This window comes from Lepus europaeus, chromosome 2 (assembly GCF_033115175.1).
Source record: "Lepus europaeus isolate LE1 chromosome 2, mLepTim1.pri, whole genome shotgun sequence".
NCBI classification, from domain to species: Eukaryota; Metazoa; Chordata; class Mammalia; order Lagomorpha; family Leporidae; genus Lepus; species Lepus europaeus.
The window spans coordinates 15,044,773-15,116,861 of record NC_084828.1 but is presented as its reverse complement, the minus strand read 5'-3'; the positions used below and the strand labels follow the sequence as shown (position 1 = coordinate 15,116,861).

At 38.7% G+C, this 72,089-nt stretch overlaps 3 protein-coding genes and 3 pseudogenes across 3 annotated transcripts; 4 read left to right on the top strand and 2 right to left on the bottom strand.

The window, feature by feature from the left end:
• Positions 1–3,998: 3,998 nt before the first annotated feature.
• LOC133750356 (keratin-associated protein 13-1-like) lies at positions 3,999–4,553 on the top strand. Its single transcript, XM_062179932.1, has one exon. The coding sequence runs from the start codon at positions 4,002–4,004 to the stop codon at positions 4,551–4,553; it is 552 nt and encodes a 183-aa protein (XP_062035916.1). The 5' UTR covers positions 3,999–4,001.
• An 11,532-nt stretch (positions 4,554–16,085) lies between these two features.
• Positions 16,086–44,003, top strand: LOC133750348 (keratin-associated protein 13-1-like; annotated as a pseudogene).
• Positions 35,156–35,679, bottom strand: LOC133747279 (keratin-associated protein 13-2-like; annotated as a pseudogene).
• Positions 44,004–48,283: 4,280 nt separating the features above from the next.
• On the bottom strand, positions 48,284–48,784 carry LOC133750341 (keratin-associated protein 14-like). Its single transcript, XM_062179907.1, has one exon. The coding sequence runs from the start codon at positions 48,782–48,784 to the stop codon at positions 48,284–48,286; it is 501 nt and encodes a 166-aa protein (XP_062035891.1).
• A 4,125-nt stretch (positions 48,785–52,909) lies between these two features.
• Positions 52,910–53,362, top strand: LOC133750335 (keratin-associated protein 15-1-like). Its single transcript, XM_062179894.1, has one exon. It carries the CDS (start codon positions 52,910–52,912, stop codon positions 53,360–53,362), a length of 453 nt encoding a protein of 150 aa, XP_062035878.1.
• An 11,025-nt stretch (positions 53,363–64,387) lies between these two features.
• LOC133747272 (mortality factor 4-like protein 1) lies at positions 64,388–65,269 on the top strand (annotated as a pseudogene).
• Positions 65,270–72,089: the final 6,820 nt, after the last annotated feature.

Genomic DNA, 72,089 nt, shown 5'->3' with positions numbered 1-72,089 from the left:
GCCTGGTTCTTACGCCCACTGCTCCTCTTCGATCTATTCATATATTTCTAAAGGGACATCTATGTGTTTGCATATATGTGCATTACATCAACAGATAGTAGTCTCCATTTAAAAGACACTAACTAGGGGCCAGTGCTGTTCCGTAGTAGATTAAGCCTCTGCTTGTGACACCAGAATCCCATATGGGCAAGTGTTCGAGTCCTGGCTACTCCTCTTCCAATCCCACTCGCTGCTTATGGCGTGGGAAAGCAGGGGAAGATGGCCCAAGTGCTTGGTCCCCTGAACCCATGTGGGAGACCTGGAAGAAGCTCCTAGCTCCTAGCTTCAGATAGCTCAGCTCCAGCCATTGCCTTTCTGTCCCTGTTTCTGTCTGAAACTCTGCCTCTCAAATAAATACATTTTTAAAAGGGTGAGAGAGGGCACTACCTCATGCCTATGAGTTCACCTTGCGGGTTGTATTATGGAAAACAATTTTTCTTACTTTATTGTTTTGATGAACACTAATCTTGCATCCTGTTGACTAAAAGTCACTCTCAATTGTGATAAAAACTTCTTTGGAATACAAGCATTTCAGGAACAAGTGGCATGCATAGCCTCACATGAGATAGGATTTCTATTCTGGAGACCATATGCCCATATAGAGATAAATGTAGAGATACAGAATATCATACATAAACTTGTAAACAGCAGGCACTTCATCATCCCTTTGACTTATACAAAGTGTAGCAATGTTATGTGGTTTTTTTTTTTTAACGGCAGTTAAAAATACTTTTACACTGAGGAAACATTAATAATTTTAGCACCTGTCACATAATTTTGTTATGTTCTGGTAACTAGAATTGCAATTCAGTGACGTAAGCGATGGTATTTCTCGAGCTCCTAATATCACATATTTCACCTTAGTTTGTGTTACATCAGTGCACTTGTCTTGAGTTGTGAGGAAACATAAAGCTATTTTCAGAGAATTTAATAAGGCTATCGGACATTTTCTATTTTCTTTTGTGATTTTATTTGTAAAAAGAGGAACAGAGACATCTAACAAAAGGAACAATAAGAACACATGTAATGATTTCTGATTACGAAAAGTGAGATTGGGATCCTAGCTGGAGAGAGACACTTCCATGATGAGTGTCCTGATGGAGCTCTGGACATCCCATTTGAGTTTCTGAAAGCACAGAAAGACCATTATGAACACATGTTCAGAATCTGGTTGGGCATTTAGGGAGAGGCATAGAGGCCTTCGACTCAATGAAGCTTAAACTTAAGGGCTACTTCCTTGTTTAACTTTTCTCGAAACTCTATTAGGACTCTTGAGGGAGTCTGGAAGGACCCATCTGTTCTAAGTAGCTGGCTGGAGCCTGGGAGTCCTTCATGGTAGTTCTGGAGTCCTAGGGCACAGGACTGCCTGTACTACTTCTAGATATTTTAGACCCCTGGTATCCTTGTTATGAAACTCTGGAAGCTTTGGTAGGTGGAGATACTAGTCACTGTACTGAGTTGATGAAAAGCTCCCCAGAGAGTCTGGACCTCAGAAGAATGTTTGGGACAATACCCTGCTGTGCTATTTATTAGGAGGCCTTTAAAACCCAGAGTTCGCATCCATTTCCACTGATCCTCACCATAACCATCAGGGCCTGCAGAAAAGATGAGGAGGTAAATTAGGGATACTTATGATGAACATAATTCAAGGCTTGAAACTGACAAGAAGAAATGACAGAGCATATTACAGATGTGGCATTACTAATAATAAGCAGTGATGTTGAAAGAAATGTTTTTATCTTATCAAAATTACTTAAATATTTTGTGCAGAATTTCTAGGTGAAAACTAAATTGTATTTTGTTCTTTTTGATAAAAATCATGGTGACATAAACATTTTCACATATACAGGAGATCAAAAACTATGTATGGAACAGTAATAGATGATGATAATGATGATGACTATATGTTTTTGTCTTTGTTTTGTGATATTTGTAATTTTTTATCAAGTTTGGAAGTTTTAAATTTTATTCTAAATAAAATTAATATTTATTTTTTGTTATTATATTTATAATATGCATTAGTTTTTTAATTGAGGAGCCCACATATTACACCCTTCAAGACCCACAAAACCAGGATCCATCTCTACTAAGAAATCTGGGACAGAATCTCGCACAATATGTATGGAGGGGCCGACGCCACGGCTCACTAGGCTAATCCTCCGCTTGCAGCACCGGCACACCGGGTTCTAGTCCCGCTCAGGGCTTCGGATTCTGTCCCGGTTGCCCCTCTTCCAGGGCAGCTCTCTGCTATGGCCCGGGAGTGCAGTGGAGGATGGCCCAAGTGCTTGGGCCCTGCACCCACATGGGAGACCAGGAGGAAGCACCTGGATCCTGGCTTCAGATCAGTGCAGTGCGCCGGCCGCAACGGGCTGGCCATAGCGGCCACTTGGGGGGTAAACCAACCGAAAAAGGAAGACCTTTCTCTCTGTCTCTCTCTCTCTCTCTCACTGTCTAACTCTGCCTGTCATATATATATATATATATATATATATATATATATATATATATATACAGCCAGTGCTGTTCCGTAGTAGATTAAGCCTCTGCTTGTGACACCAGAATCCCATATGGGGATATACATATATATATATATATATATATATACATATATATATATATATATGGAGGAAAAAATTAGAAGATGAGATGACCTTGGAAATTTTCAGATGTCTTTCAAAATTTTTATGTGAGAGTTTATAGATGTTTATAGGGAGGGTAACCATAGGACATTTTACAAAATAAATGCCAATAATTAGATCCATTTTGAAAAAAAATATTCATTAATTTTCTGTTGCTATAACCAACTGTGTGAAATAACTGATTTGTGAAGAAAATAGGTTTATTTAACTCACAGTTCTGGAAACCCAGGAGCATGGCATCAGCTTCTGCTTGATTCTGGTAACTGTCTCATGGCATCATGCAGAGTGTGTGTGAGTGACCACACGAGGAGCAGAGAATCAGAGACGGGAAAGGAGCTAGTCTTGCTCTTTTTATAACATTTTACTTTCATGAGAACTAATCAGGGTCCCACAAGAACTTCCAAAGACAGCACCCACAATGATCTTCCCCTAGAACACCCTTAGCAAAGTTTCCTCCACCTCCCAACTGCTGCACTGGAGATGGAGCTTCCAGTGCAAGAACCCCTGGGGAGCATTCTCAAACCATATTAAGGTTGGACCATTCATCCCCAGGGTTTGCACTCGGGAAAATCCTGCCTTTCCCTCTGCTATTGCTCCTTGTTTCCTATCTCATCTAAGGCACATCTACTACATTTTTTCCCTATGCTTACATCCATATCATTCTCTTTTTTGTTTTCACATCATGTTTCTGAATAGTAAATTTGTTCTATATGTTTGTGCAAGATGCCGTTCATTCCTGGTCATCTGTCAATTCCTTTGCCTTGGTTTTATGTGGCACATCTAGACTAAACGTAGTAAACACTGATGATAAGTAACAGATGGAAATTATATTGGAGGGTTTGAAACAACGCTTTGATGGCGAGGGAGTGTTTAAAAGGTTCCTTATTGAGACCAGATTTCTTCCTCTCATCATGGACCAAGAGGGAGATGGCTGCTTTACAGTCCTCACCCTAGGAAGAAAGAATTCTCCAGCCCAAACAGGAGCAGATTTACATGTCATAGCCTGGGAAAAAACAGGGGCTTTCCTGGCTGTGATGGAGTAGATACTAATTACATACAGTCATAGCATTTATAGCATAAGTGTATTTCATTGACACAGAGCTGTAAAAACAAAAGGAGTTCACCCATAAATACAAGATGAAGGGTGTTAGTTTGCTGCAATTACAAAGAAGTTTTACTGAGTGACGTATATGCAAATGAGGGAGTCTAACTATGGAAAAGATGACATTGTAAGTAAAGGGCCACACCCACTGCTGAGAGCATATAAATCTCCCAGTGACAAGTGACATCCAAACTCAGAATCTTCTCCCACCTCCAGTCACCATGCCCTACAACTGCTGCTCTGGAAACTCCTTCTCTCGGTCCTTTGGGGGCTACCTGCGCTACCCGAGGTCTTCCTGTGGCTCTTCCTACCCAAACAACTCGTTCTACAGTGCAGGACTCCAATCTCCCAGCACATGTCAGCCAGGCTCCTCTTTGTACAGTGGTTGTCAGGAGCCTGGCTGTGAGCCCACCAGCTGCCAGACTTCCTATGTGGTGTCTAGCCCCTGCCAGACATCCTGCTACCGCCGGAGGACCTCCACATGCTGCAATCCCTGTGGGACAATTTACACGGCGTCTCAGGGCTTTGGATCCAGCAGCTGCAACTCCCTGGGCTGTGGATCCAGAAGCTCCTATTCCCTGAGCTGTGGACCAAAGAGCTGCCACTCCTCAGGCTGTGGATCCAGTGGTTTTAGACCCCTGGGTTATAGAGTCCATGGCTTTCCTTCACTGGGTTATGGATCTGGGTTCTGCCGCCCATCCTGCTCAGCCTCTAGGACCTGCCAGTCTTCTTGTTTCCAGCCAACCTGTTGGTCTGGATCCAGGGTCTGTTGATCATCTTATTAAGTTTCTAATGTCATTGGCCAATGTCTTTAATGCCTCTATTCATAATTGTTATAGTCTTCCTATTTAGCTTCCTATTTTCTGATTATCAGTTTCTCACCCTGTCTCTGGCATCAAATACTGGCTGACAGACTTCATCTGAAAATCTGTAATTTGTGTACTAACTCAAAATAAAGTCTAAAGTCTTCATTGGAGATAAAATTTGTGTTATAGGATAACTACTCATTATTGTTTGACAAAAACAGATTTTTACTCAATAAATGCATTGATTCTGTTATAAATCTGTATTAGATTTGTTTCATTATTTATTTGGTTCTAAAATATTAAAGAAATCATCATGAAATTATCAATGTATCTATACAGATAGGTTTTGAAAATCAATGAGGTGAGGGGCCAGCACTGTGGCATAGTGGGTAAAGCTGCCACCTGCAGTGCAGGCATTCCATATGGACGCCGGTTTGAGTCCCAGTTGCTCCACTTCCGATCCAGCTCTCTGCTAATGGCCTGGGAAAGCTGGAGAAGATGGCCCAAGTCCTTGGGCCCCTGCACCCATGTGCACCCGGAAGAAGCTCTTGGCTGCTGGCTTAGGATCTGCTCAGCTCTGACCATTGTGGCCATTTGGGGAGTGAACCAGCAGAGGAAGACCTGTCTCTCTCTGCCTCTGCCTCTCTGTAACTCTGCCTTTCAAATAAATAAAGAAATCTTTTAAAAAGAAAAATAAAATCAATGAGGTGAGTAAACTGATCAAATTTTGGAGGCCTCAGATATTTTTATTACTCAAACTATAGGTAGGGGTCGAAGTTGTGGCATAGCGGATTAAAGCCCTGGCCTGAAGCGCTGGCATCCCATATGGGTGCTGGTTCTAGTCCCAGCTGCTTCTCTTCCAATCCAGCTCTCTGCTATGGCCTGAGAGGGCAGTGGAGGATGGCACAAGACCTTGGGCCCCTGAATCCATGTGGGAGACCCAGAAAATTCTCCTGGCTCTTGGCTTCAGATTGGTGCAGCTCCAGTCGTTGTGGCCATCTGGGGAGTGAACCAACAGATGGAAGACCTCTCTTTCTGTCTCTACCTCTCTCTGTAACTCTGTCTTTCAAATAAATAAAGTAAATCTTAAAAAAAAAAACTACAGGTAGTGAAAGTATAGATTTTTTTTTAATATAGTGACTTCTGTTAATTAAAATCTCACCATCAGGAATGATATTGATTCCTCATAAAATTTTAATCATTACTTTGCCAAGAAGTATAAGGAATCAAACTAGTTTAAAGTCACATACAATAATGCAGACAATGAGAAAATATTATATTTATAAAATTATGATTATACAAGATAGAAGTATTTTAGGCAAATGAAGTGATAGCATATAAATTTTAGGTAATTTTTTGAAGTCACCCAATATTTGTGCTTAGAAGTGGTCAATAGCCAGCATCTTGCTGGCGTGCTTTCAATAGAATTCACTTATCTAACATATAGGGACAAATATGAAACGAGTGGAGGATTAGCATCACACAATTTCACTGACAATGACTGTGTTTATTAAAAGGGCCACTGTGATATTTTGATACTTTTTTTTTTTTACTGTAGAAAGATTCAGTGAAGCTAATTGACATATACATCACCTCACCGCAGCCTAAACCCTCAAACGAGAATGAAATTCTGTCATTTACAAAGCAGGGGTGGGACTAGAGGACATTATGTTCATTGAAATAAGTCAGACACAGGAAGATAAATACTATATAATCTCAATTATTTATAGTAGCTGAAACAGTTAATTTCATAGAAACAGACTAGAAAGTTATCAACAGAAACTGAATATAGGTATGTGAGGAGAATGGAATGGGCGATTTTAAAAACGTTTGTATACATGTATTTGAGTGGAAGAGAGAAACGGACAGAAATGGAGTCCTATCTTCTTATTCAGTCCCCAGATATTTGCAGCAAGGAACTATATTCAAGTCTCCCATGTGGGTGACAGGGACACAATCACTCGACTCATCACAGCTGCATCCCAAGGCAGCCTTGGCAGAGAGCTGGAGTTGGAAGCCAGTTATCAGACTCAGGCACTCCGGTATGAGACACTGATGTCTTTACTGCTGAGCAAACCATCTATCAGAAGTGGAGATGTTGAGCAAAGTAGCCAATTAGACTAGATAAATAAGTTTTACTGATGTCATACTGTACGATGACTAGTTAATAATAAAGTATTTAATATTTCAAAAATTCTAAAAGAATAGATTTTTATCATCTCTTTGTTTCTATTACTGTTTCAAAACTAAATTAAACAGAAGAAAACAAGCTTTGCATACAATCGGAAATGATAACTTAATATGTATTTAATATGTATTTGAACATAACATTGTGGAAGTGTTATGTCTTCTTTTAATGTTAATATTATCTGTTCCCATGGGCTAAGTAGTGTAGACAATTCTCAGTAACAATTCTAAAAGCGAGAAGAGAAGTACAGCATTTGGCAAAACAGTTGAGTTGCCGCCTGGTTCAAGTTATGGCTACTCCACTTTGATTCAGGTCCTGCTAATGAACATCTTAGAAGGCAGCAGAGATGGTTCAGGTACTTCAATACTTGCCACCAAAGTGGGAGATCCAGATTGAGATCTGGCTCTTGGCTTCAAACTGACTCAGCCCTGGTGTTTTGTTGCACACATTTGGGGAGCAAACCAACATGTGGATGAACTCTCTCTCTCTCTCTCTCTCTCTCTCTCTGTGTGTGTGTGTGTGTGTGTGAATGTGTGGTTATGTCTTTCTGCTTTTCCAGTAAAAATGAAAATAAATAAATAATACTGGCATTCCCCATCTAAAATTTCCTCGGGTTGTTAAAAACAAATAATTAAATAAATAATTAAAACAGGAGAAAACTAATTAATCAATAAATATTACTACACTTTTTTAAGACTACACAACAATATTTACAGAAAAGTATACCTTATAATTTTAAATAAAAAGATTTAGTTATTTCAGAGTCAAATTTACACATACACAAACACACACAAACACACACAGGGAGAGAGAGAGAATCTTCCATTTGCTGGTTCCCTTCCCTGATGATTGCAATAGCCAAACATTAGGACAGACTAAAGCCATGAATGAGGAGCTTCATCTAGGTCTCCCACATGGGTTATAGGGACTCAAGTGATTGGGCCTTCTAGGCCATTAGCAGTTTGCTGGATCAGAAGTGGAGAAATCCAGATAAGAACTATTTCTCATAGTGAATATGAACATCACAAGCAGCAGCTTTACCCGCTATGCCTCTATGCCAGCCCCCACCCAACCAATTTAAGTCATGTTAAATACAAGAACATGGCAAAACAAAGATAGGAACAAGCAAAGCATAGGTGATTTAAAATGGGGGCATGGTTGGAAATATAGTTGAATAGTTAAGATATAAGATTTTGTATGGCATGTCAATAACAAATACTTGATGCATAGCTGTCCCTTCATCATTGAGTGATATTTATTTTGTCACAACAATTATTACTTTCTTCCTCTTCAACTCAAACTATGAAAACAATTTTGTAATTGGACATTCTCAATCCACTTTCACTATTTTCATCAATCTTTAATATTTAATAAATCTCCCATCCAATGATTAGGTAGGAAATTCAAGCTTATATCTAAGGAGAATACAATTAAAAAATAGTTTCAAAGGAAAGACAATTTAAAAATAAAATCTTTTGTCCAGAAAGTCAAGGCAAAAATATACAAGTGAGACTATGCAGAATTACCATGTTAAAGAAACCAGTTAATCAAATTTCATAGAATTTATGGTTCCTTTCAGAATAAAAATTAATTGAATCCAAAAGAGCCTGATGAGATTCACAGGCTGAGATAACAAAATTTAGAGGTTAGAAGTTTCCAATGTTTTTAGCCAAAATTGTTTGGTACTCTGATCAATTCCTTAGGAATAGGATACAGGAAAGATATTCACCCCTTCCTGGAAAATAAAGTTCAGTTCCAACTTTAATATTTATATGAACTTGATTCAAAGTTGCTTAGTTTTCCCTGCCAAAACTTAAATCAAATTCTCTCAGAAATATTGTAACCTAACACTGAGCTGTAAATTATGTCTCTAAATAGATATCCATATGCATAAAATGCAATATAGATATAGACTAATATATTGAAATAGTTGTACATATAGCTGCATAAAAATAGATGAAAATAAACATAGCCTGTTAATGAAAATTTCCTGCATTTAATATGTTAAGAAATGACTGTATGAGAGGCCAGAGCTATGCCATAACAGGCTTCTCACAAGAAAAAGAAACAGACCAGGTCCAGGACACGCCTGTTTTGGGAAAAAAAAAACAAAGCCTGACACCTGAAAGTTCTTGGCTCCACAGGGCCAGGTGGGGGACAACCAATAAAGTGGGCAGACTCAACATATGGTTATATGTGGAAAGAAGGAATGTGGATGTAATACTTGTTTGCCCGAGAACTATAAAAACCCCAGGAACAAAAAGAAGGGGGTCTTGGTCTCCCAGCACTGTGTTGCACAGGGAACCAGGCTCCAGCATGCCAGACCTATAAAGTTCTTTGTTCTTTGCATTTCGGTGAGTATCACTGATTCTATCTGGGCAGTCCGGGACAAAACAAGTGAAGCCTAAATATTCTATTAAAATATCATTTTCTATAAATATATTTAAAATACTTTTGGTTTTTAATATTTCTATATTTTTAGTGTTTGAATACTTTTAATATTTTAGCAATTTTTGAATATTCTATCATCATTCTAAATTTTTTAATGTTTATTGCTACCTATAAGTTAAGAACTACAAACTATCTCGTTTATGGTCTATGCAATAAATATTCAGTTATAATTCACTCACTTTTTCAACCATCATTTATTATTTCAAGTTTTCATATTAGCTTATTGTCTCAACTGGGGAAAATTAGTCATCATTCCATTTAAATGTAGATGACATGAACATTGCTACAAAAAGAATATATTTGAATATTTTACACTCAAAAAATGATAAATATTTCATACTGAAAAAACTCTTAAATAAGAGCTAAGAAGACATGCTTTTAAATAAAGGAGAAAATGTATGATAGATGGGAAATGTAAGCATGTCTATAAGGTACTTCTTGATAGTTGTTTCAGAACGGAAGAATCTTCAGATGATTAGATGACAAAAGAACAAATATATGAAATTTTGTGAACTATGTTGATATTGAATCTGCTTTTATTTGAATTACAAAGAGATGGAAGAATTGTTAGAACACTTATCATCCCTTAACTCGAGAACATCTAACTGTACTTAAAAATATTACTTATTTATGAGGGAGACACACACACACACACAAGAGGGAGAGAAAAAGAGGGGGGAGGGAGAGAGGAAGAGAGTGAGAGAGAAAGAGAGAGAGAGAGAGAAATATTCCATCTGTTGCTTCATTCCCGAAATGCCCACAATGGCAATGGTGGGCAAAGGACAAAGCAGAAAGCCAATAACTCAATGGAGGCCTCCTATGTGGGTGATAGGACCCCAATTATTTGAGCCATCACCAGGATTTGCACTAACAGGATTTGGAATTAGCAGTCAGAGTCAGTGCATTGAACCCAGTTGCTCTCAAGTAGGTGATGGCCATCTTAATTGGTATTCTGAAAAACGATGACCTGACTCTTTGAGTCTTTTCAAATGTGCATAAACTGATATTCATTGTGACTCTGTTTTAAAGTAGTCTTCTTCAGAGATTTTGCTTCTAAGCACTTGACCTGTTGCATATCTGTGATCCACCATGTCTCTCATTCCATTGATTTTACTTATTTTACCCTTTCTGGTAGATTCAAGCAGAAATATACAATGTAATATGTATCAAAATAACTTTAGGGAAGGAAAATCGTTGCTCACAGATGGTGGTTTCTTCCAATGACATAGGGCAAAATGATCTTTGTCTCAAACCACACCTTAGGGCTATGCATTACCAAGCAAATATATACAGCAAGGGTGCCGTTATTCTTCTCGGAGGAGATGATTAGGGGTGTTTCTCATTATGAATGTATGGCATTAATGCAACCAAGTCATAGCAGAGCTGCCGCAGGAGTAGTTTATTGGCTTAGTGCCATAATAACACAATGAATTCACCCACATAAATAGGATAGAGAATTATTCATCTGCCATAACAGAAAATACTATTGAATTGCAATACAGAAACGAGGGCTTCCAGGTGTGGGAATGTTGAATGTGCAGAAAGCAGCATCCCTGGATGACTAAGAGTCTAAAAATACCTGTCTCCAGAATGTGATATTGAAACTCTGAACTTCTTCATTTATATCAGCTGAACTCACTTCTGTCAACATGCCTGCAAAATTACCCAGGAAATTTTTGCTCCTGCTCTCCTGAGGCCTGCCAGTTCAACAATGCTCTTCCTGTGGTTGTCCCTACTACAGAAGTTTGGCCCACAGAATTAACCACCACTGTCCTCTCTGTCTGCTGGGTTCCTCCTTCAGTGAGACCTGCTGTAAGCCCTACAGCTGCCAGACACCTGTGCTTTGTCCAGCCTCTTCCAAATGCTCTCCTCCTGTGTTAAAATTCTGCACACTCTGCAGTCCCTGCCGTACAACTTGCACTGGGTATCAGGGCTATGAATTTGAGGACTTCAGATCCATGAGTAATGGAATCTGTGGCTTTCCTTCTGTAGACTACGAATTCAGACCAAGACGTCCAACCTACTTCTTCTCTAAGAGTCACCAGTTTTCTGGTTACACAACAATCTATGGATCTGGCTTGTTTAGGGTCCAAATCTTTTGAGCAATATGTCCAGTTTCTAAACAAAGTATCTTTCATCTTCATTATCTTTAGCAAAATCTCTGACTCTGATCACTCACTGTATATATTTACTTCATCATATACTAGTAAAAAAAAAACTTGGTTGTTGCATATATTGCAGTATTGCATTGAATAAATAAATCATGTGAATAAATTCAACAAAGAAATTGATAAATTCTTTAATTAAATCAATATTTAAGATGGATTAGAATTAATGAAGTAGTAGTTCATTGGGGCTGGCTCCATGGCTCACTGGGTTAATCCTCCACCTGCGGCCCAGCATCCCATATGGGTGCTGGATTCTAGTCCCAGTTGATCCTCTTCCAGCCCAGCTCTCTGCCGTGGCCCGGGAAGGCAGTGGAGGATGGCCCTATTGCTTGGGCACCTGCACCCACATGGAAGACCGGGAGGAGGCACCTGGCTCCTGGCTTTGGATCAGCATAGTTCTGACCGTGGCGGCCATTTGGGGAGTGAAACAACAGAAAAGGAAGACCTTTCTCTCTCTCTCTCTCTCACTGTCTGTAACTCTACCTGTCAAATAAATAAATTCTTAAAAAAAAGAACTGGTTCATGTATTTTATTTACAAAATAGATTGAAATCAAAAAGACAAAAATCTAATAAACTCACACATTCTGGCTTCCATATATGCTGTTAATTACATTGTGAACTTCAGCTGCTTAAATCATTTGCTTTTTTTTTTTTAATTTATTTGACAGACAGTGAGAGAGAGAGACAGAGAGAAAGGACTTCCTTCTGTTGGTTCACTCCCCAAATGGCCACTACAGCTGGAGCTATGCCAATCTTAAGCCAGGAGATAGGTGCTTCTTCCTGGTCTCCCATGTGGGTGCAAGGGCCCAAGCACTTGGGTCATCCTCCACTGCCTTCCTGGGCCACAGCAGAGAGCTGAACTGAAAGAGTAGCAACCGGGACTAGAACCCGGCACCTATATGGGATGCTGACACCACAGGCAGAGGATTAAGCAGTGAGCCAAGTTTTCTTTTCTTTTGTGGTGCTTAGGTTATAAGTTACCGTATCTGGAAGCAAACTAGAAATCTGTTATAGATTGGTGCATCTTAATTAACATATTTTGAGGGGCCGAGGCTGTGGCTCACTTGGTTAATCTTCTACCTGCGGTGCCGGCATCCCATATCAGCACCAGGATCTAGTCCCAGTTGCCTCTCTTCCAGTCCAGCTCTCTGCTGTGGCCCAGGAGGGCAGTGGAGGATGGTTCAAGTGCTTGGGCCCCAGCACCCACTTGGGAGACCAGGAAGAAGCACCTGGCTCCTGGCTTCAGATCGGTGCAGCACCAGCTGAAGCAGCCATTTGGGGAGTGAACCAAAGGAAGGAAGACCTTTCTCTCTACCTCTCTCACTGTCTATCACTCTACCTGTCAAATAATTTTTTTAAAAAATTAAACATATTTTGAGCTTTAAACATGTTCCTCTCCAGAATTGCAATTTCTTGGAGTCCTTACATTTCATGCAGAGACTTTATATGAATAATGATCTTAGGTGGAGTATATAGTGTATTTCCTTCAAAAGATATGGAGCCTTGGTGTTTTCTGACAAAAGGAGAAAAATAAAGAACTCATAAGACACAACTGAATAGGAAAAAAAATTAGGTTACATGGACAATTTACATAGAAGTTTGAATAACTTTCTTTGATTCACACTGTTGGGAGGCAAAACCACCTATGTTGCTTCATCTCACTGAGTACTTCGCTATATAATTAATTCTTTACATGTGTATAAAAGGAGAGAGCCAATTATCTTTGCTGAGAATTAATGAGGTTCATGAGATATGGGGTTTCATATTGCTGGATCAAAGACTCCAAACAGAGCTGGCAAAACAAGCTTTTCATATCACAAATTATTATTTGGTTTATATTTCAATGTAAATTTTTGGACTTTATTTTTACATTTTATGTCACCTTTTTTATTTTAGAGGTCAAATATTGTAGAAAACAATGTAATATGTTCATAATGTCTAAAGTAATAACAAAAGATTATATCTTTCTGAAGAGGTAAAACACAGAGTTCAAAGAATGGTCCTATCTATTCTTTATACATTTACAGGAATAATGAGAAACTCATATTCCATGAGCTGTAGGTATTTTACACAAAAAGAAAAAAACACTTAATGGAATATGGGTTCACAGAAGGTCCCAGTCCTGTAAGGAAATTAGGATAAAACATTCCTAAGATATGGAGACTCATATAAGAAGAAAAGATATGAATAATACAAGAGAGAAATTGTGAGAATTTTAAATAAAAGGAACAAATTAAGGAAATATGAAAGAACTTGTGTTCAAGGAATTATTGCTAATTAAGGTACTTATAATTTATATAATGTGACAATAGAAAATCAGTGTGGAGCTATGTGACAGGTACTCATCCGTTCATTGTTTGGGTATCTTAAATTTGAGAATGCATTATTCTTTTTTCTCCTTTTAATTTTTAATTTATTTATTAAAAGGGAATATTTCATGCATTTCATATATACAGTTTTAAGAGCCTAATTATACTTCCTAGTGCACCCTCTCTTTGACCTGCTCTCCCTCCTACTTATTTTAATTTTTAATTTTTACAATGACATACTTTCAATTTTCTTAATAATCACAAGCTTAATTCTTAACTAAATAAAGAATTGCACAAGCACAAAGGAAAAAAAAACACTGTTCCTCATGAGTAAGACAAGGACTATAAACACTAATCAAATCTTAAAATGTCAATTTTGCTTATATACATTACTTTTTTTTTAACAGGTAGAGTAACAGAAAGTGAGAGAGAAAGAGACAGAGAGAAAGGTCTTCCTTCCGTTCGTTCGCTCCCCAAATAGCCACTACAGCCAGTGCTGCACCTTTCTGAAGCCAGCAGCCAGGTGCTTCTTCCTGGTCTCCCAAGTGGGTACAGGGGCCCAAGCACTTAGGCCATCATCCACTGCCCTCCTGGGCCACAGCAGAGAACTGCACTGGAAGATGAGCAACTGGGACTAGAACCCAGCATCCATATGGGATGCTGGCACCACAGGCAGAGGATTAACCAGTGAGCCATGGTGCCTGCCCCTATATACATTACTTTTATCCTCTGTATTTTAGATACCAAAAATCAGGGAAAACATATGATATTTGTCTTTTTACTGGCTTACTTCACTAAGCATAATGCTCTCCAGTAGTATACATTTTGTTGCAAAACACAGGTATTCATCTTTTTTATGGCCACGTAGTATTCCATCATGTATATATACCATAATTTCTGTATCCAGTCATCAGTTTATACATATCTCGGTTGGTTTCATATCTTAGCTATTGTGAGTTGAGTTTTTATAAACATGGGGGTACAGATAACTCTTTCATAAGCTAATTTCATTTCTGTTAGGTAATTTCACAAGAATAGAATTGCTAGGTCATATGATAGATCTATTTTAAGATTTCTGAGGAATCTCAATACTGTCTTCCACAATGGCAGTACTAGGTTACATTCCCACCAACAGTGTATTAGTGTACCTTTCCTCTCACACCCTCACCAGCATTTGATTTTGATTTTTGGATGATAGCCATTCTACTAGGGTGTACCTCCAACCTTACTGTTTCATTTACATTTTCCTGATGGCTGGTGATCCTGAGCATCTTTTAATACATCTGTTAGCCATTTCTATTTCATATTTTGTGAAATCTTTGTTCATATCCTTAGCCCATTTCTTAACTGGGTTGCTTTTTTTTTTGCTCTGTTTTTGGGGTCCTCATATATTCCAGATATTATCTTAGAGGGAAAATAGGAAAAAACACCACTGCAAGACGTTGGTCTTGCAAAGACTTCTTGGATAAGGTTTCAGAAGCACAGCTCAAAGGTAAAAGTATATAAACATGAGTACACCAAGCCAAGAAGCTTCTGCATAGCAAAGGAAACTCTCAACAAAGTCATAAGGAAATTGACAGAATGGGAGAAAATATTCACATTATTCTTAAGATTTATATCCTTTTATTCATACACTATTAAATAACTAACTTGGGTGGGCATTCAGCCTACTGGTTAAGAGAGCATTTAGGAGATCCACATACTATATCAGAATACCTGGGTGCAATACCTATCTCTGTGTCCTGATTCCTGGAGAATAAGTTTCCTAACACCCATGTTGGGGACCTGAATTGAGTTTTCAGTTCCAGATTTCAACCTAACTATTGATAGATATTGCAGTCATTTGAAAGTTTTCTCTTTTTCCCTCTTTCTAACTCCTACTCTAAAATACATAAATAATTTTTTTAGAATAGTTATCTGAATGATCATTCCCATTCTATTTTATCTATCTATTTAGAGAGTAAAAATCTGGTGATAATTAGAATAATTCGTTAGAAGCATCCTTGAAAAAAGCAAGGCTGTGCCCCTGATCACTTTACAGAAAGGCAAAGTGACATAAGCAATGTCAAAGCTAAAATAGGAAGAGCATCAAATGGAGTTATGATCAAGGATGAAAGGTGAGACTTTCTTGGCTGTGACAGGATGGATGCTACTGACCAATAGTGCTAGAATTTTTCATGTAGGAATGTTTTTTGGCTTTGTGTTTAATTGTAGCATTTATGAATATAACAGGTAAAGTGTCACTTGCAATTACAAAGATTAATAATTCACACATATGACAAGATATTGTGAAATATGAAGTAATTGAAGTTCTACTATGCTACACCTATTGATAAAGAGTATACCAGTTACCCAGACACAAGATGATCTTAACCATCAAAATTTTCTCAATGTTGCTCAGTTGAACTCACATCTCCTATCAACATGTTCTACAACTGCTAATCTGATAAACTTCTTTCACTCCTTTGGGGGATACCTGCACTACCAAAGCTTATCTTGTGGCTCTTCTTACCCCAGCATTCTGGTCCTCTGTTCTCTCATCACCTGCCAGCTGAGCTTCTCTGTCTATAGTGGCTTTCAGTGGATCTGTTATGAGATCAGCTGCCAGATATCCTCTGTAGTGTCCAGCCCCTTTAGGCTGCTAAATATACCTGTGGGAGATACTCTTTTGAAAAAAAATAAAATAGTTTTAAACATAGGAAAATGGATGCTTAGAGAAAAAGATGTCCCAATTTCTAACTCTTACAGGATAACTGGTTTCCATAATTTCATAAAATCTGGCAAAGACAAAAAGAATATGCAAGGGTATCTTAAGAAATGTACAAAACTGGAATGAAAGAAAAGCACATGTATTTGCTTCCTTTTATTAGTGGTAATTACATTCCAAAAATAAACCACAAACCATCAAGAAAGATACCAAACCACTGCACCTGTTTCTGTTTAAAAACACTTTGTTGAATATACATTGCTAGTTTGTTAACATTGAACCCATAGTCGTAGATTTAGTTATTTGTCCATTTTGAGTGGAATTCTGTGTAAAGTTTCATAATTTTACATGTGGAGATCCAATTTTCCCAGCATCATTTGTTGAAGAGACTGTACTTACTCTAGGGATTGATGTTATCTCCTTTGTGAAAGATAAATTGATTGTAGATGTGAAGCTTGATTTCTGGAGTGTCTATTTAGTTTCATTGGTCTACAATCTATTATTTGCCACTGTGAGGCTGTTTTGGTTATAACTGCTCTGTAGTATGTCTTGAAATCTGGCTTCTGAAATCTTGTGATGGCTTCATCTTTGTTTTGTACGATTGCTGTGACTATCCGAGGTCTCTTGTATTTCCATAAGAGTTGAGCATCACTTTTTCTAGATCTGAGAAGAATGTCATTGATATTTTGATTGGGATTGCTATTAATCTGTATATTGCTTTCAGTAGTATGGACCTTTTGATGATATTAATTCTTCCAATCCATGGACATGGAAGATTTTTCCCAGGTTTTTTGTTTTTTCCTCTATTTCTTTCATTGATGTCTTGTATTTTTTATCTTAGAGATATTGGACTTACGTGATTAAATCTATTCCAAGGTATTTACGATTATTGTAGCTTTTGTGAATGGGAATGATATTTTAAGTTCTTAGCCATGGAAATGTCTTTTGTTTCCAAATTCTATTGATTTTTGTGCATTAATTTTGCATCCTATGACTTTACCAAAATCTTTTCATGAGTTCCAATAGTCTCTTAATGGAGACTTTTGGTAACCCTATATATAGAATCATGTCATCTGCAAATACTGATAAATTGAACTTCTCATTTCCAGTTTATATCCCTTGATAAATATAAAATTTCCAGGACTATATTGAATAGCAATGGTGAGAGTAGGAATCCTTGTCTGCTTCTGGATCTTAGTGGGAATGCTTCCACCTTTTCTCTCAACTATGGGATGAAAGGTTTTGTAAATGTCTATTAGATCCATTCGGTCCATAGTGTCGATTAGCTCTGTTGTTTCTTGTTATTTTCTGTCTAGTTGATCTGTTCATTGATGAAAGTGGGATTTTGAAGTCCCTCATTATTATTATATTGGAGTCTTTCTCTCCCATTAGATCCATTAATATTTCTTTTAAAACCCAGGTTCCCTGCCATTGGATGCATATAAATTTATTATAGTCACATTTTCCTGTTGAATTTTCCCCTTAATCATTACATAGTTCCCTTATTTGTCTCATTTAACAGTTTTTGTCCAATATTAGGATGGCTACACCTGCTCATTTCTGCTTTCCAACAGCATGAAATATCTTTCTACATCCTTTCACTTTCAGGCTGCATGTATCTTTGTTGATGAGGTGTGTTACTTGTAGACAGCAAATAGATGAGTCTTGTTTTTTTAATCCAATTAGCCAGACCATATCTTTTAATTAAAGAGTTTAGGCCAGTTGCATTCAAAGTCATTATTCATAAGCAATGACTGGGCCTTGACATTTTTCATAAGTATTCCTATTGTTTACTTTGGATTTCCTTTAGACTTTTACTGAGAGATTTTCTGCCTTCACATTATTTCATAATGATGACTATGCTTCTATGTTTATGTGTGTACCACATCCTTATGCATATTCGTAAGGCAGATGTGTGTGACAAACAATTTCTTTTTGTTATAGAAAATATTTATTTCACCTTCATTCATAAATGAGAGCTTTGCAGGGTACAGTATTCTGGATTTACAGATTTTTTTTTCTCTTAAGACTTGGACTGGATTTAGTTCCAAGATGGTGAAATAGAGAAGGAGCTTGCTGCTCTAGTGTAAGGGAAGATAGTTTTAGCAAGTGGACAGAGTACAATCTTAGGTAAAATTTAGGGAGAAAACTCCAGAGTAAATTCCACCCAAATCACAGTGACACTGTGGACTTATGTGAAGGGTGTGGACCTGCATACTCAAGACCCCAGCATCTGAGAGCCTCAGCAGTAGCTTTGGAGAATGACGTAAGATGAGACTGCAGCAGCCCAAGCCACTGGTGATAGAGCTGTGGGAAGAGCCTGTCAGGGATCCAGCTAGGAGCCCTGTATGGTACAGTGTACCTGCCAACCTAGAACGATAAAAAGGAGGCACATTTCTTTCTCCCCAACCATCCCATCAGCAGCATTCTTTTGACTAGCCAAGAAGGGTGGGTGCCATTTTGTACATACATAACAGCTGCATCTGCTCATGTCCTTTTGCCTAGCAACCAGAAAAGAGGAGATACCTGAATCTGGCTAAGATAATTGACAGAGGGCTGGGTGCTCCTGACAGTGGAACTATGTGTGCTAGGACAGTTATGTGTAGGATGGTGCAGAGTGTGGTTGGGTCTTTGAGCAATCATAGTGGGTGGCTCCAAACACTTGGGGCTCCCTGATTCCCTGGTGAGGGTCATTGTGCCAGGATGCATACTAACACAGAGGACTGCATGGATCCTTTGTATGATTCTTGTGGCAGCATGGAAAAATGTTGTACCCACTGGGGCTAGTGCCCAGGCATTGGTATCCTCTAAGAAGAGGGGATGAGTGTGAGAATATACCAGTGGAAAAGAACAAACCTCCCCTCTGATTAAAAAACAGTACCTCCACAAATGCCTAAAAATAAATGCAGAAATTCAAGAAACAAGAATAAGAGAGACAATATGAAGCCCCCAAAGAAACACAATACTGAAACATTTGAATGTTAAGATGAAGAGATTGAAGAAATGTCAGAAATAAAATTCAAAAAATTGATTGTTGGATTACTTAGAATTAATCAGAAGCAAATCCATGAACTAAAGAAATCATACATAATATGAATGAAAAATTTCACATGAAATTGAGACTTTAAAGAGAAATAAAAACAAACTATTGAAAATGAAGAATTCAGTTCAAAGAGCTTGGTAAAGTGGCAGGATATAAAATCAACACACAAAAATCACTAGACTTTGTATGCAGAGACAACGCCATGGATGAGAAAGAACTTCTAAGATCAATCTCATGCAAAACAGCTACAAAAAATCAAATAAGTTGGAATAAATTTAACCAAGGTTGTGAATGAACTCTAATGTGAGTGATTCTGTGCCTGGTTGAAAGACTGCTTGCCTGCCTAGCCTATGCAGGCAGTCAAGAGGGCATGGTGCACCATGCCCACCTGGGAAATAACCTAATTGAAGACTCAGCATACTGAGGCCCACCCATGTCTTGTGTGCTGGCAGATGGCAGGGGCCCCAGGCACATTTCCCCCATTCCCGCTTCCTGTTGAGGAACCTTGTAATTGTCAATTAAATAAACAGCTCCCAGATGTGGCCTAGACACATAAGACCACCTGTAAGACTATGTGGGCTACATGACCTTCAAGCCAATTGGAGAAGCATAGCTGCTGCAGTATTGGCTTTATCCTATAGAATTATTGTTGCTACCCTGATCTAGCTACTCCCCTTTGCCTGCCCTATAAAAGCTTGTGCCTAAATGCTAATAAATGGACATGTTCACTGAAACTGTCTCTGGTGCTTTTTGTCAAAGAACACCATCACCCAACCATAGAGCCCACACTCTAGGGTGAGAATTAAAAAATGTTAAAGAAATAAATAGAGGAAGACATAAAATAATGGGAAAATCTTTCATGTTCGTTGGAAGAATCAGTATCACCAAAGAGTCCATACTACTGAAACGAATTTACAGATTCAATGTGATACCAATCAAAATACCAAGGACATTCCTCTCAGATATAGAAAAAATAATGATGATTTTCATATGGAACCACAGGAGACCCCAAATAGCTAAAGCAGTCGTATACAACAAAAACAAAGCCAAAGCTATCATGATACCTGATTCCAAAACATACAAATGGCAGTTATAATCAAAACAGCCTGGTACTGGGACAAGAGCAGGTGGATAGATCAATGGAATGGAATAGAAACTGCAGAAATCATCCTATGCATCTAAAACGAATTTATATTTGACAAAGGAGTTAAAATCAATTCCTGGAGCAAGAACAGTCTCTTTAACAGGTGGTGCTGGGAAACTGGATCTCCACCTGTAGAAATATGAAGCATTACTTTACGCAAAATCCTCTTAAAATGGATTAAAGACCTGAATCTATTACCTGATACCATCAAATTATTAGAAAACATCGGAGAAATCCTGCAGGACATTGGCTTCTTGAAAAAAAATTTCAGAGACACAGGCAATCAAATCCAAAACTAACAGATGTGATTACATCAAACTGAGAAGTCTCTGTACTGCCAAAGAAACACTCAGCAAAGTGAAGAGGCAGCCAATAGTATGGGAGAAATTATTTACAAAATATGTAGCTGATAAAGGATTAATATTCAGGATATATAAAGAGCTCAAGAAACTCAACAAAAGCAAAACAACCCAGTTAAGAAATGGGCAAAGGACTTAAACAGGCATGTTTCAAAAGAAGAAATCCAAATGGCCAGCACACACAAGAAAAAATGCTCAGGATCACAAGCCATCAGGGAAATGCAAATGAAAACCACAAGGAGGTTTCACTTTAGCCCCATTAGAATGGCTTTCATGTAGATATCAACAAAAACAAATGTTGGTAAAGAAATGGGGAAAACATACCCTAATCCAGGGTTGTTACGAATGTAAACTGGTGCAGACACTGTGGAAGAAAGTATAGGGATACTTCATAAATCTGAATATAGGCTTACCAAATGACCCAGCCATCCAGCTACTGTGAGTTTACCCAAGGAAAATGAAATCAGCATATGTAAGAGTTATCTGTATCCTCATGTTTATTGTAACTCAATTCACAATAGCTAAGATATGTATTCAACCCAAATGTCCAACAATTGACTACTGGCTAAAGAAATTTTGAGATATGTACACCATTGGATACTACACAGCAGAAAAAAATAAAATCCTGACATTCACAACCAACTGGATAAAACTTTATGATGCAATGACTTTGATCAGCCCTTGTCTCAACTGTTGAGGAATTATTTTTTTATTCTACTTGTTGAACTCTTTCTTTAGTGTAGTGTTAATCGTATGTGTATGAAAATACATCTTAAAAAAATAAGAATGGGAATAGGAGAGGGAGGAGGAAGAGGGGTGTGAGTGTGGATGGGAGGGCAAGTATGGTGGAGAGAATCACTATGTTTCTAAAGTTTTACTAATGAAATTCATAAAGTTTGTATTCCTTAAATAAAATATTTCTGGGGGACATAAAAAGACTTGGACTATGTCTCTCCATTCTCTTGGAGCCTATCGGGTTTCTGATAAGTAAGCTGTCAGTCTAATTGGAGACCCTCAGTAAGTAATTTGACATTTCTCCCATGCATATTTTAGAATCTACTCTCAATGTTTTGCTATGGAGAACTTAACTACAATGTGTCATGGTGAAGGTCTTTTGTAGTCATATCTAAATGGAATTCTATGTGCATGATGCACATGAATGTCCCTTTTTTTCTCCAATTAGAGATGTTTCCATAATTATTTCACTGAATAGGTCTTCTAATCCATTCTCTCTTACCATGCCTTCAGGAACTCCTCTGATCTATCCCATATATCACCAACACTGTTTCCATTTTATAGTTTCTTCTTCTTTTTTTTTTTTCAGTCTAAAAATTTTGCAAAAATTTGTCTTCTAGCTCAGGTATTATTTCTTCTGCCTCACCAAAGCTGTTGTTAAAGCTTTCCAGTCTATGTTTTATCTGATACAATGAATTTCTCATTTCTAATGTTTCATTTAGATTTCTTTTCAAAATCAAAATTTAATGGGAAAATTTTTGTTCATGCCAGGTTTTGATTTCTTTAGTCATGAACTGCTTCCCATTGCTTCTGAGTATCCCTATGATTAATCTCTTGAATTCCATTGAAGACATATCATCAATCTCTTCTTCTTCACTAATATTTAAGTGCTGTTTGTTCCGTTGAATTGGTCATGTTGTCTTCCTTATTCTTGTTTCTTGAATTTCTGCATTTGTTTTTAGGCATTTCTGATAATTCTTTTTGTTCTGTTTTTTCCTCTGATGGTTTTTATCTTTGATCTATGCCTCTGTTGCTTAGTGGAGTGTCTGTTCATTCTGTGAATACTATAAGGCATGTGCCGAGTGTGGCCAGGGAGCTGTGATCAGTGCTCCAGGGTGGAGCAAGTATCCAGGGTGTGGTAGATCTCTATTGTCTGCGGGCGGGAGAGTATGATCACCTCTGTTGGCATAATCACACCCTTACCTCCTCAGTTCCAAGGTGATCAATACCCGGGTGTTGGCCCACAGTGCTTGCAATTTGCATCTGTACTACTGTATGAACCACACAAAGGATCTGTGTAATTCTAAGTGTGAGCACAGATCCTGTTGCAATGGGCTGGCGCCGCTGCTCAATAGGCTAATCCTCTGCCTGTGGCGCCGGCACACCGGATTCAGTCCTGGTCGGAGCGCCGGATTCTGTCCCAGTTGCTCCTCTTCCTGTCCAGCTCTCTGCTCTGGCCTGGGAAGGCAGTGGAGGATGGCCCAGGTCCTTGGGCCCTGCACCTGCATGGGAGACCAGGAGAAGCACATAGCTCTTCACTTCAGATCAGCGTGGTGTGCTGGCCACAGCGCACTGACTGCAGCGGCCATTGCGGGGGTGAACCAATAGAAAAAAGGAAGACCTTTCTCTCTGTCTCTCTCTCTCACTGTCCACTCTGCCTGTCAAAAACAAAAACAAACAAACAAACAAAACAGATCCTGTTGTGATGACACATTCCAGGCAACCGGGGATTTCTGAGCGTGTGCACCCACTCACATTGACTGCCTAGAGATGCAGCTATATTGTGTGTCCTGTCTTGCAGTCACAGAATATCCACAGTCTCAGAACACAGGGCTCTCACAGTCATTGGCCTGGTCACTAGCCTGTCCCATCCAGAGAGGCAGAGACTGTCCCAAATCCTGCTGCCTGTGGGTGCTCCACCAAAGTGGTTTGAGCCCCAGAACCTGTGATGTGTTGAGAGGCTAGGGGCACCTCACAATCCTATGTGGGTACTGAACCCCTTGTTAATCCACCATACCAGACTCAAAGTTAGTGGGGAAACAGATTTTTCCCTCTGGTAGAATCCCTGATCACATGCCATCTTGGAATCCCCTCATTCATGATTTTCTAAGGACCTTCCACAAATGAGAATATAGAAACTCAGAGAGAATTATAGACTTGATGAAAGTGCCATTTCTTTAAGGAACTTACTTCATATATGGATGAGAGACTCGAACCCCAAAAGGATCAGTTTCTAGGTCAGGCCAGCAGAGTCAGGATAGCTGCCGGGGTTCCCGATTTCTTTAGTTTCGGCTGTACTGTGTGGTCTCATATTCTCGCCTCTGCCTGCCCTTCTTCCTTGCTTTCCTCCTCCTCATTATCACTGCCATCATCATCAAACCCAGGTTGCTTGAGACAATAATCTTTAGACGTTTACTAGTAAATCTAAAGGGACTGAAAGTATGAGAGAAAATGTAAACATTTCTGTTAGCTCTTCCTGACAGAATTGAAATGGGAAAGTCAGATGCTCCCCTAGGAAATAAATTTTATTTTGCTTTAATTTTCATGATTTTTGTAAGTGTGAAAATCCAACTAATCCTCATGTAAAACTCCCCAAATGTGGGTAGGATTCATCTTAGATTTTCAGAAAACAGATATAAAGACACTATCATTAAGAGGTGCTTGATAGGGAGCAGGAGCTATCTCTCATAATTAAAATTATCTGCGTATTTTAGATATGAAAGTGTTGTTTGTCCCCTGTAAATGCTTGAGTTAGAAAACCAAACTTTCTTTTAAAGATAAATTTGGGACAGATTCAATTGTAATTATACAATAATACAATGACGTATTCACATACAATTAGAAAAGACAATCTCTCAGCCAATAAATTTGTGTATTTTTTTTAGAGAGACAGAGAGAAAGGTCTTCCTTCCATTGGTTCACTCCCCAAATGTCTGCTATGGCCAGAGCTGCGCTGATCCAAAGCCAGGAGCCAGGTGCTTCCTCCAGGTCTCCCATGCGGGTGCAGGGACCCAAGCACTTGTGCCATCCTCCACTGCCTTCCTGGGCCACAGCAGAGAGCTGGACTGGAAGAGGAGCAACCTGGACTAGAACCGGCACCCATATGGGATGCTGGCTCCGCAGGTAGAGCCATGGAGCTGGCCCCAAAATTTTTGTAATATTATAACTTGTAGCTAAGTATAATATCTTATTCAGGATACAAACACCTAAGTGTAAAAACTTTATCATTAGAACTCAAGAAATTGTCCCTATGGCATAAAGAAAACTTCTGTGTAAAGAGCAATTCCCTGGCCCCCATTTTTTTTCTGCAATATTCTAAATCTGTCAGTGTCAAGACATGGTGTTCCCTATTTTCCAGCAGCTTAGCAATAATGATTCTGGATCTGCAGATCTGTGCAAAAGGAACCTTGATCACTATCAGATTCCTATGAGACCTCTCAGAGGTTCTGTCCCTGTCAGACTTCCAGTTTTCTCTTGTTGACTCCCTGGTCCATTCTATTACATTCACAAGTTCTATGAATCTTTACTATAGTGCTGCAAGCCCCAAGCTCCTGTTGCACAACAAATGTTATTTCCAGAAACTGGTGGTCACATTTCTACTAACCAACATGTAGTACTAGTTTCTAGAAATGAATATAGTTAGTTTCCCAGGAAACTCATCATGAGTCATTTTTATGAAATTGACTTCATCAACTCATTTGATTTATTCTTATACATTAATGATTACAGACAACAGGTTTGTTCCTCCATTATTTTTTCACTTTTACATTGTTATTAATTATGCCTCAGTAGCACATTGTCAAGCAGTTTGTATGTCACAATCAGTGATAAAATATTATTCATCTGGCCCTGGTCTTAGGGAATTTATATGAACAGTTATTTTGTTATATTTTAAAGAAAGTTACACTCATTCATATGCTATTTTGAGAAATTTCCAAACCTGGTTCCTGTTTCTCTGAATTATCATTCATCAGAGTTAATAGATTTTAGCCAAATTGTTTAATTACTATAGTGATCAGTGCTGTTAATGGGCAGTTCTGCAACATGCAAGAAAACCTAACAAGGAGATAACTGTGTGAGAAGTCAACAAAGTTTCCCAGCTAATGTATTCTGCATTTTGAGTGCAGAGTGAAGAAAAGCAGTGTGACTAAGCTAACAGAGTGGATGAAGGTTATCCAACTAGAAGGCGTTTATCCCTAATTTGAATGAAATGGCTATAAATCTTTGTTTAATGATATCCAACATTCGTGATATCCATCCTATACTGTTAGCTCTGTCTCTCATTCATCATTAACTCTCACTTTACTGTAAACAGAATTAAGATGCCCCCCGGACATAAGATACACATTTTTTCTTCTCTGCTTTGATTACTTTACTTCAACTTCTCCCATTTATCCATATGTATTCTCATAGTTCATCTGATTTTGATATTTAAAATAGTTCCAACATTTTAGTTCATTAAAATATTGTTTCCCTTAAAATTCTTCTATCCCCGAATAAAGATTTCTTTAGTCTTTTGAAATTGAGGCTAAGCTGATTTATAATGAAGTTTAAAGAGTGCAGAATAGAAATCTTGTTATGGGAAAAATCAATAAGTAAACAGCTATGCTTAGAGACTCCATTTCTTGAGCTTAGAAGAGTTAGAAAAGGGAGTTCCCAGACCCATTAGGGATGATAGAGCATGTGTTGCTGCAGATACCTTATAAATTAACTAGATTATTAAAAGCCATCATTTTTCACATATCTCCCTGGTCAACAGGTAATTAAAACTGAAGAGATCCATATTTTCTAATGTTGTAAGAAGAGGAGAATGCACCCACACTATGCATTCATACACACATAAAATCACCCAGATAGTCACAACATTTCTAATCATTGTATTGTAGATCTCAGAACACTACAAGAAAGACAGACGTTCAAATATCATCAAGGAAGTAGTGAGACTATTTATTCACAAATGACATGATCATTTACATAGAAAAAATTTTAAGAAATCTATAAAATGGGGCCTGTGCTGTGGTGCAGTGGTTTACCACCCTGGCCTGAAGCGCTGACATCCCATATGGTCCCTGGTTCGAGACCCGGCTGCTTAACTTCCCTAGCTCTCTGCTGCAGCCTGGGAAAGCAGTAAATGATGGTCCAAGTCCTTGGGCCCCTGCACCCATGTGGGAGACCTGGAAGAAGCTCCTAGCACCTGGCTTTGGATGGGCGCAGCTCCGGCCATTGTGGCCAACTGGGGAGTGAACCAATGGATAGAAGACCTCTCTCTCTCTCTCTCTCTCTCTCTCTCTCTCTCTCTCTCTCTTTCTCTCTCTGCCTCTCTTCTCTCTGTGTAACTTTGACTTTTAAATAAATAAATAAATCTTTAAAAATAAATAAAAATATAAACTTACTATAGAGAAGTATTTTATTTATACATGTAAAACAAAAATGTATGGAAAATTAGATCTAAAATATGGTATAATAGTGTTAAAATTTAGAATCTAAAAATATATTTTGATAATCAAGTTTCCCACATTAAAAACAATAAGCTGCAAAAAAGAATCCAACAAATGGAAAGATATATGTTGAAAGATGTTCATTATACCTAACTTATAAATTCAACACATTCTAACCAAAAATGCAAGAACTAAAAAACAAACTACTCTAGTGCCAGCACTGAGGTGCAACAGGTTAAGCCACTGCCTGAGAAGCTGGCATGCATTTGAGTGCTTGCAAGTCCCTGCTGCTCCACTTCTGATCCAGCTCCCTGCTAATGCATATGGAAAAGCAGTGGAGGGTGACCCAAGTGCTTGGGTCCCTTGCACACAATTCAGAGATTCACATGGAGCTCCAGGACCTGCCTTTGGCCTGGCCCAGCCCTAACCATTGTGGTTATTTGGAGAGTGAACTAGGAGATGAAAGATCTCTCTCTCTCTCTCCCTCTCTCTCTCTCTCTCGTAACTCTGCCTTTCAAATAAATAAATATTTTTTAAAATCCCAAGATTTATAAAATTCAAAGGAGTGAGAATGATATTGAAAGCAAGAATTATAATTGCAAGATGAATATTAAGGTATTACAGTATTGAAATAAGTATAGATATTTAAATCAGTGGAACAGAACAAACAGTTACAGAACGGAGCTATATGTGTGCTGTCATCTACATGTGTGCTGTAATTTTATATTTTATTCAGATATCAAATCAATTTAAATGAGAAAAATTCTTTTCAACAAATTGATTAGAATCAAAAAGAAAGCCATGTGGCCTGCACTGTGACACAGCAGGTTAAGCAGCTGCCTGCAGTGCTGGCATCCCATGTGGGCACCTGTTCAAATGCTGGCTGCTCCACTTTAGCTCTCTGCTATGGCCTGGGAGAGCAGTAGAAGATGGCCCAAGTCCTTGGCCTCTGCACCCACCTGGGAGATCCAGAAGGTGCTTCTGGCTCCTGACTTCGGACCAGCGTAGCTCCGGCTTTTGCGGGGAATTGGGGAGTTGGGGAGTGTACCAGTGGATGGAAGACACCCCCCCTGCCTCTCCTCTCTCTGTGCAACTCTGACTTTCAAATAAATAAATAAATAAATCTTTAAAACAAAAGAAAACAAAACAAAAGCCTGCAGCACTAAATCAAACCTCAAAAATCTGTAGACAATGACTCCACAATACCTTGTGTTTTAACTTCAATTCATTATTTTCTTTTTTCTCAGTGACCAGCCAATGTAGCCTAAGGCACATCTCAAGACTTTGGTTCTAAAAATACTTCTCCAACCATCACATATGTACTTCTCTTGAAAGCTATTTCAAATGTTATACCTATGGAAAACTTTTCCTGACTTCTAAGACAAAGAGAGGTTTCCTTGATGTATAATTCAGCATCAAGAACACAAAATTCCCAGGTTATCATTATTATAATTAAATAGCATTTATTACTTTTCCAGTTATGCATTCAACCCAATTAGAACACACACTATAAATATTTTCTTAATATTATACCTCTCTAGGGATTAATGAAAAGATGAGATCTTATTTTTTTTTTAAACGTGTTCAATAGGAGCCAATGTGTTCATCCAATCATTACTTTCCTGGCATCCTATTGAAGTGCTGATTGGAGTTCTGGATACTACTTTCCTGATCTCCCTAATGTGTCTGAGAAGGCAGTAGACGATGCCCCAAGTATTTGGGCCTCTGTAACTCATGTGGGAGCCCAGGATGAAGTCCCTGGCTTCTGTCATCACCTGGCCCAAAATGGCTGTTAAGGCCATTTGGAGAGTGAAATAATGGGTGGAAGATCTCTCTTTGTCTGTGTCTCTCTCTTCCTCCTCCCTTTTAATGTTGAAAGTCAAAGTTACAGAGCGGGAGAGACAGAGAGAGGATTTCCATCTTATTTTGCGGATTCAGTCCCCAGATGGCTACAACTGGGCCAGGATAAAGCCAAGGGGCTAGGAGATTCTTCCTGGTCTCCCATGTTGGGGCAAGACACCTAGTAATTGGGCAATCTTTCTGCTGCTTTTCCCCAGGCTATTAGCACGGTGCTCGGTTAGAAATAGAGCAGCCAGGACTCAAACAGGTATCCATAATGGGACGCTAGCTTCACAAGCGGTGACCCACAATGCCTACCCTATAAATAAGTCTTTAATATATTCAACAAAATATTTCCAAAACAAAGATTCTGGCTCATGGTAAAGGCTTAATTAATACATTGTAAAAACTGATGATATAAAAGAATAATAGCATCTGAAATAGTTATCTATGCCCCCATATTCATAGCAGCACAATTCATGATAACTAAGATTTGGAATCAACCCAGGTGTTCATCAACTAAAGACTGGAAAAAGAAATTATGTTATATATACACCATGGAGTACTACTCACTTCTAAAAAAATGAAATACTGTCTTTTGCAATAAGATGTACACAACTGGAAACCATTATACTTAGTGAAATAAGCCAGTCCCAAAAAGACAGATACTGTATGTCCTCCCTGATCCAAAGTAACTAAGAGTACCTAAAATGAAATATATATGAGTGAAATTGACATTTTGAGATTCAATGATTGTTTACAACCCTCATTTCTTCTTTTGAGGAAAAATTTTATTTATTTTTTCATACTATTTTTTGAACTCTTTTACTTAGTGTAGGATTAACCTTATGGTCATTAAGTAAACTTAAAATAGATCCTTGGAAAAATTAAGAGTGGGAATGGGAAAGGGAGGAGGAAGAAGTCTTGGTGCATGGGTGGGAAGGAGGGTAGGAGGGAAGTATCACTATGTTCCAAAATCTGTATCTATGAAATACATGAAACTTGTATAACTTAAATAACTTTAAAACAAAACCCCTGATGGAATAGATAGAGAATATTTTGTCTCAAATGTTTGGGTCCAAAAGTATTTCACACATTGGAATATTTGTATGGACATTATGAGGTATTTTGAAGATTGAACTCATGTCTGAACAAAAAAAAATATCTATGTTTCAGTGAAATCTTTTCTACATATACTGAGGGCAATTTTTTTTTATTAAACTTTTATTTAATGAATATAAATTTCCAAAGTATAGCTTATGGGTTACAATGGCTTCTCCCCTCCCATAACTTCCCTCCCGCCCGCAACCCTCCCCCCTCCCGCTCCCTCTCCCCTTCCATTCATGTAAAGATTCATTTTCAATTCTCTTTGTATACAGAAGATCAGTTTAGTATATACTAGGTAAAGATTTCAACATTTTGGAGGGCAATTTTATACAATGTGTTCAGTGTTCCTGTGTTTGAACTGTAACCTGGCTTGTCAAGCCAAGTGTGGGATTTTGCACTTGGTGTATCATATCAAATCCAAAAAATTTCAGATTTTGAAAAAGTTCAGATTAGAGATGTTTATACTGAAAAAAAATGTTTGACAATGTACTGTGAAGACATATTTAACAAAAAAAAATTAAAAAGAAGAACATTTGGAGAAGGGTGTTTGGACAAAGCTGTTCACTATGTAATCTCTCATGAAGTAAGCATTAATAATTTGAAATTATTGAAATCAAGTTCCTAGAAATATTTCTGGAGACAATATCCTAGGGACCTTAGTACATTAATACTTGGAAATCAGAACTGCAGACCACTTGATAGACAGATGATCAGCACTTCTATAATTAAAATGGTGTGGGCAGCAGGTGTATCCCACCTAGGCTGCTGAGTTCAAAATCCACAGCACTGCTGCACTTGTTGAAGCATTCAGCAGAAGGAAGTTGGCTTAGAGGAAGCAGCTGGTCATCATCTAAGAAAGTGCCTTCTGGTCTCATGCTAATTGTGGAGAGTGGGATTCACTTGATGAAAATTGGAAGAAACAATTTTCCATAGCACCCTTTGTTACTAGAATAAAGAGAGAATAAAATCTACATTCTGGGACATATGGAGTATTGTCAGGGACTTGGAATGAGGGAAGGTGGGCTTCCAGGGTGATAATAGCCTGGCATCAACTCATGAGTTTACTGTAAAGTCAAAAGGTTTTCTAGACTATCAACCTGAAATGGGATAACCATATTCAACAAAAAGGGTGATTCTTGTATTTACAAATTCATAATCTACATAATTGAATTTTACTGTTTACGAGCCTTTCATCATACTGTTGTCACCTATGTGCCATCAATTGAGTTGCTTTTATGAAGTTTCTTGTTCACTGGTTTTGGTAGGAATGGTAATATCTTCTCATAGTTGTTCATGTCCTAAATCCTGAAACTTGTAGATATGCTACTTTAGGTGGCAAAAAAGACATTATATTGCAGATAAAATTCAAACTGATAATGTTTTGACTCTAGAGAAGTTATTTTAGATTACACAGGTAGGCACAATGTAATCTTAAATATCCTAAGAGCGGAAGAGTAATATAGCAGAATAGATAAGAGGAGTGTAATATGTGAATGAGTTGACCTGGCTGTGAAGAGAGAAAAAGCAGGGCATAATTGAGACATTCAAGTGTCATCTAGAATTTCTGAAAGACAAGGAAATAGATTCTCCTACATGGACCTTGAACATACAACCTAGCCAACACCTCGAGTTTACCTAGGTAAGACTATCAACAGTTTAACCTACATAATTGTAAATAATAAATGTGTATTGTTTAAACCAGGTTTATCCAATGCATTAAGATTCCGATAGGAAACTAAGACACTATGGAAACCCTTCTACTGGAAAGAGGGTTACATCCTGGTACACTCATCATAAATTGAAACTATCACAAGGTGGAAATGCATTCAATAAACCTAACCTATATAACATCATAGCTTAGTGACACGATGCTTTGTAGAGGATCAGTTGTTTCCTCTCTTGATGATGGGGCTAACTAGGATGCATGGCCTGCTGCTGCCCAGTATCACAACAAAGAAACCTAATGCATATTGCTATCCTGGGAAAAGATCAAACTTCAAACTCGAAGAGTGGTTCTATTTAATGTGCATGGCCTTTGCATATAGAAAGTCCAAAGCCCATGTAAAAACACCATAAGTTGAGCATTATTTCTAGTGCATTTCTGAAAGTTAAGAAACCAACCATTCTTGCATCTGAAATCTGGAGCTAATAACAGAAGAAACCTCAGCTGAGAGAAGAATTGCAATTGCTGCTTATGAAAGCACTGCCCCCATCTATGCTTGGGACTATGAAACTTGATCACCTCTCCTGGGTGAAGTCTAGGAGTAATTTGGATCATTTAAAAAACAACAATGACGTTCTGAAACAAATTGACTTTAGAGAGAATTTTACGTTTTGCCATTTTAATCTTTATAATTGCTTGTGAATTTTATCCCTTTTTTGTTTTAACATCTTGATTATTCCTAAACATGTTAAATGAAAAGAAGAGAGGAGACAAATAAGAGAAGAGAGGAGATAAGACAGAATGTTACAGTTGGATAAAGACAGTAAAATAAGCTGAATAGAGGAGATTAATAGTTCTACTCATAGCTCTATATGTTGCTATGTGATTTAAAATTCCAACTCTTCTGTTTTAGTTTCTAACACCTAGAATCAGTACATTGAGTTTGATGAACTCTACAGTTCCTTTATTATTTCATATTTTATTACTTTAATAGAAAAGGAGGAAGTAAAGAGAAAATGATGAGTGTAACATATATAAAACTAGGTTTTTTCCAAATATCTAATCCTCTCTGTTCCTTTTCTAATTTCAGAGGATGTTTTAAGATGTTATAAAATAAAGAAGGAAAACATTTGAACTTCACTTGTCCTATATAAATAGTATATCTTGTTAATATCATACTATCATAGTACTTCATTTTTTTATAACACTTGTATGTGAGAGAATAGAAGCCTATATAATTTGATTCCAAGATACAACTGAAACAGTCATTTTTGATGATGGAAAAATTTGGGTATTTTCAGATAGATTAAGTTTACATGTTGGAAAATAAACCAGGTAAAAATTCACACCTGTTGGGGCCGGCACTGTGGCATAGTAGGTAAAGCCACCTCCTGCAGTGCTGGCATCCCATATGGGTGCCAGTTCGAGTCCTGGCTGTTCCACTTCTGCTCCAGCTCTCTGCTATGACCTGGAAAAGCAGAAGATGGCTAAGTCCTTGGGCCTCTGCACCCACGTGGGAGACCCACAAGAAGCTCCTGGCTCCTGGCTTTGGATTGGCTCAGCTCTGGCTGTTGCAGTCAATTGGGGAGTGAACCAGCAGACCTCTCTCTCTCTCTCTCTCTCTCTCTCTGCCTCTCCTTCTCTCTGTGTATCTCTGACTTTCAAATAAATAAATGAATCTTTAAAAAAATCACATATACTAAGCCTAGTTTTTTTCTATCTAAATATTTCCCTATTAATAAAAATGGATATGATTTGAGAAGATTAAAAATAGTAATTTGGGTACAAATGAAAGAAAGTGATACTAAACACTGTGACTATATAGCTTATAGGTGCTGTATTTGCAAATTCACACCCACACACTAGTCTTTCATTTGAATTTCCTTTATAGACAGGCTTCGTCATGTAAATCTAAAATGTGTTCTTGAACTCAGAAAACTTCTCATCCATGTTTATCAGAGATGAGTGTCATAATCATTAAGTGGACAAATTTAACCATATTTGCCTTATGCCTAAGAGAAAGATTATGCCTGGAAACATTGGGCATCCAGAACACTCCTTCTTAAAGAGCAGAAAATACTTAGAACCCAAACAAAATCTATGTACATCCTCCACAATATGGGGATTTCAAAGCACAAGGTCACAGTAATCTCAATACAATTCCTACTCAGTACAGCCCTTGTAAATAACAATGTTAGCTTCATACTTGGACAGTGGAATGGAAAGATTATTGAAACATAATTATTTGACTTCCCATGTATTTTAAATAGAAATGCAAGAACTATCAATACTATCAGCAATGCAGCTTGGTTTATTTATTAACAGAGTTAATTTGCTAGCTAGTATTTGAGGACTAAGAGAAAAGCGGAGCTGGTGATCAATAATTTTAGGACACTTTCCAGTAGAGAAAATCAATCTTACCAGAGTGTGTTTGTTGCAGTGGTTAAGCTACTGCTAGGGACAACCAAATCTCATACCAGAGTGCCTGGGTTCCTGATTACAGCTTCTCCTACCATGCTTGCTCAGAGGCAGCAGTGGCTCAAGTACTTGGGTCCCTGCTACTAAAGTGAGAGGTATGAATGTCTGACACTTACTTCAACTTGACCCACCCCTATTGGGGGAATGAAACAATAAATAAGAGACCTCCCTCTTTCTCTCTTTCTCTTTCTCTATCTCTCTTCATCTCTGTCTCCCCTTACTCAAATTAAATAAATAAGTAATTTATTTTAAATAATATTTTTTTCTTAAATGGGTTTGACGACTCAACTAGTTAGTAAATGCCAGATCTACAGAATGGCCAGTGACAAAGTAAATGGGATCTTCTAGTGGGAAAACATATTGAAGGTTAGACACTGGCTCTGAATCTCAGGAGATGGAAATCACAGATCCTGTAATTCACGGATCTGAAGTCAGCCAATCCACTGCCCAATATAACCCAGGAAGTGGCACCTGTCGGAACCAAATCTTTGAGATTCAGTGTAAGTCATTTGGACCCACATAGTGACCAGAGAATCTCCCTGTATGCCAGGCCTGATACCATTTCTAAAAGAAGTAGATTGCCTAGGAAAGGAACTCAAATCCTATAGCTCCCAAGACAGATAACAAATCGAATGTTGAAAACTAATAAAACACAGTAAGAAAATTTTGGATTCAAGAATGAATGAATTTATTATGTCAAATATGACTGAACTTCCACACATTTTCCAAGAATAACATATATATATATATATATGCATGAATCATTTAGAAGTACATATATTTCACTTTAGACTTGATCACTCAGTAATTTCATTCTGAAAGAACTAGGTTGTCAGCCAGCACTTAATGTCAAAGAAAGGTGAAGAATTGATGACAAGATAGGTCTTATCATGGCACTCTAAGTAGACACTGAGATATTTTGCTTAAATTATGTGAAATTCAGCAAGCTGCTCTACAGTAGGATGAGTCATACTTTGGTATGTAGCAAGAAGATCGGCAGCTCCCAGAAGCTAGATAGGTTGAATGGTAGATTCCAGATCCATAACCCAGGGAAAGGAAATGACATACTCCATAACCCAGGGATCTGAAGCCACTGGATCCACAGCCTGAAGAATAGAAGCTCTTTCACCCACAGTCCCGAGAATAGGGATTTCTGGACCCAAAGCCCAAAGACCCAGTGTAAATCATCTGGTAAGGACTGCAGGGTGTGGAAGTCCTTGGGCGGTAGCAGGATGTCTGGCAGGGGTTATATACTGGGATGGCCAGCAGCTGGGAGGCTCACAGCAGGTGTCCTGGCAGCCACTGTAGAGAGAGGAGCCTGACTGGTAGCTGCTGGGAAAACAGAGGTTACTGCTATGGACCAGGCTGCTGGAGTAGTAAGAGGCACAAGAGGAGGCTGGGTAGTGCAGGGAGCTCCTAAATGAGTGGGAGGAGAAATTTCCAGACCAGTAGTTGGAGGACATGATGACAGAGATGTGAGTTCAGCTCAGCCTAACTGAGAAAATTGAGTTTGATTGCCACCTTTGAGCAGGGGCATTTTTGTACTGTAAGTAATAGGTGTGGTACCCAAGAGATCATCCTTCGCATATCTGTGCTCCCTCATTCCCTTATGGGTAGCTTTTTAATTGCATTTGAATAGTGTTCCGCTTATGGTATTTATGGATGCTGAATATTGCTGTTGCAGTACAAAGCTAGTGAGCTCCTCCTGCGTCAGAAATGCCATGACTGTTTTACAGTTAACAATTACTCCAGCCTCTTTTTCCTCTTGGCATAATTTTCATGTGTTTTGTTGCTGGCTGTTATGAGTTCTCCAAGTTTACGGCTTACATGCTATTACCCAATGTGTCTACATCCAGTACAGAGAAAGAAATTCCAGTGGAGACAAAGTAAATAATATTGATACATAGAACAATAAAGAAACCCAAGCAACTATTTGGAGACATGATGACAGCAAGCGAAAGAATTTTAGTCTCAAGTAGAAACCAATTTGGACCCTTATGAAGAGAACCAGAGTGGTAAACCTCAAGATAGAGCAAGTGATAATGGAGTTTTAGATGTAATGTGTCTGAGAAGAGTCCTGCCGCCCTAATAGATTTTCATCTGAATTTGTGCTAGGTTGAGGAATTTACTTTTCAAGCCTAAAGCTACGGGAAGCTTAATTCACCAATGGCCCTAGTTCCTGTGCTCCAAAATCAAACACAACATTTGTGTAGAAACCTTACTTTCCATGGGCTGCTCCCAGGCCATGACTGAGCACAATGAATAAGATTCCTGGGAGACACTGCACTCCTTTAGTGACCAACGTTTTCTGGGAGTTTATCCAATGGTCTCAGGAATCTACCCCTACCTACACAGGTGGCAGGGACTGTTTTTCCTTCTCTTCCTTAATTAGGTAAAATGCACATCCCAGTCTGACAGCTCCCCCAGTCTTCTCTCAAGGAAACTTCTGGAGAGGAAAAAAAAATGTGAAACATTTGAACATATTTAATCTTGTTTACATTTTTTTTTTGACAGGCAGAGTTAGACAGTGAGAGAGAGAGACAGAGAGAAATGTCTTCCTTTTCCGTTGGTTCACCCCCCCCCCCCACCAAATGGCTGCTACGGCTGGCACGCTGCGCCAATCCAAAGCCAGGAGCCAGGTGCTTCTTCCTGGTCTCCTATGCAGGTGCAGGGCCCAAGGACTTGGGCCATCCTCCACCGCCTTTCCGGGCCACAGCAGAGAGCTGGACAGGAAGAGGAGCAGCCGGGCCAGAATCCGGCACCCCAACCAGGACTAGAACTCTTGTTTACACTTTTTTGAAATAAAAAAATTGGTTGGGTTGACGTTTAGCAAAGATTTCAGACTGGAGATTTTGTCTTGAGTGTGCCAACAAGAGTTAACAAAGACAGTTATCTCAGGGAGTGAACACTTGGTCTAGATGTTAAATTCCCTCATCTCACATTAGAGAACCTGGGGTTGATTTCCAACTCTGGATTTGCTGCAACTTCCTGACAATATAGACCCTTGAAGGTGATGATGGCCCAAGTAATTGAGTCTCTGCTACCCTCCTGAGGGACCTATATTGAACTCTGGGCTCTCAGCTTCAATTTCTGCCCAGCCCTGACTGTGGCAGGCATTTGAGGAGTGAGCCAGCAAATGGGACTCTATTTTTCTCTGCCTCTCAGATAAATAAAAAAATTTTAGACCAGAAAATTACTTCAGTTGCTTCATGACTTAAACAATAACAGCAACAACAAACATTTGGAATTTAGCTTTGTAACCTATGTACAGACTGTCTGATGTCTGCTAAAGTGTATCTTTCAGCCACCTCCACCTCAGGACAGATCAACACTACTTTTCTCATTACTATTTCACATGTAAATTGATGCTTTCAACAATATTAGTAAGTTCTCAACTACTAGTCTCTTCAAATATTATTTTTGCCTCCATCTCCCTTCATTTTCTTTTACATTCCAATTACACATTAGGTACAATTTTTTAAGTAGATTGTATATAACTCGTTTACTCTATTTTTAATCTTTTTCTCTTTGTGATTTAGTTTGAAAATATCCACCTGATCAAAAGTCAGTTTACTAATTATCTGTGTAATTGTTTCATCTCTTGTTAAAAAACATATATTAAGTTTTTCAAATGTGTTCAATATTGTAAACATCTGAAATGTTGATTAAGTTCTATTATGCCATATTCAGTTTCCTCTCAATATTCCAACCTCATCTTTCATTCTTTAGATATAATTATTCCTTGATAACAATCTCTTCCTATTTGATGTAATTAAATTTTTTGTGTACGTCTTTAATGTCTGGTTTGCATAGATGTCTTATATGAATCTTGTGATTCAGATTTTATTTTCTGGTGTCCCCTTGGATTTCATCTTTTCTTATATTCTTTTCATGTTTTGAAAGAATAATATATACTTCATATAAAAATGCATTTCAGAGAGAATTTACTTACTTTTGTTTTTTCTTGGCAGGCTGCTTAGAATAAGGATACCAGCAACTAGATAATTTTAATCTGATCAGGGATTGAGATCATTTAAACTTGGGCTTCAGTCTTCTTAAGAAGCTGTCTGTTTGCAATTCAATATTACTTCTAAGAATTGATTCTTTAAATCTGGGATGTTTCCCAGGGCCATAACTCTCTCGTTGGACCTGAATTCTAATTTTGTTTCCCTAGTCCTATGAGTTGGTGGACAATTTTCTCAGCATTTTCATCACTTTAGTCTCAAAGTCAGCATATAACTTTAAGGGAGTGGGAACTCCAGAGCATGTGTTTCTCTTGACTTCAGTTCTGGCTCTTGGTGTATCTCCGTCACTGCCGAGGTTTAGTAATTCTCTCAAGTTTTCAAACACATGCATACACACTCTCACACACATACACACACAAATGTATGTATTTTACCAAATATCTCTACTCTTGTTACGAAGAATGGTTCAAAATTTCAAGGAATGCACAACTGCTAATTTTATGCGATGTTAAACATTTGTTTTCAAAATATGCAGGATTTATTAAAACAAGTAAATAACTACAGTGAGAATGATCATTTGAAGTCTGTTACAGGAGCCTGTGGTATGATAGAGCAGATTAAGCTGCTGTCTGTGACTACAGCATCCCATATGAACAGCAGTTCTAGTCTTGGCTGTTTCATTTCCAATCCAGCTTCCTGATAATGCACCTGGGAATGTAGTAGAAAATGGCCCACATGCTCCCATGTGGGAGACTTGGATGGAATCTCTCATTCCTATCTTTGGCCTTACCTAGCGCAGGATGTTGTGGTGGTTGGGGAAGTAAACAGCAGGTGGAAGATCTGTTTCCCACTGCCTTTCCCTTTCTCTGTGGTTTTGCCTTTCAATTTTTTGGAAAAATTAAAATATCTGTCACAGACATTTAAATTGTAATAAATTACAACTACTGAAATTCTGGAAATTCAAATGCTATGTGGTAGGTATCTAGTCTGTCCTTATATCTTTGTCTGCTATTTCGTATTTTTAATTATTTATTTATTTTAGTTGGAAGGCAGAGAGACAGACAGACTGAGATCTTCCATTTACTGTTCACTCTCCGTATTTCTTCAATTGCTATGACTAGGCCAAGCCAAGATGAGGAACCAGTAACTCAATTCAGGTCTCCCACAGGGGTTTCAGGAACTCAATTACTTAAGAGACCATTTGCTGCCTCCCATTGTGTGCATTAGCAGGAAATAGGAATCAGGAATGAGGTTGGGCACTATAATAAAGAATGGGGCATCCCAAGAGGTGTCTTACCTACTTTGCCAAATGCCTGGCCTATCCTCCATTTCTCATACACTTGCTTTACATGGCATCACCATATATTACTTAAACTCATCATGTGCCTTATAGCAATCTGCTTTTTTCTTCTGTGCTGTCTCATTCCTGTTCATCTTTATGTGCTTTTCAAGGTGACAACCCAGCCCTAATAGGATGTGTCAACTCCCTGCCTATATCCCAAGGGACATCATGGGAACATTCTAGACTAATTAAAGACATTTATAAAACTCTGCCCTAAATCTTTTTCACTTCAAAAGAATGTGCTGAGTCTCTCTGCAGGAAATTCACCAGTAGGATTGTTCTTCAGTTGTCTGGAGTCATACCTGGCTTAAAAGTGTCTGTCATCTTGCATGCCTTCCAATCCCTGGAGTATTTAGTGGGATCATCTTCCAAAGAGCTGGTATTTGAATTCATGTTTTTAATTATTACTTCTAGACAATTATAGAAAAACAAATACATGGGTGCCTCATTAATTCATTTATTGGGAAGCCTTTCTTGTTTTTCCCAACTGTAAAACTTTAACGTAACTATCCCTAGAGAAACAAACCAAGTTTATTTTATAGGGAGAAATGTGTCCTACGGTTCCCTAAACCATGCTTAAGAAAAGCAGGCATACTGTTTCCAAGAGAAAAATATCTTTGAAAATATGGTGTTCAGAAAGCCTCTAACTTACGTTAAATAATACAAAAGAACATATTTTGTGGCAATAATTATCCTATGTAGTAATTAAAGGAAATATTTTTTCTGAGAAGTATTGTCTATTGTTTATTAAGCTTATAAACTACATCATTAGTAAAAGCAAAATTGTCAGCATATTAGGGATGGGTTAACTAGTAATTTCTTTTTTAAAGATTTATTTTATTTACTTGAAAGACAGAGTTACAGAGAGAGGTCGAGACAAGGAGAGAGGTCTTCCATCCATTGGTTCACTCCCCAGATGACCGCAATGGCTGGAGCTGCCCCCATCTGAAGGCAGGAGCCAGGAGCTTCCTCCAGATCTCCCAGATGGGTGCAGGGGCCCAAGGACTTGTGCCATCCTCTACTGCTTTCCCAGGTCATAGCAGAGAGCTTGATCAGAAGAGGAGCACCTGGGACTAGAACCGGCGCCCATATGGGATGCCAGCGCTTCAGGCCAGGGCTTTAACCCGCTGTGCCACAGCGCCGGCCCCTTAACTGGTAATTTCAAAAGAAGTAGACAGGTGCCAAAAGTTGTAACTTTCAGGCATGGACACACCCCAAACAAAAAACCAAAAACAAACAAACAAACACAACACTTCATCTATAGCCCTGTGATGAGAAATTGCATAAAAATGGTCAGAAGCTACCAGATGCACACTCTTGGATCCTAAATTTTATATGAAATATCCCAGTTTTTAATTATGACAAATAGCTCAGTAAATTAGCAATGATGAGGATATATATTTTATAGAACAAACAATTCAATCTCTGGGGTCAATTAGGTCCAAAGTCGAGATGCCCACATATTCTTATCAGCTTAATGGGGGTGATGTTTTAGAGACGTAGAGGCAAAGGGAAGGGAAGAAAACCTCTTCTCATTTGTTTTTAAAGATTTTATTTATTTCTTTGAGGGGTAGCGTTACAGAGAGTGAGAGGGAGAGACAGAGAGAAGTCTTCCTTCTGTTGGTTCACTCCCCAAATGGCCACAATGACTGGAGCTGTGCCCATCTGAAGCCAGGAGCAAGGAGCTTCTTCCTGGTCTCCCACATGGGTGCAGGGGCCCACGGAGTTGGTCCATCTTCTACTGCTTTCCCAGGCCATAGCAGATAGCTGGATTGGAAGAGGAGCAGCTGAGACTAAAACCGGCGCCCATATGGGATGCTGGCACTGCAGGTGGAGGATTCATCTACTGTTCCAAGGCACAGGCCCCCCAAAATCTCCTTTCATATTAACTGACTTATTGAGAGAAGGACCAAATTCACTAAATCCCCCAGTTTTGTCAGATGAATTTATGCTCTCTGTGATGCTATTAAGTTTTATCTTAAAGTTACTTTAACAGCTATAGTTGGGGCAAACAAGCAGATATGGTATAGTACCCATGTTACTGTAGAGATGGGTTAGTCCTTGCTAAGGAACAAAGTAAGAAGATGTAGATTGGGGCTGACATTGTGGCTTAGTAGGTAAAGCCACTACCTGCAGTGTTAGCATCCCATGTAGCCTTCAGTTGGAGTCCTGGCTGCTCCACTTCCAATCCAGCTCCCTGATAATGTGCCTGGGAAAGCAGGGGAAGATGGCCCAAGTGTTTGAGCTCCTGTACCCATGTGGGAGACCCGAAAGAAACTCCTGGTTCCTGGCTTCAGAGTGGCCCAGCTCCTGCAAATTTGGAGAGTGAACCAGCTTTGGAAGATATCTCTCTCTTTCCCTCTCTGTAACTCCGCCTTTCAAGAGAATAGAGAAAACTTTAGAAGAAAGAAGATGTGGATTCTGGTTTTGAAGAACAGAAAATATGAGAATCTCAGAATGTCTATTTGAATTGAGTGTATTTGGATCTTTCTCATTCCTTTTTCTTTTAGCAAGTGTATATTATGTTACTTTTAAATATTTCTATACATTTTACTTGAGGAAAATTGATATTTTAAGATTATTATAAGCTAATTAGATTTTACTAGAAGACAAAATTAGAAAAAATATAGTGTCATTATCAAGGAAAGTAAATGTTTTTGGCCCTGAATAGAATTTGACTAGTTGCTTTTCAACACAGAATATTTTGTGACTGGACTTATGAAATGGCTGTTCATACTCTAAGCATTTGATAAATATTTTATACGGGTTTTCAACTTTGAATTCTTAGTTTGCCAATGGCAAGCAGAAAAGCAATACATTATGCCAAAGCACAAAGGAAAATATAAAATCAAATAGAAAAAAAAAATAAGCAGAGATAGAGGGAGAGATAAGGACATGAGGGAGAGAGGCAGAGAGAGAAAGAGGTAGAGAGAGATTTGTGTACCGTGCAGAAGAAAAAGTGAACCAGGAAAGAAAGATTCTACATATCTAGGCAGGAAAATTGAGAGTGGTGCTTGCCATACAAGTGGAAGAAAAATCATTGAAAATTTATGCTATGAAAAGCTAGAGACAGAATAGAGGATAAAGGACAATCAGAAATGTCAATGATAAAAAGGATAATATATCAAAATTCATAAGATATGCTAATTTGAAATGTTTTAATTTAAAAGTACTGGAAGTACACCCATCATCATTTAAGAATACAATAGAAAACACTTCCTCTCTCCCTCCATGAAGCATGTTTTTGATCTCATGCTATCTGCAGATCAGCCCAGATTGATTTCCCCTGTAAATGTTACCCTAAACCATATTTAGTCACCTAGCCTTTAATCGATGGCAAAGTCTGTTTCACTTTCTAGCCACTTTTGTCTTAGACTTTAGATTTTGTCTGTTTTTGGTGTTTCTTCATTGGCTTTGAGACACATTATATAACTGCTGTGCTTCTTGTATTAGCTTCTTATTACTGTTATCACACAGTAATTTGGAGAATGGAAATAAATAGTGACAAGGTGGATGGTTTTCATGAGTGTTTTACTCCCGAGGGAAATTGATCCATTGTATCAGGTGAAAAACTTATCTCATTCCACACTCTTTAGGAAGAAAACGCCCACCAACAGGGCCAGCTGTGAATATATAGAAAACAGGTGCAGGTGGAAGGTAACCAAGGGAAAGTGAGGAACTCCCTTGCCACGATGGGATGAGCATTCATGTAAAACAGTCACAGCATTTCTGACATGGAGCGCTTCATTAGCTCTGGCTGCAACAACAGACGCATGACATCCATAAAACAGTATGTGGAAAGCTATTCCAATGTGACTGTATTTACAGAGATTGCAGAGTTATCCCTAGTAAATGAGCGAGTGCGAATAGGTAAGAGATGACCCTGTGGGTACCACACCTACCACTGAGAGTATATAAATGCCCTTGTCCAAAAGGATGACATTCAAACTCCAAAACTACCACTGGTCTCGAAACTCCTCTGGCTCCCTTGGAGGATACCTGAGCTACCGCCTCCTCCTCCTGTTCCTCTTCCTACCCCACCACTAATCTCTTCTCTCCAAGCACCTCCCAGCTGGGCTTATCTCTCTACAGGGACTGTCAGGCGACCTGCTACAAGCCCACCAGTTGCCAGACCTCCTGTGTGCTATCCAGACCCTTCCAGATGCCTTGCTACCTCCCGAGGACCTCGGTGCTCTGCAGTCCCTACCAGCGTAAGACAACTGACGCTGGGTTTCTGGGATTTGGCTCCAGCAGTTGCCACCCCCTAGGCTGTGGATCTGGACGTCCTTATTCCCTGGGCTGTGGATCAAGGAGCTACTACTCCCCAGGCTGCGGATTCAGTGACTTCAGACTCCAGCGTTATAGAGTCTGTGGCTTCCCTTCCCTGAGCTATGGATCCAGATTCTGCTTCCCAAGACATTTTACTTCTAGAATCTTCCAGTCATCTTGTTAGAGACCAACCTGTGAATCTTGGTCCTAGTGATTCTCTTGCTACATGTCTGTGTCTTTTTGACTATTGAGGTCAAGATCTCTACTCACTACAGCCAATGTTTTCATTCTCACCACCTGCCACTGTCTTTTTATTTCCATCACCTGCTTTTTGCATCGCCAACTTCTGGCAGACTCTAAAATTAATGAGTAATCTAAGATTAAATCCTAATATCTAAATGATTGATAGATGTATGCTGTTTGATTTACATTTAACTGCAATTCAAAGCAAAAAATTTAATCTAATAAATGTATGCAATCTGATATCCAAGTAGATTGTCTTAAGTCATTATTTTGCCTGAAGTTTTTGTATCCAAGAATTTGGGAAATTTCATTGAACATCAATGTTATTCTCTAAATTGCTTTTGGGCACATATAATTTGGTAGCTTTGAGAAAATTTCTGTTGACATTGACTATATACCCTACAGGTATATCTTGCAATACATATTGTTTTGCACATGAAGCCTTGAAACCAGCAGTGAGGATTACTTGAGAATGAAAAACATAGTTATATGAATATAAGAAAACAAAGAAGTCAGTAGATAAACTGTAAATTCAGAAAATAAGAAATATTTTTCATATGTGCTGTATGCTGAGATTAAAACTTACCTAAACATCCAGTATCTCTTAGTGGATTTTCAGCCAATAGAAAAATGAGTGTTAAGTTGTAAGAACAAGGACTTTGCTCTTTGTTGGTGGGCATAAGTGCCAGGAACTCCCACAGGTGAGATATTCCTGAGTCTCACCTCTGGACATGCGTAAGGAAACTCACAGTGGTCTTAGTTGGGAGTAAATGCAGTCAGCAGGTGATACTAACTCCTGCTGAACAAAGAGACTTAGACTTCAACATAAGTGAGAACTACTTAAAATAGTTATTCACCTAAATGAAAATGTATGCATAAAATGACATAATGGCATATCTTTTGCACCTGCTAGTGAAAACTCTTCTTAAAGGTTTTACTCTTTGGAAGTGAATATTGATATATGCTCCACAAAATTATATGTTTTACTTCACTTGTCAATGATATATAACCTCATGTTGGATGTCATCATACTGTTGTATAAATTATGTGCTCACTATCAATTTGCTTTTGTAGTAGAAATTCAATACTTAATTTTTTAAAAATAGAAATCAATTTTTATTGTGGCTTCATTATCCAAAAAGGACCTTTTCCTTTAATTTAAATAAGAAAAGAGTGTTTTGGCAAACTGATTCAGAAATCACCTGGGATGCTCATATCCCAGATCAGAATGCCTGGGTTTGAGTCTTAGTTCTACTTCTGATTTTAGCTTTCTGCTAATGTGTACCCTAGAAGGCAGCAGGTGATAGGTCAAGTACTTGAGTCCCTGATACCCACGTGGGGTACCCAGATGGAGTTCCTGGCTCCTGGGATTGAACTGGCTTAGCCTTGGCTGTTGTGGGCATTTGGTGAGCCAGAAGATGGGAGTTATCTCTTTCTCTCTCTCTCCCCATTTCAATGGAATAAACAAATAAATAAATAATATTAAAAAATGAGACATCAATAAACAACAAAATAATTGCAGATTGAAGCAACAAAATATGTGACAAATCCCCTTAGCAAGAGCATTTGGATTATTCTTTATGCACTTGTGTCAGCCTCAATTTCGTATCCGATGTCATGTTTTGCCTGATGCGGCTTTCTCAAGTTTCCCACTACCTCCACCTAGTGTTGGCTTGGTGGATGTCACTATATTTTGCTAACTAGAAAGGGCTTTAGCACCACTACTAGCTAGGTTTGAAAAAAAAAAAAAAATGAACCTCCACCAAGAGTTGAGCATGGAAACTGTCCTATCAATCATTTATGATAGTCTTTGTTTCTCAAGTGATCCTTCTGCAAGCTCTCTTTGAAATAAAAGTGGTTATTCTATTTGCATTATGAGAAGTCAGACATGAAGAGACGGTGTATCTTCCGATTTTAACAATTAATTGTTGCAAAACCTCTATTCATTGTACATGAAGCTTCTACTCTATTAGATGAAACCATACAAAAAAAAAATACAGGGGGCTGGGATTTTAGCTTAGTGGGTTAAGCCGCCGCCTATGCTGTGGTCATCCCATATCAGAGTTCTGGTTCAAGTTTGAGCTGCTCTGCTTCCTATCTATCTCCCTGCTAATGCACTTGGGGAAGCAGAAGAAGGTGGCTCAAGTACCTGGGCCCCTCTCATCCACATGAGAGATGCAGGCTCCTGGGTTCGTACAGACCTAGACTGGGCTGTTACGGCTATTTGGAAAGTAAACCGGTGGGTAGAAGATCTCTTTCTCTGACTCTGCCCTCCTCTCCCTCCCTCTCTCTGTGCAACTCTGCCTTTCAAATAAATAAAATGAATATATATATATTCATATATTATTGTAAACAATACATCACATATGCTAATAAGATTATTGATAATATATAAAACAAAAAGAGGCAAATGCCACTGCTGAGATAGAAAAGAATAAACAGATCTATGGCTACCCTGTGGTTAAGAATCTAAGTTATTATTATGTGTTTTATGTATTCGTGTTTTGTACCTTTAATAGCATTGCCCTTGACCAAATGCTTATGGTATAACTTCCGGTTTGTAATTAATGGCTCCTGGAGGGTTTGTTGAATCCTCTAAGAGAGAAAGCTTGCACTAGTTTTTTTAATTTTTCATTGTGTTCTGTTTTTCAAACAAGTGCTATCAACGAAGCAAGTAGAAAAACAAGAACACTTTCGTATCTCAGCATGTTTATAAAACTGATTATATGAACAATTTGGGGTATACTTGCTAATAAATTTTGAGATGTGTGAGGTTTTACTTAGAGACCGGATCTTTTATCTGTCAGAATGGCTGAGAGAACAGGAACCTTATCCAATTTACCTTTCTAATATCTGATTTTTTACTGTATGTCTTCATTTCAAATTCTCACATACTTTAAAAATACTTTATAAAATTAACTTTGCTTCCCAAATTATGTGATGTAGTCAATTTAATACTCATTGTAAATTATAATCATTTTTTCATTAAAATACTGAAGTTTCTGTCTCTCTATAAAGTAGGTCACAGTTTATTAGCTTGTTGTAGTCTTAAAAATGTGTGTTTTTCCTTTGACTATGCTAAGGCATTAATAAGTACGATAAATATGAATGATGAAAATATTTCTCCCAAATCAGAAAGGGAATTGGATAAGTTTACTCGTAAAAGTTGGAAGTTTTGGGAACTGGCGCTTGTGCTGTAGCGGGGCACTGGTTCAAGTCCCAGCTGCTCCACTTCCCATCTTCCCATCCAGGTCTCTGCTATGGCTTTGGAAAGGGGTAGAAGATGGCCCAAGTATTTGGGCCCCTGCAACTGCATGGGGGACCAAGAAGAGGTTCCTGGCTCTTGGCTTCAGATCAGCGCAGTTCCAGCCATTGCGGCCAACTGGGGAGCAGACCAGCGGATGGAAAACCTCTCTCTCTCTCTCTCACTCTCTGCCTCTCTTTCTCTCTCTGTGTAATGCTTTCAAATAAATACATAAATATTTTTAAAAATGATAAAGTTTTGAATAAGTCTAAGATACAAAAAACTCAGTCAATTGTTTTAAAATAGCTTTGAAGGCAAAAAAGCAAATCATTTTTTTAAAAAAAGATTTATTTATTTCAAAGTCAGAATTACACAGAGAAGGAGAGGCAGAGAGAAAGAGGTCTTCCATCTACTGGTTCACTCCCCAGCTGGCTGCAATGTCCACAGCTGTGCCAATCCAAAGCCAGGAGCCAGGAACTTCTGCGTTTCCCAGGAGGGTGCAGTGGACCAAGGGTGTGGGCCATCTTCTATTGCTTTCCCAGCCCATAGCAGAGAACTGGATTGGAAGTGGAACAGCCAGGACTTGAACTAGCGTCCTTATGGGATGCCGGCACCGCAGGCAGCAGTTTTACCTGCTATGATACAGCATCAGCCCCGCAAACCATATTAAAGCAGAAATGCAGATATCATGAAACATAATTTTATTTAAAGTTATATTTTCCATTTGTAAAATTTAAAATGATTCAGTAGGAGAAACAACAAGGAGATACATTTAAAAAGAAGCAAGAATCAGGATTGCAAGTCTGTATAATTTTACGGAAGCAGTTTTGGAATCTTTTTCCAATGGATCCATTTTCCAGAGATTGAAATTTAAATTATTCCTAATCTATGATGAGTAACAGTAAACGTCAAATTTGTAGACTAGTGATAAGATAGGATATTTATAGCATAAATCTTGGTATCTTGGGTATCAGCTTTAAATTTCTGGCTCCTTAAGTTCATGATCAGTGGAAGCCACAAGTTGGCTGGTGAGAAATGGACTGGCAGCTTCTGGAAGAGAAGTAGGTTGGGCGGTAAAAATTGGATCTATAATTTACAGACGAGAAAGTGCGGGGACCACAACCCACTGATTGGAAACCATGGGATCCAAAGCCCAGGAATGGGGAGCCACAACCAAAAGAGTGGAAGCCCCTGGACCCAAAGCCCACAGGTCTAGCAAAAGTCGTCTGGCAGGGACTGCAGAAAATGGAGGTCCTCGGACGATAGCAGGACGTATGGTAGGGGCTGGACACCACACAGGACTCCTCGTAGCTGTTGGGATCACAGTAGGTCTCCTGACAGCTGCTATGGAGAGAGGACCCCAGCTGGTAGTGGTTTGGAGATTGGAGGCCCGTGCTGTAGAACACGTTGCTGGGGTGGGAAGAGCCACATGAAGAGCCTGGATGGCGCAGGTAACCTCCAAAGGAGCGGGAGGAGAAGTTTCCAGAGCAGCAGTTGTAGGACATGGTGGCAGAAGGCGAGACGTACAATGACAAGGTTCGGAGTGCGAATGTCACATCTTGGACTGTGGCGTTTATATACCCTGATGAGTGGGTGTGTCGTCCTTAGGGCACATGAAAACAAGTTACCTGCTGCTTTTAATTGAATTGAAAAGATCACCATAGTCATGCATTTGTAGTCTGTGTGGTTTTCAAACTGCAATGCGCAGTAATGTTCCTGCCTTGGAATTCAGGTAATAGTGTTGAATCTTCAAAGCTATTATTCATCTTCCTTTAGCAAAGGTCAGCCTGCAGATCACTCAGAGAATTGCTTTAGAGGTAGGCAGTGTATGGGCTGAGGGAAGCAGGCTTAATTAAAAATAATTCATACGCCTTTCACAATCTGTCTCAAAACTGTTGCCATCTGGTTAACAAAGTTCTTATGGATTTATTCACGGTCACTTCTTTTAAACAAAAACATACATCGATTGTTGCAGCAAAGTGGCAATCTTAGTCAATGAATAGTGTCATCTGAAAGCAGCAATGGTGACATGCATGACATACTACTTTTTTATCAGATATCAATTTGGATAATTTCAGTACAATTTTAACTGAGAGATTTATTTATTTCCCCCATTCCTGCTTAAAACTCTGTGCAGATGATACAGACAGTTGTAGATTTTCTTTCTTTGTTTGGCTGTGTTAGAAACTGCACAGTTTTTTATGATTTTTGCAGTGTTAGAGATTATTCTTCTCAGATGATAAGGAAATATTAATAGAAGAGCAAAACATGTGGCAAATGTCCAGTGCTTTTCTATCTCCAATTACAGCCTTCCCCACTAACAAGATTCCCTAGAATCTTGAAATGTCCTTTTTCCACAGATAGTTTCTAAGGTAATGGCCTTGACATATTGGGTGGAAGGAGAGTCTTCTTTTGCCTCAGGAAGCAGCATACATCACTTTGACTTAAATTGTTTTCAGATGTTTCTGACAAGTATTACAAAATTTCTACAATCGTGGTCATCTTTTTTCTTGCTATATGACTTTTATTCTACTTCCATGTGAGAGTGTAATGAAGACTGATACCTTGAGGTAGAGCAGAGATTGAAAAGTTTTCTCTTGCTGTGGCTTCTGTGCCATTTGACGTGTATGTTTCATAGAAAAGCATTTCACACCACTTTAGAACAGGAATGTTTGGATAGTCAAAATTACTTAATATCTGATTTCATAGAGTATTCTTCCACAGAGATTGCTTATAGCTGAACAGATGACATTGGAATCAAATAAGCAAATTCAATTTAGTTGTGTTCAATATTTCTGTGTATGTTTTGATATTCAGTATTTTATTTACTAATAAAATGGAAGGTTTGGAATCTACTAGAATGATTTTTGTTATGTCTAATTGAGATTCTCACAAGAATTGTTTATCATTATCAAATAGAGAGCAAACCATGTTACCTTATCAATGAAACATGATTAGATATAGATTTCTGTACTGAAAATATCCAGATTCATACGGCCTACAGTTGGTCTTCTATCAGATTGGAACCCCATTTATAACATCATGATTAGATATTCCCAATCCCAACAAGATGGAATCACATTACCTGAAAAAGTCACTTGTTCTACATTTTCAGCTAAAACTTCCACTCACTAATCCTAACTCTTCATAGAATGTGTCTTAGCTTGTGGTTTATTAGCTCCTTCTATTTTGCTTCATAAAACATGTAGTAGCTTTACTGTGAATTAGTCTCCTCCCTATCCTGTATAATACTAGGAAGGTATTGTTAACTCTGATTCGGTACTCATTGTCCAAATTCCTTCTATACCCATCCCATTCTTCCCAGCCTCCTATAATCAGTATTCTGTGTTCAAACTGAGATTTTTGGTTCCCCATGTGAAGGAGAACATGCAGTACTTGTCTTTGTGTGTCTGGATTCTTTTTTTTTTAACATGATGCCCTCCAGTTCCATCCATTTTAATGAAAATGCCAGGATATCATTTTTTGTGACTGAATAATATCTCATTGTGTATGTATACCACATCCATTCATCTGGATGACCCCCTTGGTTGAATCAACATCCAGGCCATAACATGGTAAAACAGGTATGTCTTTCATACCTGTTTTGATTTCATTTCTATTGGATTTTTAATCAGTAGTGGGATCGCTGGATCATATGGCAGTTCTATTTCTTGCTTCCACCACCCCAATTATTTTTTTTATTTGACAGATAGAGTTAGACAGAGAGAGACAGACAGAGAGAGAGAGAGAGAGAGAGAGAGAGAGAGAGAAATGTCTTCCTTCTCCACCCCCAAATGGCTGCCATGCCTGGAGCTACGCTGATCCGAATCCAGGAGACAGGTGCTTCTTCCTGGTCTCCCAAGTGGGTGCAGGCACCCAAGCACTTGGGCCATCCTCCACTGCCCTCCCAGGCCACAGCAGAGAGCTGGACTGGAAGAGGAGCAACTGGGACTAGAACCCAGTGCACATATGAGATGCTGGGGCTGCAGACAGAGGATTAACCAAGTGAGCCCCAGCCACCCCAATTATTTTCACTTATCTATTTCTACATTTTTCATCTGTAACATTTATGGACATTTAAAACATTTATGTTTTACAGGTTTATACAAAGAAGTTTATATTTGAAGTTTTAGTATTGTAAACTATTCAGAATAAGGAATATCCGTCCTGTTTCCCACAGTGGAGGTACTCATTTATATTCCCAGCAAAGTGTTTTCCTGTCTCCATATTGGTGTCTGCATTTGTTATTTTCTGTCTTTTTGATAATAGCTGTTCTAACAGGGATGGAATGGCAATATCATTGTGTTTTTGATTTTCATTTCCCCTAATGGTTGGTGATACTGATCATTTTTTTTCATGTATTTGTTGACCATTTGTATGTCTTCCTTTGAGAAGTGTCTTTTCAAGTCCTTTGCCAATTTCTTAGCTAGATTTTTGGTTTTTGAGTTCCTGATATACAGTGGATATTAATTTTTGGTCAGATAACTTTTCTCTCATTCAGATGATGTCTCTTCCATGTATTAGTTAAAAGCAATCTATGAATTTTTAGATCCCTCATTCATGCCACTTTACACTTGCATTATGTCAGCCATCCCGAAAGCACTCAGTCTCTGTTTCATATTGTCATCTTGTTTGACCTTATAAAGAGCATCTGTAACTAGGAATTCTTCAAATCCTTGATGTTTCTGTGAAGTCTACACAAGGTAAACATTCTTCTCACTTCTTACTTTTCTTTATTTCCTGTAGTAAAAATCCCTTTTCACTTTCTGAGAGGAAAGAAAGGAATGGAGGTCCATGTTTTATATATAGTGCTTATTCTTTTTTTGCTGTTGGTCTTCTCTATGACAAACAAAAATTACTTTTATTTTAGGGATGTGGATGGTATTTATAATCTATATCTTTCTTGAGTTCTATCAAAAGACAAGTCAACTTTGTAGCAAGAGATTTCTGGACTTACAATTTAATTTTCAAAGCATCTTTGCAAATACTCAAAACTTCATTTATAAATACTTGTGTATATAAGAACAGTGTGACTGCTTGTGTTGTAAAGAGACCTAAATCATATGTGACAGACACTCATTTAGCATTCTACCAATTAAAGTTGTTTTTGGGTTGTTTCTTCTACAAGCTTGACACGATTTAGTAGAAAGAATTGATACTGAAGGTTTTATTTTCTATTCTCAACTGAGTTTCTTAATTTGAAGCAATATAAATGTCCCTTGCAGGCTACAAAGTACTTTTCAAAGCTTTAACCACAGCAGAATTCGCATTGTGTTGTCCTCTTGACCCACTATCTTGATGCATATGGTTAATGAAACATCAGTCTTCTAGGTACAATTACGGTGGTTTTCATTTTACCCAAGCTAGATGAATGAGAAATGGCAATTTTGTTTCATGAACAATTGCTTTGAAAAACTAATGAAATTCTGTCACTTAAAAGTCTGCATTCATAAAAAAGTTCTTTGAAGGTTAATGCATTTCATTTTGACTGGAGCCTAATTAAGTATTCTCATTAAATGGGGCACATGGTCCTACACCCATTGCTGGAGTATATAAGTGTCCCTCTGTTGAAGGCAGCTGCCACACTCACTCCTCACTGCAGCTCAGCTGAACTCAGAACTTCTGGCAACATGTCTTACAACTGCAGCTCTGGAAACTTCTCCTCCCGCTCTTTTGGAAACTATCTGGGGAACTCGGTTTCCACCTGTCATTCTTTCTACCCCACCAATGTAGTCTATTCTCCAAGAACCCACCAGGTGGGATCCTCTCTCCAAGGTACCTGTCAGGAAACCTTCTCTGAGCCCACTGGCTTCCAGACATCTTTTGCTGTGACCAGACCCTGCCACACATCATTCTACCGCCCAAAGAATTCCATCTTCTTCAGCCCCTGCCAGACAAATTACACTGGATCTTTTGGATATGGCAATACTGGTTTTGGTTCTTTTGGTTATGGAAACACTGGCTTCCACTCTGTGGGCTGTGGGTCCAACTTCTTCCGTCCAACTTATTTTTCATCCAGGAGCTCCCATTCTACTTGTTACCAACCAGTCTTTGGCTCTCACTGTTTTGGATCAAGTCACTAAGTATTCTTCATTGACTCATGATTATTTCTGCACTTTATGGAACTTTAACCCTCATTCTAATCCAATATCTGTGATTATTGACAGTCTTCACCCCTAGGTCTCATTATCAACAGCATCCTTGAAGTATATGATTTACCGCGGAGAGAGTAACCTTGACCTGTGACTGCTCCTAAATCTGAAGTGCCGTGTATCTTGAGTTTTAATTCTCATTGCAGTGCTCAGAAATATTTCTCATATTCTCTCATTATTCTACAATTCTTTCAACTAAGTTTATTTTGAGTAGATATATTTTAAATAAACTTATTTCTCTATCATGAATACTGGCATTTTGTTTTCTTTTACTTATGAGATACATGTAATAAAGTCATTTTATACTTGCAACTGTGTTCATTAGGTAAACATTTTGTGATTTTTCTATGTTTCATATGCTTCCCTAGTATTTTATTGGACAGAAAAGAGGAAGTTTGAATTGAAATTTAATTGTGTAACATATCTCATGTCTTGAAAGATTTAGATCTCCTAATAGGTACACTTGTTCATATATTTCCTTCAGAACATTTTTGCAGTTTGATATTCATAGAAAAGTATTACATTTCTGTTATATACCAGACATTGTGCTCAACAAAGACAAAGTCTCTGCCTTCAAGAAAATTTTAAGTTACCAGAATTTGGTAAACACACTAATGGGAACTAAAACATAAGATTCAGTAGGAAGGGGCAGGTATTTTGATACAGTGGGTTAATCCATCACCTACAACACTGGCATCCCATATGGGCACTGATTCAAGTTCCTGCTGTCCCATGTAAAATACAGATCCCTGCTAATGCACCTGGAAAAGCAGTGGAAGAAAGAACACATGCTTGGGCCCCAGCACCCACATTGGAGTGATGGATGGAATTCCTGATACCTGGCTTCATTCTGGCCCAGCCCTAGCCGTTGTGAGCATTTAGAGAGTGAACCAGTGGATGGAAGATATTTCTCTCTCTCTCTCTCTCTCTCTCTCTCTCTCTCTCTCTCTCTCTGTCTCTCTCTGTTTCCCTTTCTCTCTCTCTCCCTCTCCCTCTCTCTCCCCTCTGTAACTGTGCCTTTAAAATAAATAAATAAATAAATAGTTCTTTAAAAAATTCAGTGGAGGGGCTGGCTCTGTGAAACAGTAGGCTATGCCTTGCTCTGCAGTGCTGGCATCCCATATGGGTGTTGGTTCGTGTTCTGGGTGCTTCTTTTCCAATCCAGCTTTCTGCTATGGCCTAGGAAAACAATGAAAGATGGCACAAGTGTTTGGGCCCCTGTACCTGCATAGGAGACCCAGAAAAAGTTCCTGGCTTCAGATCAGCCCAGCTCTGACTATTGCAGTCATTTGGGGAGGGGAACCAGCAAATGGAAGACTTTTCTCTCTATCTCTTCCTCTCTGTCTATAACTCTCTCAAATACATAAATTTAAAAAAAAATCAGTGGAAATCCAAAAAGAATAAGGACTTCACAAAGAGTATGTGAAGCAATCATGTCAAATTTTTTATAAAATATAGAAAGAATATAGTATTACTTCATTTAAAAAAAACAGCATATATTCTGACTTAATGTATCCATTGGAGAACTACCAAATGTGGATTTGGTGAAAATACCAGTCAGGGAAAATGGAGAGGTCTCTGAGACCCATCCTACTGTAGGAGTGTGTCTCATGTCCATAAACCTCACAGGAAGGAAGGGAGGAAGACAGAGCTAAAAATATTTTTAGGGAAACTATAAGAAAGTTTTGCAAGCTACCCACAAAGGGAGTCCCTCATCTCCCAACAATGACCTTGCCTCAGTATTCCTGGACAGGTCAGTCAATGATCGGGGTAGAGGACAACATGACCTAGGCACAAATGTGACTACTGGAATACATGACTGCTGACGACATTCTGACCATAATGCCTTCTGAAGCAGGAGTTATGACAGGTGCATTTTAAGAACTTTTATATTCATGATATTTGTTCTGATTTAAAGCAAACTAAAACACTGATAAACGCTGGTGAAAAGATGAATTATAATGTGGAATTGTCTATGAGTTGCACGTGGCATAATTTATTTCCCTTTCTTTCATCAAAAAGTTAATTATTATGTCAGAATATTTATAGAACCCATGAAAGTCTAATACTGCAAATGAAAATGAGCGAGAATCCATATTTTTAAATAGTTATTTTTTACTTTAATGGATGTATTTATCAAACTGAATTCACTAGGGTAAAATCAGGAAACTGCTTCATTTTTCTAACACAATTGAGTTTCACATTTGATCTGGAGGTTTTAGCTTCCCTGAATCCCTGTACAATACAATGAGCAGATCTAAGATCTCACTAAGATCTTAAGAAACACTTTCATTTCATACTAGTAGTTAACTCCAATGAAGTGTAAATTAAAAACCAGTCTGGTAACCACATCAAAGCTACTCCCATTTCCCTCAGCTCTGATCTGTCATGTGATTTCACAGGTGGTTTGGAACAGGTTGGCAATTTTTTTTAACACCTCCTTCCTATACCTTCTCATTCATGTGCAAGTTGCTCCTCGCTCATTCTGTTCAAGTCAAAGAGAAAGAATGAGAGGGAAGGAAATGACAAGTAAGGGCATCTATCTCAAAGTGGTGCCTTGAATGCCTGTGTCAACATGACTTAGTTGTTTGTGTCAATAAACTTTTGCTGGGAAAACAGGAGATGAAACCAGTAAATCATTTCATGATACACTTCAAGAAATGCCTATAGATTGATTTATTATAGACAGTGGTCTTCATACCTGGATAAGCAATTCCCTAATTAAGCAGCAGTTAGCATGTCAAGTAATTCATATCAGTACCCTCTCTTGGCTATGCACATTCATTCTAAACCACCATGGCATAATAAGGTTTCCCATTTCCACTTAATTATCCAACTTGAAGATCTACTTTAAACCATTTGAGCCCAGAGTCTCCTTTTTAACACCCCTCTTCAGAGACACAGCAAAAGCTCAGTTATAATAGCGTTCCTCATAATTACAAAGAATTTAATTCATGTAGTTTTGCCTTTTTCACAGATTGGTGATATTACAGGTTTGCTTAATAGGGATGCGATCTTTCAGCTTAGTAAATACTCTGGTTTGGTCTGGAAATATCCTCAGTTATCACATGCTCTGGGCTGAATATTTGTGTCTCTTCCTCCAAATTCATGTATCAAAATCCTAATTGTTAGAGAGCTGGTATTTGAAGATGGTGCACTTGGGAAGTAATTAGGTTATCAGAATAAAATGCTTATATTTGGAATTAGCACACACATAGGAAAAACCATGAGACAGTTTTCTTCTTCTTTCTCTATACTGAGCACACAGAGAGAAGGTACCATCTGCCCACCTGGAAGAAGGCCCTCTATGAATTAAATTGGTCAATATCCTCAACTTGCTCTTTCCATCCATTAGAATTATGAGAAGTAAATATCTGTCATTTGAGCGATCCAGTCTGTGATATCTTGTTACAACAGTGCAATCTGATGATTGCAATATAAACATCTGGAAGCTCGCCTTTTCCTTTGTGAAGATGTGTTTGTGTTTTCTGGAAGCTACCTTCTTAATTCTTCACTACATTTCTCATAAACTGTTGCATGGAAGTGTTTCCATGACAGAATTAGTGGTGATTGCTTCCTGGCTCTTTATCCTCAATTTATATCCACCAATGCAAAATGAGATCCCACTTTCTTCTCCTTAGATCTGCTTGCTCACCAAGAGGTGGCCTTCATGGCCATTGATCTGAAGATGGTCCTTTTGGCCCATAAGAGACCCACACAACTCACACACACTCATTGCATTGTCTTTGGAAGTACACTTTGGTCCTAGAGCAGGTGTCTTTCTATCCAGCCATTATTAAAGACTCACAGGAGATTTTTTATTAAATGAGACTACTGGTCTTAATAACCACCAAAATCATGAAGATACAGAAACACTTAGGTGCATTTGCAGGGAACTTGATCAGAAACAGAAAACCCAGGACTTGAACTGGTACTCCAAAACCCATATACTTGGCATCTCTGGCAGTGACTTAACCTACTGTGCCACAATGCTGGCCCAAGAAACACTCAGTGTTTCCTATGTAATGTCCTGCATGGCACTAGGGCAAACAATTTTGTTTCTTTGTCTTTCCTTCTTTCCTCCCTTCCTTCCTCCCACCCTCCCCCTTCCTCCATCCTTCTCTCTCTCTCTCTCTCTCTCTCTCTTGCTTGCTTGCTTTCTTCTAAAATGGCACATTTAATGAATACATCCTGTATTTTCATTTGTCTTCATTAGATAAATTCTATTTGTTGTTGTTTCACAGTTTAATTTATTAACTTGGACATAAAACAAGTTATTGCTGAAATATTGACCTATTTTATATCAATAGATTTATATCACATCAAAGATTTTTTATTCATATAATTCATTCAGAAAATTGCTTTTAAGGTATGTATTCATTGAACAAGCGTTCTTGAGCACCTAGAATATATATATATATATATATATATATATATATATATATATACTGCTATTATTGTGTGTAATGAGCTACTGTCTTTCCTTCTGGCAAGCTATCACACAGGAGTGGTCCTTGTAACCTCTCACAAAGGGGAGGGGATGGCATGTGTGTGTGCTTGAAGGGTATGATATCATCCTGCCAGAATGAAAGTCACTTCTCTCTCATGTAAGTATATCGATGTCTGTGAATGAGTGTAAGGTTCTCAAGAATTGTATAACTGCTGTGGTCACCCCTTTTTTGGGGGTTGTGACCACAATTAATATGTTTTGTCCTTTAAAGACTTTATTTGTTGGCTTTGAGAATTCTGCTAAACTTGCAGCCATGTGAGAATAACATGTAACATCCTTTACATAAATATATCAAAAGGTACTCAATGCACAAGCGCAATATTGATGAAGTGATCTAAACAACTACAATCTTAAATAAAATATCTTGGAAATTCATAAACATAGATTTATAGCCAACAGAACACTATCATAGAACAAATGATATTCCATACAATTTACCTTTGTATTAGGGACCAAACCAACAATTGGTGGGCCAAATTCAATCACCATCATGTTTCTATGGATAAAATGTACTGGAACACAGCCACAGTTATGTGTTTGCATATTCTGTAATGAATTTCACTACACAATGGCAGAAATGAGTAGTGGGGAACAATCCATGTGTCTCTAATAGCCTACATTATTTGCAGTTGACTATTGGCAGAAAAAATGGTTTGCCACCTTTTCCTTTATATATTGAACAGATTCCAAAATCTCTGGTAACTATACTGAAAATATATCAGGTAATTCTTCTCAGCCAGTTTTTTTACCTTCATATATATATTTAGAGCATCATTTGAGATCTCCAAACTTCATGATAAATAGCTGTCATGTTCTTTAACATTCAAAGCATTCCTTGGTCATCAATTTTTTTCCATTTGAGATATTATATGCTTTTAAAGCTGGACAAAACTCCTAGGTTTGAAAAATTTGAATAATATAAATAAATTTAGATTTATTATTTTTCATTTTGTAAGTGAATATAAAGTATTTAACCTCCAATCAATTCTTTAAGACCGGTTCTAATATAATCTCCACTTCAGGGGTAAGGAAATTGGGTCAGTTAATTAAACTTCCCAACAAAACAAAAATGACAGAGTCTGTTTAATCCCTTCCTATTTGGAATGCAGTCTATGCTTTTAACTGCAATACTAGACTGCTACTTGTGAAATTTCCCCAAAAAATGTATCTAGTGAATGACTCTGAGAATTGATGAATTTTGCAATTTCATACTTAACAATCCTGAAGCTGATACTCCCATGATCATGTGTTTATCCCACTCTTCCATGAAAGGTTGTCTCTTCTTGACACTCTAGGCTTCAATGGATCTTTTCCTCCTGTGACTGATTTTCATCTCCAACATGCTAGTTTGTCCAGAATTGTATCTGATACCCTTATCTTTAGACCAAGGGACAATACTTCCTGCAATTGAATAAGGCAGCATGAAGGACTTAGACATATGTTGTTTCCTTGATCTTGAACTTCACAGCCTCCAGAATCCTAAGATAATAAACCTTATTACCTAATTTTAATTTATGCTTATAAAAATAGACTTAGACCAAGATATTATTTTGCCTGAGATTCTGAATGGGATAGTTGAAAGAATCTACCTTGCATTATAAATCTGGATCTGCTTGTTTCAAAGCCTTTATTTCTTCTCCTCTAAAATGATAGACTTATGATATATGAGGAATTATTTTTTTCATGTCAAGATTTTTTTTTCCTACAGAATGCAACAAATCCTTCCTTACAAGGAAAGGTGCAATGAAATAAGGCAGAATTCATGGTGTTCAGTTGGAAGGGAATTTTCAATTATTCCAGGAGGATCTTGTACGACAATGCAAAGTCATTTATCATGGTAAAAGTGAGGAGCACTTGGGGTCTCTTGGGAATGCATATCCTCTATGAATTTTTGGAGGTGACACTAAATGGCTACAGAGAGGTGAAAGTCAACACTGGTGACATTTTGTTTGCCACTTAATGTCTTTAAATTTTTGAGAATCTTGAGTTTTACCCTGACTCTTTCCCCAGAAATTTCTCTGTTGATCTTATGCTGTTTCTGGCCATCAAGTTCCTCATGCTTTTCATTCCCTTGCTACCTTTTTTTTTTTTTTTAATATTCTTTTATCACCTCTAACTTTCTGCTCTGTTTCTTGCATTAACCAAGCATTTGCTTTCTTTGGAGTTCCCACAGATCTTGGCACTATTGACACTTGAATTGGGTACTTCTTCGTTAGAATTGCGCTGCAATGTGTATTTTAAGATGTTGAGCATCCCTGTGCCTCTTCTGACTAGATGCCATTAGCATCTACCATTTGTGACAAACAAAGAAATCTCCAGACGTTATTCAGTGTTTCCTGAGTACAAAATTATTCATGTATAGAATCACAGAATATCCTAGGAATGAACTGTGTAGAGTTCTTAATTGTGAACATTGGTCATAGCCACAATTATAGAACTATCTGAATGTAATTTTATACAGTTCTATGCATGAATAAGATGTTATGAATGACTTCAGAATAAATATACTTCAATTTCATGAGTCTAAAATAATAGTGAGCTATTTAGCCAGCATTATTCCACTACTGAACACAAAAAAGCACTTGTGTTTATGTTTACACTGTTCAATTGCCATTAGAGAAAACAAAATTTTTGTTAGTTGATTCTGTGACTTAAAAATGTCAACATTATCTATTGGGATCACACCAACTAATGTTCTTCATAGATCAAGTGGTAAAAGTAAGATCATTTTGGCCGGTGCCGTGGCTCAACAGGCTAATCTTCCACCTTGTGGCACCGGCACACCAGGTTCTAGTCCCGGTCGGGGTGCCAGATTGTATCCTGGTTGCCCCTCTTCCAGGCCAGCTCTCTGCTATGGCCCAGGAAGGCGGTGGAGGATGGCCCAAGTCCTTGGGCCCTGCACCGCATTGGAGACCAGGAGAAGCACCTGGCTCCTGGCTTCGGATCAGCGCAATGCGCCGACAGCAGAGCGCTGGCCGCAGCGGCCCTTGGAGTGTGAACCAACGGCAAAAAGAAAACTTCTCTCTCTCTCTCTCTCTCTCTCTCTCACTATCCACTCTGCCTGTCCAAAAAAAAAAAAAAAAAAAAAAGTCGGATCATTTTCTCAGCATATTTTTTTAAGATTTGTTTACTTATTCGAAATTCAGAGTTACATAGAGAGAGGAGAGTCAGAGAGAGAGTTCTTCCATCCGATGGTTCACTCCCCAATTGGCCGCAATGGCTGGAGCCATGCTGATCCGAAGCCAAGAGCCAGGAGCCTCCTCCAGGTCTACCACATGGGTGCAGGGGCCCAAGGACTTGAGTCATCTTCTAATGCTTTCCCAGGCCATAGCAGAGAGCTGTACAGGAAGTGGAGCAGCAGGGTCTCGAACCGGTGCCCATATGGGGTGCCGGCGTTTCAGGCCAGGGCGTTAACCCGCTGCACCACAGCGCTGGCCCCTTCTCAGAATATTTTAAATAATCAAGACCAATTATGGCCACTTGCTTGTTTATGGACTTTATCTTACTATGCCCTGGGCCTTGTAGGAGAGTTACTGCATTTCTGGCAATCATTCTATGGGCTTGGCCAGAATCTTCAACCCTGACAGTTTGCAACAGCAGTGATTGAGCTGATCATAAGCTGTTTCTTCATTCTCAAGCTTCATATCAGATATTACAGACCTCAGCCTTTTAGTATCTCAACATTTCAGTTCAATTCTGCTGCCTCTACCAAATATTTCATGCTAGCAATCACCTTAGAAAGACTACAAATCTCATTTAAAGAAATATTTGTTTTTCCCTTCTAATATATAAGGATTTATGCTTGGTTCTAAGGATGTAATTCAAAATAAGGCATGATATAGTTGAATTCACATGTTAGTATAAACTAATTATAATTTTAGCTAACGTGATTATAATAGTTAATTTTATGTGTTTACTTGTATAGATCAAGTGGTGCCAAGATATCTGGTTAAAAATCATTTTTGAGTGTTTCTGTGAAATATTTCTACATGAGATTAGTGTTGGAATACACAGATTCAACTGTAAAATAGCTTGCTTTCCCCAATGTGGAAAAGAACCATCCAATCTATTGAGGGCCTGAATAGAATAAAAGGTGAAAGAAGGAGGGACTTTCCCATTCTTTCCTTCCTGATATCTTGAACAGACACACTAGTTTTCAGCCATTGCATTGGCATCCTCACTCCAGATCCCCTGGTTCACAGGGATTTAGACTAAGATTGGCATTACACTTTGAAGTCTTCTAGGTCTCCAGCTTCCAGACTTCCCAGCCTCCATAATTATGTCAACAAACTTCTTATATCTATACACGTGTTTATCCACTCAGCCAGCCTTCATCCATCTATCCTATCCTTTCAATTGCTTTGGATAATCCTGACTGATATAATCTTATAAGAAAAATAATGAAAATTGGAGGAATTTACCCAGAAAAAGTAAAGCTTACGTTAAGATCTATAGGCTAATATATTTGGAAGGAAGGTGTAAGATCATAAAAATGTTGCTATTACAGTAAAATATACAAATCAGTGTTTGAGGAAAGGTGAAGATTCTGAAATATTGGGTGCAAGAGGAAAGGAGTTGGAGCTTCAACTAGAAATATTATTTGGACGAGAATACTACATTAACAAATGTAGATTATTCTATGCAAGAAAGAGGAGATCGTTGGAAATTACTAAGTAGTAATTTGAACCTGTCACTTAAATATGTGATAAATTTATTATTTTCAGTTTATTAGAGAAGGATAGATAGATAGATAGATAGATAGATAGATAGATAGATAGATAGACAGATATATTCATCCATCCACTGGTTCATCTACACAAATGGTCACAATGCCTGGGGTAGGCCAGGCAAAATCCAGGAACTGAGAACATAGGACATGTCTCTCACACTGGTGACAGGAACCCAAATACTCAGATCATAATATTCTGACTCCCAAGGTGTGTATTGGTAGGAAGCTGAAATTGGAAGTAGATCGAAGACTCAAATCCAAAAACTCCAATATGGAATGTAGGGACTCTAAGAGGCCTTGGATTAACTGCTGCAGCAGGGCCTACCCCTAGGAGGTAAGATTTTTATGAGAATCTTTATTTGATTATTTTAGGTAACATTTCATTTGAAGAATATTTTCAGTTCACTTTGTTTATATTTTATAATTTGGATACTTGTGGCTGGAAAAGAATTTTTAAAGACTTGGTACATTGAGTACTCTACCTCATTTTTCACCTCTTGTCAACATGCTTGAAAGGAACCTTTAGGCAAGAATTGTTGCCTAAAGAGTATCCAAATAATTTCTCACCTACATATATTATTTAATAAAATGTTAGCAACCTATTCATTTCTATTTCAAAGAAATAGGAAATTATATGTAGATTATTTATTAAATATAGAAATCTAAATTGGTATCCTATTGTCTCTCAGATATTGTCTCAACTCCCAAATGACAACCGGTTGATGTACATTTCCCATACATATCTTGTTGTGTGGCAGTGGGTCATGAACATGTACTTGCTCCTAGCCAATGAGAGAGCCTCTCTGAAGAGATGAATTCTCTATTCTAGAAATAGCAGGTATTTTTAATTGAAAGTCTCAAGCATTATTGTGCATAAAGTAATAAAATGTATGTTGAAAAATATATCACTTCAGGGGTCAGTGCTGTGGCGTAGCGGGTAAAACCACGTCTGCAGTGCTGGCATCCCATATGGGCACCAATTCAAGTTCTGGCTGCTCTACTTCTGACCCAGCTCTCTGCTATGGTCTGGGAAAGCAATAGAAGATGGCTCAAGTCCTTGGGCCCCTGCACCCGTGTGGAAGGCCTGGAAAAAGCTCCTGGCTCCTGACTTCAGATCGGCTCAGCTCTGGCTGTTGCGGCCATTTGGGGAGTGAGCCAGCAGATGGAAGACCTTTCTCTCTCTCTCTCTCTGCCTCTCCTTCTCTCTCTGTGTAACTCTGACTTTTAAATAAATAAATCTCTTTTTTTAAAAGAAAATATATCATTTCTAATACCAAATTATATTGCTAGTTTTTGACTGACAGCTCAAAACAAGATTACATGAATAAAAAGCTTTCTGGTAGACAAAAATAAAATTTAATTGTGAAAATGGGGTTTGTTGGCCTATTTTTCATATTGTTTTCAAAAGTAGATATCCAAATTTTGTAGGCTTTACTTTTTAACAAAATACTTGTTATAACCATTTATTTTAATAATATATAAAGCAAGGTGTGCGGACGCTGGCAAATCTGGCCCAGGATGTAGAGCTGGTGGTTCCTGACGGTGCATCTGACACTGAGTTGGGTGGGGTAGAGAGTAGGAGGTGGTAGTCGGGGGTGGTGGGAGAAGGAGGAGGCGGCAAAACACTTATCAATGGCACCCAGGCAGGACCTGAAGCCTAAATTCCAGGAGGGTGAGCGAGTATTGTGCTCTCATGGGCCTCTTCTTTAAGAAGTGTGTAAAGGTTGCTATAAAGGACAAACAAGTGAAATATTTTATACATTACAGTGGTTGGAATAAAAATTGGGATGAATGGGTTCCAGAGAGCAGAGTACTCAAATATGTGGACACCAATCTGCAGAAACAGTGAGAACGTCAGAAGGCCAACCAGGAGCAGTATGCAGAGGGGAAGATGAGAGGGGCTGCTCCAGGAAAGAAGACCTCTGGTCTGCAACAGAAAAATGTGGACGTGAGAACCAAAAAGAACAAACAAAAAACACCTGGAAATGGAGACGGCGGCAGTGCCAGCCAAACGCCTCAGCCTCCTCTGATGAAAAGGGCCCGTGTAGATCCTACTGTTGAAAACGAAGAAAACGTTCATGAACAGAGTGGAAGTTAAAGATTCCTGAAGAGCTCAGACCATGGCTTGTTGATGATTGGGACTTAATTACAAGACAAAAATAGCTGTTTTATGGAATGTGGATTCCACTCTGGAGGATTATGCAAATTATAAGAAATCTGATGGAAACACAGATAATAAGGAAGACGCTGTTGATGAAGTTGTGGCAGGGATAAAAGAATACTTCAACGTAATGCTGGGCACTCAGCTGCTCTATAAATTTGAGAGACCATAGTGCGCTGAAATCCTCGCAGATCATCCTGACGCCCCAATGTCCCAGGTGTGTGGAGCACCACATCTACTGCGATTATTTGTGCGAATTGGAGCGATGTTGGCCTATACACCTCTGGATGAGAAGAGCCTTGCTTTGTTACTGAATTATCTTCATGATTTCCTAAAGTACCTGGCAAAGAATTCTGCAACTTTGTTTAGCGCCAGTGATTACGAAGTGGCTCCCCCTGAGTACCACCAGAAAGCTGTGTGACAGGCGGCACACTCACTCACTAAATTGGCATCTCTGTAAACACATTTTTGTTTTTAGTCCTTCCCTTGTACAAATGATGTACTTTGAAGATGTTAGTGTATAACAGAATTGATGCTTCTTTTCTGTTTGATTTTGAACAGAGAAAATAAAAGGGGTTGCAGCTCCTTTTTTCTTTTTTCTTTTTCTTTTTTTGACAGGCAGAGTGGACAGTGAGAGAGAAAGAGAGAGACAGAGAGAAAGGTCTTCCTTTGCTGTTGGTTCACCGTCCAATGGCTGCCGCGGTAGGCACACTGCTGCCGGCGCACCGCGCTGATCCGAAGGCAGGAGCCAGGTGCTTCTGCTGGTCTCTGCTGGGGTGCAGGGCCCAAGGACTTGGGCCATCCTCCACTGCCTTCCCAGGCCACAGCAGAGAGCTGGCCTGGAAGAGGCGCAACCGGGATAGAATCCAGCTCCCCGACTGGGACTAGAACCTGGTGTGCCAGTGCCGCTAGGCGGAGGATTAGCCTGTTGAGCAGCGGAGCCGGAACTCCTTTTTTCTTTTCTTACTTTTTCATTTCAAAGTTGCTAACAGTGTATTCAGTGCTGGACAGCAGAGGGACATGCTGTAGAGTGTTTTATTGCCTGGTCGACAAAGCTGCTTTTGAATGCTGGTGGTTCTATTCCTTTGACACTACGCACTTTTATAATATGCTATATGACAAGATGCTCTGATTCTTAGTGCCAATGGTTCAATTCAGTGTATATAACTAAGCACACTCATCCATTTGTGCTCTTTTTTTTTTTTTAATGGTGCTTCAAGTAAAGAGCCCATCCTTGGCAAGTCATCCATGTGGTTCCTTAGGCATTTTAACTTTGCTCAAATTGTTGAAGAATGGTGGCTTGTTTTATGCTTTTTGTATTTGTGTCTAATACACGTTTCAACAAAATAGAAGCAATGCATTGTATAGCTACAGTTTTCTGGAAAAGTTGCTCTTTTAGGAATTTTCAGATCTTCAATAAAGTTTTTCTTTAAATTTCCAAAAAAAAATAATATATAAAGCAATACAAACAGTTGGGTTGCATACTAGATAATCAAAAAATGTTTTGAGAGGCAAAGAGAAAGAGAAAGAAGAGTGACAAACACATGGAGGGAGCTCAGATCTGATTTACTCTCCAAATGCCTACTTACAATGAGTGTTTCAGGGCAGCCTAAAGTTGGATGCCAGGACCTCAATCCAAGTCTCTCACATGGTGGCAGGGAGCCAAATACTTGAGGGTGCACTGCCGCCTCTCAGACTGTGCATGAGCAGAAGGTTGGGATTGGCAGTGGAGCCAAGATCTGAACTCAGACACAAGCATGTGGATTTTCGTGTTCCATGTTGCATTTTAACCATCAAGCCACATGCTGGCATATGGTTCATTTTTAAATACAAATCATCTGAAGGACATATAAGTTAGTTTATCCAATGTCACAAAGTGAGTCAGTAGCATATTGTAAACTCAGCCCTGCCTTTAAAATTCTTTATTTTTTTGCTAAAATATTCTTATGCAGCAGATAAAAATAAGTTAATATAAAGAGTGGTTGTTGTGATGACAATGAGCTGTCATAATCTTCTAGGTAATAAAATATTTTACATTTCCATTTTCTACATTCTTAAATTGAAGTAACTATTAACCACTAATTTTATTTCAGTCTTGGCGAGTATAGAATGCAGTTCTATAAGCAGTTCATTATATTTCCACAAATTTATTTTACATAACCCAGCAAGATGCAACATGAGTGCTAAAAAAATATTCTTAAAAGCTCTAATAGCACACATGACGAAATACCTAAGAATGTTTGTCAAAGGAGCACAAATGGAAGAATAGTAATATTAAATGATACAGAGAATAAATCAGTATTGATGCAACTGAGGATAAGTGCTCCTTAAACCGCAACACCTTTACACAAAGAGAAGAGTGGTTCCTACAGAAGAATCAAGAGTAAAATCCCAGGGCGGCGCCATGGCTCACTTGGTTCCGCCTGCAGCGCCGGCATCCCATATGGGCGCCTGGTTCTGTCCCGGTTGCTCTCCTTCCAGTCCAGTTCTCTGTTGTGTCCTGGGAGGGCAGTGGGGATGGCCCAAATGCTTGGGTCCCTGCACTCACATGGGAGACCAGGAGGAAGCACCTGGCTCCTGGCTTCGGATCCGCACAGCGCTAGCCGTAGCGGCCATTTAGAGGGTGAACCAACAGAAGGAAGACCTTTCTTTCTCTCTTTCTCTCTCTCTCTCTCTCTCACTAGCTATATCTCTACCTGTCAAAAAAAAAAAAAAAAAAGAGTAAGACCCCTTGCACAATGAACTCAGGAAAACTACTTGGTTACTACATTCTCATAACTATTCAATCAGAGATTTCTAACTGTTTTGATATTAACTTAAGTAATTGGATTTTAGTTTAGTAGGGAAGAAACACAAAGAGAACTAGCTTGGAAATTAAAAACTAATTTTGATATAATTCTTTTATATGCCATGGTCAGAATATTCATCCTACTGAGAGAGTAATGAAAATCTGTAATTATAAATTATACATTTTCATTATCGTACCATGCTGCTTAAAGATTCTGGTCAATCGGTTGAAAATTTATTCTATTCCTTTAAAATTGTCCTTTAGATCACAATTTTGAACAAATTCTATCATGAAGAATTAGATTATTTCTATTTAGTTTATTCAATGGCCCCACAATCCTCAAAGATGCACTATATTTCAATGGATATACACAAATATTATTTGTTTTATATTTTTATTCTGGTATATATTTAATAATTTAACATATAAAATATTGATATGAATTATATTAAAATAAGATGTGTGCCCTTTTGAAAAATATTTTCTGGAACCCATATGACTAAATAATCTCTAAGAGAGATTAGAAAGTTTAGTATTCTCTGAACTGGGTTACGGAAGGATAAGTTAATATTCCATCTCTTGCTTTCCACACATTCTTCTTGGGAAATCTACTTGTCAATTTATTTTTCTTTTAAACTCAATTATCAGGTGTGATTTTTCTGGCATATGAGAAGATGACCTGTAATAACTTATCTCCAGCCTCAATTTACTTATTTTTACAATTGGATAAAATCATCTCCAGGAATACTTCAGAGATATTGCAGGCTGGGGACAAGACCACTGTAATAAAGTGGATGTTACAATCAAGTGAGTCATGTGAATTTTTTGGTTTCCCAGTGCACAGGAAAGTTATGTTTGCACTATACAGTGGTACAATACATGTGCAACAGCATTATGCCTACAAATGCACAGATCTTAATTTAAAAAAAAATGTCATCTTAGCTTTCAGCTGTCATCCTAGCCTTCAGCCTTCAGAATATTTTTGCTGGTGAAGGTCTTGTTTCTATGTTAGTTATTGCTGACTGATCAGTGTGATGGCTGCTGAAGTTTGGAGTAGCTCTGGCAGTTACTTAAAATAAGGGGAGGAATGAAATTTGCTGAATCAATTGACTCTCCCCTTCACAAAAGATTTTTCCATTGCAAGCAATACTATCTAATAGCATTTAACCCACAATAGAATTTCTTGCAAAACTGCAGTGAATCCTCTTTCCTAACACTGCCTTATCAAATAAAATTATGTCATATGTTGTCTCTTCATTAATATTTATAGCATTATCACCAGGAGTAAATTACATCTCAATAAACCGCTTTCTTATTCATAACAACCCACTCCTCATCTATTAGAGTTCTGTCTTGAGAGATCAGCTACTCAGCCAAATCTTCAGGATCCATTTCTAACTGTAGTTCTCCTGTTATTTCCATTACAACTGCATTTACATCCTCTACTGAAGCCTTGAACTCCTCAAAGTCATTCCAAAAGGGTTGAAGCTGGCTTCTTCGAATTCCTGTTAGTGTTGATATTTTGACTTGCATTCATGAGTAAGGAATGTTCTTTTTTTAAACAAAAAAGTTTTTTTTTTTTTTTTTTATTTGAAGGAGAGGGAGAAAGAGAAACCTTATATCTTCTGGTTCGCTCCCCAAATGGCCACAATGGCAGGGGCAGGAATTACATCCAGTCTCCCACATGGATGTCAGGGGCCCAAGCACCAGCATCATCTTCTGCTGCCTTCCCAGGCACATTAGCAGGAAGCTGGATCTGAAGAGGAGCAGCTGAGACTTGAACCAGCACTCTAATCTGAGATGCAAGCATTGCAGCTGGCAGCTCACTTCACCATGTCACTCCAGCCCCTAGAAATGCTTTTAGAGTCATCCAGAATGGTGAATCATTTTTGAAAGCTTTTTTATCCACTTTGCCCAGACTACTTAGAAGAATCACGATCACTGGCCGGCGCCGCGGCCCACTAGGCTAATCCTCCGCCTTGTGGCACAGGCACACCAGGTTCTAGTCCCAGTCGGGGTACCAATCCTGTCCCGGTTGCCCCTCTTCCAGGCCAGCTCTCTGCTGTGGCCTGGGAAGGCAGTGGAGGATGGCCCAAGTCCTTGGGCCCTCCACCCCATGGGAGACCAGGAGAAGCATCTGGCTCCTGCCATCGGATCAGTGCGGTGCGCTGGCCACAGTGCGCCTACCGTGGTGGCCATTGGAGGGTGAACCAACGGCAAAAGGAAGACCTTTCTCTCTGTCTCTCTCTCTCACTGTCCACTCTGCCTGTCAAAAAATTAAAAAAAAAAAAAGCATCACGATCACAACTAGAGCCTTGTGAAATGTTTTATTAAATAACAAGTCTTGGTATTTGAAATTAGTCCTTAATCCATGGGCTGCAGAATGGATATTGTGTTTACAGGCATGAGCGAAATTGTGCACCTCTATCAGGACTGTTGGGTAGCCAAGTGTACTGTCAATGGGCAGTGATATTTTGAAAGCAACTGTTGGGGCAGGTGCTGTGGCACAGCAGATTAACGCCCTGGCCTGAAGCGCCAGCATCCCATGCAGGTGCCGGTTTGAGACCTGGCTGTTCCACTTCTGATCCAGCTCTCTGCTTTGGCCTGGGAAAGCAGTAGAAGATGGCCCAAGTCCTTGGGACCCTGTACCCACGTGGGAGACCTGGAGGAAGCTCCTGGCACCTGGCTTCTGATCGGCTCAGCTCCGGCTGTTGCGGCCAATTGGGGAGTGAACCAGCGGACGGAAGACCTCTCTCTCTCCTCTGCCTCTCCTCTCTCTGTGTAACTGATTTTCAAATAAATAAATTTCAAAAAAAGAATAAAAGAAAGCAACTGTTTATTCTGAGCAGCATTTCTTAACAGTGTTACTGTTATAAGCAAATATGTTATAAGCAAATATGCTCTCATACAAATTTCTCCATTCTATTTACAAAGCACAGGCCCAGTAGCAAGACTCTAGGATTTTAAGAATGGTAAATTTTGTCATCTGCATTAACTCCTAACAAGAGAATCATTCTGTACTTCCAAACTTTGAATCTAGACACTGTCGTCACCTCTCTAGCAATGCAAGTCCTAGATGTCATCCTCTTCCAGCAGCAGGTTGCTCCCTCTGCACCAAAAATATATTGTTCTGCATAGTCACCTTCATCAACTATCTCAGTGAGTTTCTCTGGATGATTTCCTGCAGCTTCTACATCAGCCCTTGCTGCCTCACCATGCACTTTTATATCATGAAGACAGCTCCTTTCCTTAAATCTCTTGAACCAACCTCCACTAGTTTCAAACTATTCTTTGGCAGCTCCCTCATCTCACTCAGGCTTCATAAAATTGAAGAGCTTTAGGGCCTTGATGTGGATTAGGCTTTGGCTTAAGTTAATGTTGTGACTGGTTTCCTCTTCTTTCAATTTCCTTCAAGAACTGTCCCTTTGCATTTGTAAGTTGGTTAAGTATCTGGCACAAGAATCTCAACTTGCAGCCTAGTCTGACTTTGACATGTCTTTTTTGCATAGCTTAATCATTTCTAGCTTCTGATTTAAAGTGAGAGGCATGCTAATATCCCTTTCACTGGAACACTCAGTGGTTATTATGGAATTATTAATTGGCTTCATTCCAGTATTCTTGTGGCTCAGGGTAGGGTAGCTGGAAAAGGAAACAGAAAGAGGAATACTCTGTTGAGGGAGGATACAGAACACATGCAAGGCCACAAGGCTTATTAGTAAGTTCACCACTGTGGTGGAATGAGAAGGCCATGACAAGATGGCCACTGGCAAGCAAGCGTCAGTTTTCAGGAATGGCTTCAGAAACCACATGGCAATGGAGCCTGCCTGGCAACAGGATGTGATTGGATGGCTTTGGAAATTGCCTGGCAATAGGCTGTGATTGGTTAGGGTATAAACCGCCCCTTGACCAGATTGGCTGCTTTGGCTATATAAACTGATGTACCAACTGAAATAAAGGAGTCTGCGGGCTGCTCACCTCTGGCCCACTTTCACCTGACTCCCGGGTTCTGTGTGGTGACTCCGCGCCTCTTGCCCCCACCGCGCTCATCCTCTCAGAACGAATCCACAGCAACATCTGGCACCCAACGTAACAGAGAGAGACAGCATGTCAGACTCGGCGAGGTCTCCCCTTGATTTCAGCAAGTAAGCCATATCATATGGGCACAATGTGGTGCCCCCAAAATAGTTACAGCATTAACTTCAAACGTCATCTATCATAGATCACTGTAACATATGTAACGATAATGAAAAAGTGTGAAATATTATGATAATTACCAAAATGTGACACAGAGATACAAAGGGAGTACTTGCTACTGGAAAAGCAATGCAGCTATAATTGCTAAACACAGGGCTGACAAAAAGTTCAGATTTATAAAAATAGCACATCTACAAAGCACAACAAAGTGAAACCACTGAAATGGGGTCTACCTCTATTTGACAGGATTAATCTAGAAATTAAAGAAGACATTTT

Bases quoted from the DNA above. Each gene is read 5' to 3' on its own strand.
- LOC133750356 (XM_062179932.1), top strand. From the start codon at position 4,002: ATGCCCTACAACTGCTGCTCTGGAAACTCCTTCTCTCGGTCCTTTGGG.
- LOC133750341 (XM_062179907.1), bottom strand. From the start codon at position 48,784: ATGTCCTACAACTGCTGCTCTGGAAACTTCTCCTCCCGCTCCTTTGGA.
- LOC133750335 (XM_062179894.1), top strand. From the start codon at position 52,910: ATGTCTTACAACTGCAGCTCTGGAAACTTCTCCTCCCGCTCTTTTGGA.